Source organism: Amborella trichopoda, chromosome 11 (assembly GCF_054954075.1).
Source record: "Amborella trichopoda isolate Santa Cruz 75 chromosome 11, AtrichopodaSantaCruz75HAP2 v2.0, whole genome shotgun sequence".
Lineage (NCBI taxonomy): Eukaryota > Viridiplantae > Streptophyta > Magnoliopsida > Amborellales > Amborellaceae > Amborella > Amborella trichopoda.
This window is the reverse complement of record NC_142346.1, coordinates 47,901,069-47,952,285: the sequence shown is the minus strand read 5'-3', so window position 1 is coordinate 47,952,285 and position 51,217 is coordinate 47,901,069. Positions and strand designations below refer to the sequence as shown.

The window sequence follows — 51,217 nt, the reverse complement described above, 5'->3', positions numbered from 1 at the left end:
CACACATATGTCCAATTGGGGTGATTCAAAATACATACACTCTCTCTCTTTCTCTCTCTAAGGGCACGATTGTTTTTAAGATATATTTATTTCAAAAATAAATCTTTCTAAATTTTCAAAAGTTCCGTGTTTGACACATGGTTTCCATTTAAAAGTTCAAAAAATAACCTTCCGACAAAGTTCCCATTATTTTATATGATAACATTTTTTCATAACATTTTTGTTGATCAAATACATAATATTGATATTATTTATATGATATAATATAATATCACTATAACATACTATTATATAATATAGTATTTTGTAATATTTATATAATATTAGATTATATTAATATATTATATTATACAATATATAATAAAATAATTATTATATTAAATGTATATTATATATAATAATATTATATTATATGTTACTTCATCAAGCCAAGCCGTTCATATATAAGACAAATATACCTTAATAAAATATATTTTATTATATATTCTATTTATATTATTAATATATATAATATTTATTCTATTAAATATATATATATATATATATATATATATATATATATATATATATATATATATATATAAGCTCCGATTCCAGGTCCCATAATGTTTTTCGGATCCAGGTGAGTCCAAGTCCCATAACTTTTTTCTGAGTCGGGGTCTAGCTCCAACCGGACCGAGACCTGACCCGACCCATTTTGGGTCATGGAACAAAGAGAGTATTTGTGGGTCATGGAAATAAATCCTACCATTTTGGTATTTATCTCATTTGAAAATAAAATCTACAAAAGCTTTGCAAAAATATTGGAAGAAGGGTTCCTCATAAATTGGTATATTCACTATTAATAGTTTATCATAATAATATTATATAAGTTGGTATTCATACTACATGCGAAAATTATTCTTTTATCCAAAATTTCACTACAAAAAACCAAAAAAATAACATGAAGAACATACAATAACCATCAATTCCTAACATTTACTTAACCCAACTTCTCACTTTAAAGAGCAAAAACCTTGATTAAAAAATTAAAAAGCCATAACTTCCTTAAATCAAATAATAAATTAAAACTCTATAAATTAATAAATTTATTAAACTCACGCATAAACAGAGAGAGATACACGTAGCACATCTTGTTGCATGAAAAATAAAAAATAGCTTACCAATTTTGAGAGGTTGAGAGACATGTGAATCTAATTAATGCGTGTTGTCTCTCTCTTTTCCCTTTCTACTCTCTATTCCCTCTCACTTTTTTCTATTTTAGAAGATTGAACTCTTTTTCTCTCTCCCCTTAGAGTTAGGAACCCTACTTTAGAAGATATGCTATCTCCTAAAATATGTGCCCTCTCTTTCTCTCTTCCCTTTCTTCCCCTAAAATATTTGTACTCTCTCTACCTTACTCTCTTTCTCTATATACCTTTAGAGTTAGGAACGTGTCACACAACCTCTATGACCCTTCTTATTTTCGCTACACGTGTTTACCTTTTAATTATTGTTTAATAATGTAGTATAGATAACACATTATCTAGATCATTCTTTTTTATGTGTTTATAGATTACAAGATTTGTATTATTTTTTGAGCTATAAATTTTATAATTGGTGGTAGAAATTATTTTTAGAGCCATCATATATATTTGTAGTGGCTAAAGTGTTTTTTAAACAAGGTTTCAAAGTGACGTTTTATTATTATTATTATTTTTCATAAGACCTATTTATAAAAATTGCATCCTTATTAATAAAGGGGGGCATTTTGCATGGTTTGTGAAGCTCATATGATCAAAGTAAGGCTCAAACTCTAAACATTATCTAAAGATATAATTTGTTGTTAGAAACTTTTACGACAGATGTAAAATCTATTTTTATTTCTAGTTATGAATTTTAAAAATCTAAAAAATAGTTCATATCAAGCCGATGCATAAAATACTTGAAATCTTAAGAATAGATGGTCTCGATAATTTATTGTAAGATATTGGAATTATTTTTTTCCCATATTTATATATCTCGAGGTCGAGATACTCAATTAGAAGATTTTTTATAGTTGGAATAACATTTTCTCTTATTAGTTTTTTAAGCGCACTTTAATAGAATTAAAATCCATTTGTTAGTTTTCTGAAAGGCTGCATGGCATAAATATTGACATTTCCTTTTCAAGGTGATCATGCACAGTACATGGAAGGAAACTATGAGAGAATGTAACAAGATCCAAAAGTATATATTACACAAGTATCGTACAAAGGAAAATGTTGATAATGAAAATTGTATATGAGTTGTATGAAAAAAAAAAAAACCTTTATTTGAGTTGTATTTCTCAACCATTGTATTTCTTTTATATATATTGTAATGAAACAACCACCAACTTTTTCGTTCAACAAGTTCCTCCCCCTCTAAAATTCCTAACAGAGAAGGCTGAGGTTCGTACAAGGTGCCCAACTTATACTATACAAGTAAAAGGCACTTTTAAATTTTGTTGATAGATTTACAAACACTTAAATTTTTTGAAAATAGACGGTCAAGATAACTTGTTTTGATAAACAACGGTCAAGATAACTTGTGACAAGAAGAACTATTTTTATGATTTAAGTTTTTTTTAAATTCATACATCTCGAGGTCGAGATAATGAATTGAAAGATTTTCCAACTTCGGAACACTCTTTTCTATTGGGTCTTTCAGGTGCACTTTACTTCTACCGTAACGTTTTCCTTTAAAAAACGCACCGAGCCAACTTGAACTAGTTCTAATCAGCATGAAATGGAAATTAGGCAATTTTATGCCAAAAATCCTGAAATTACCCAAGTCTCATAATTATTTCAGGTTCTTTTAATTTTAAAATTAAATTATAAGTCGTGGCTTGGAATCGGCCTAATCGGATTGGAGGATACATTCGTCATCGCAATCGAGTCACAACCGAGTCCGACTCTATTAACACGTTCCAAGTGGCTTTGTATTTTTAATCGGAAGAACTTCCCACAATATTTTCTTTAACAACCTTTTAAAGGGGGGAGAGAGAGAGAGAGAGAGTTCCTCACCTTCAACTATTAATGAATAAACCCATTATAACACGTATTTAATATTATTTTAAATTATTGAGAATATATTTTCTATTAGGAGCCTTATTTAAGAAATTTACAACCTAATGCACCACTTATTTAATATTTTTATTTATTTACCAAATATATTAAAATTTTAACAATTTAATAGTTGGTATTGCCTACAAAAAGAACCTCAACCCTCCAAAACAAAACAAAACAAAACAAAAAAAATGGCTGGTCCATATGGTCTATGTTCAGTCCTAAAGGTTATCTTGATTTGAGGCGTTCATACACCTCCCTCTATCATTGTGAATTTTAAGTGGGACAAAGATGATTTGAGAGTTTTGGGTTCAAAAGACATACTAACCAAGTGTCTGGTCACGGGAATAAACATACAACTTGATCCCACTAGACCACCAAATCCTTTCCCTACTTCTAAAATCCTTTGATTTTACTTACATGAAGAGAGAAGTTAAAACATTGGAGTCCAATAGAAAAAGGCAACAATCTTCCTGATATTTATTGAAAATCAAAATAGTGCAATCCCTCACCAAAAGTACCTCACATGTGAGACCCCACACGTGTGACCACTTAATACCTATAACCCTTAGGCTAACCTAGCCATGCTTAAGCAAATTGCACTTTGTGTCTAACATGTAAAATGTAGCATCTATCTCTTAATCAATAATTGAATTTTCATGGCAAGTTTTTCTCATATAATTGCATTCCAAACTGCAGTTTCACCTTCTCCACAACTGTTGTGGACATCCTTCATCTTATCCACTGACTTGCATATTCCACTGCACGACCAATCGAATGACGCCACGCACACATTCCCGGCTTGTACCTTCCATTCACAATCTGCACGATTAAAGAAGGAGAAGCGAAAACTGTGATAGCTGAAATCAAGGATTGCAATGATCAAGTGCAGGAGTCTCTAGGGGTGTAAACGACGGGTCATGTGCCGATTAAATTGATCCCGACCCGATGTGGCAAAGGTATATATAGATATGTATATGTGGTTGGTTCATGCTGAAGCTGAACCTGACCCTACCCAATAGGGCTGGTTGGATCCAGACTTATTGGATATGGATTAATTGAGACTTTTATGTACAAAACATAAATAATCTCATTTTTTATTTTTTTTAAAATATAATTTAACATTTTTGTATCCTAAACTACCACTAAAACTAAAAGTTTCAGCTTACACAAGAACTGACAAGCGGCGAAAACCACTTTGCACCAATGAGAAGCTGCCACATGTCCTTATAGTTTACCTGGAGGGGTCCCACAACACATGGTGCGATCATCCACATGTTCAACTTCTAGGCCTAGTAGCCATGCGCCTAACGAAACGTCCTCATTGGCGTACCTATGTAAGATGGGCCTGTAATATTTTCCACAAAAAATGGATGCCTCAACATAGTCCAACCCTCAATTCCCATTATTATTATTAACATATCAAAAATATTTCCCATAAATAGCATTTTATGAAGAAAATAATAAAAATAAATCCCATATGCTATGATTATTGAAATGAAAAACCACATTAGTACCAAACAAAAAACCAGTACCATGACTTTTCTCAGGCAAATAGGTAAATAACAAATAATTTATTTGTGTGTCCCCATAAACAAATGACATGGATGAGCTTCTTGTGCGATTTATGGCGCACAAATAATTAATTTGTATTTAAAGGAATCAAATTTTGCTAATCTAGACCTAGATCAGATGGTTGTGAGTATCACATATTAATTATATTATCATAAACAGATGGTGTCAGTATGTAAATGTAGTATTGTTCTCAACTCATTCCATATTATTAAATCAGATTGTTGTAGGACTTCAATAACACATGTCGAGATGCATAAAAAACATTCCGCATGCATTGTCTGGGTTTGGTGAGATTTTCTCATATTATGCAATCGCATTCTTGTATAAATGTATACCTACATGCAAACTAAGGCCACATATTATTTATTTAAATTTAAGTTCTTCGGTATCATGTCCTCAAGTTTTATTTTAATTTACCAAGTTTATAATTTGACTATATTTTCTTATTTTCATATTGTAATCTACTTCTCCCTAACTTTAGACTTTTTTGTGTAAATCCCGATTTAGGGCTTCTATCGGACAGGAGAAGGTTCTGGTCACGAGTTCTACTTGTCAAACCACCGGCCCGGTTTGGTTTTAATAACTTTGGTAAGACCTTCAAGTGGACAGGGGTATAATTTTTCTTTTTTGCCCTCAAATGTGTCATTATATTTAAATAAAAATAATCAAATTTTATAGGATTAGGAATTTAGGAGTAAATGGGAGAGTGAATTTGACAAAGGGAAATAGAGAGAGGTTTCATAAAAACAAGAGGGAAAATAAGTCAAGAAAATAAATTCAAAAGTTACACTCCTATTTAATCTCACTTGCCTGTAGAGATATGCCATCAGTTGTGTGTGTAAATTTTGCTAACAAGAATTAACATTAAAAAAAAAAAATGCTAACAAGAATCCAAATGACCTTCATGATTCATACTCACGAGTTTATGGAGATGTAGGCAGCTAGATCCTTGGAGATGGCATATATTTGGCCAGTGGCATGTCTAAAATATTTATTTCCTTCTTCTCCAAATTTCCAAAATTCAGGTTCATGATATTTGACACCCCTGCAAAGAATAAAGCCAAAAAAATACCAAGTTCATGGCTTCTCAAAATTTGATTTTTCTTTAAAAATTATCATAGTAGTCATAGGCATCATTCTCAATCATCATAAATAGTTGTACAAAAACTAAGCAAAAGAGTAGTAGTGTCATGTAAAGAGTTGTTAAGAAGTACAATGAAAGAATCGAACATTAGAGCAAGACATGAATGTCACACTTAAATGAAGTGATTAGAAAACGGGTGTGGTTTTGTATGAGACCAAGACCTTAAACAATAAAAGTATGGCGCACTTTCGAATAGTGTTGAAAGATTATTCATTACTAGAATTCTTTGTGATGGCTTAAAATTTTATTTTCATATCTAATTATAAAATTTAAAGCTTCTAAAATAGTATAGATCAAGCAAATCCATGAACACTTAAAAACTGACTGTCCGAAAATGCATTACAAGATGCACCATTTTCAAGACTTGAAATCCATCTCTTCTCACGTCTAAACATCTTGAGGTTGAGATAATCAATTTGAAGATTTTTTAACATCGAAACAACTTATTTTAGTAAAATTTTTATGTGCAAATTAATTTGATTGTTTAGGGCCTCGCCCTTATATAAATTTTTTCCTTAAAAAATTGCAGTCCGATTTGGGACTTGACGCGGACTGAAAGGGTGTCATGTCATTTTGAACCCAATCGGACTTGTTCGAGCTGGACTAGGTGACTTGGGGTTGAGACCCTGACCAGTCCGAGATCGAGTCCGCCTTTTTAAACACTGCTCAAATGAAATATACCATAAGCATTGAATTAAGGAACTTAATGCACCTACATGTATAGGTGTATCCATGACAACATAAGTTGGGTATGCCAAATTTTGATAAATAGAAGGGTGGTCAATAACATTTAAAAATTAAGGGGAAAATGGAGATAAAGGATGTAAGAAAATAATGAAATTGAATATAAGATTCTCCTTAAAAAACTTACTTTTGTGAAAGCACAGGCCCAGATTTCATGCAGCCAATGTAAATCCTTGGCTTTGATCGATAGCGTGCCAGTGTTGTCACGAGCATCCCTTTAAACACAACACAGAAGTTGAGAGCCTACTCTTCCTTTTGTTATTCCTCATACGAATATTTGCACAGATATTTAGTTTTATAGTAATATATCAAACCTTTGTTTTTATTTTTCTTTGGAAAATAGTTGGATAGGGCTGCAACCCTATCAAAAACAAAGTAAAGCGTCACCTCATAACTTGTAAAAAATTGTAATTCAAGCATTGGAAAACCTTTACATGAATCATCTCAACTTGAACATTATGGTTGTGAAGAAAAATTAGGATTTCAAGACCTAGAAATAATATATATTGTAACACATTATCTAGACCGTCCATTTCGTCCTAAAAATAAGTGTTCACAGATCCACAAGATATGTACATTTTTTTACTTTCAAATTTTATTGTTGGTGTTGAAAATTGATTTTAAAATCATCGTGGAGAATTTTGTTGCCAAAAGTGCTTGTCGACGATTTGAGGTGAGGCTTTATTTTGTTTCATAAAGCCTAGGCTTTATAGAAACTTCACCCTTTTTTTTTTAAATGTTGTAATATGTAAAACTTATGTTGAGTATTATCTTTAGATGCTTGGTGAGGGGGCAAGGCGATCATGGGTGATACAAAAGAAGGGCAACATGGCTACTTGGAAAACATGTCCTCTCTTTAGGAAAGGGTAATTGGAAGATAAGGAAATATTTCTTCCTACTTTTTAGGGAAAATACGAGTAGAATAATCAAATCACTTAAAAAAAATCATTTAGGTTGACAATAAAGTTATCATTTTTGGGAAGATCATTACAGTCAAGCAAATCCTCAATTATTTTAGGACAGTTCTTCAAAATACACATAGCTTTTAAGCAATTTTATATTGTATCCTTTTTTTTCAACTATTCCTGTTTATATGTAATTTAATGGGTATTTTGAAATTAAAGTAAAATATGTGTAAAATGCTAAATCGTGTAACTCTCGTGTGTATTTTGATAACTGTTTTTACTATTTTATCAAAAATACTCAAAATGCTCCTATCCTCGGTTTAGAACAATAAATAAACAAGGATATTTTAGTAATTTGGCCAACTTTAGTGGCCAAACGATAAAAACTCTTGCTTATTTCGGTTGCGAATCCATAATATGCACTTTCATTAATATCTCCCATTCTGATTTAGGACCGAAAACAAGTAGGGGTATTTACAATATTTGGTAGGACTTAAATGACCCGCGCTATGTGTTTTGTATCCCAAATCCAAAATACACTGTTTTTCTTATAACCTCTTGTCACCCGGGGCTGGCAAGTGTATTTTGGTAATTTGGCCCACTAATGCCATGTGCCAAATTGTTAAAATACTCAAATTCTAAATCTAGAGTAAGAATATTTTAGATATTGTAACTGAATAATTGAGGAGGTACTTCAATGACATGATCGGTTTAAAATAACTTCTTTGTTGGAAATTGATTAACCACCTGGATAATTTTTTGAGATAGTCGTGAAATTCAAATGGTATTTTTCCTATTTAAAAAAATTTACCATGTTCTTTACCCAATTCGAATGCAGTTAGAAATCAAATAAAATGAATAAACTGACCCCCAAGCCTGCCAAAATATGAGCAAAAAAACCAAGGGCATTGTGAAAACACTTTCGATATATTTTCCGAAACGATCAGAGGGCATCTAACGCAGAAATCCGATACAGACCTAGGTTGACATGGACATCGTCGTCGACCTTGACATAGAAGTCGGCATCCCACATCGAAACTGCAGTAGCAAAATAAATCCTCGTCTTTCCAGAGAGCTCGTGGTAGCCCTCAATATGGTCCAGCTTGAGGAAGTCTTTGTTCTCGGCCTCCTCTGTGTCGATTGCTCGATCCAGAATGCCTCCTGGGGTAGGACTGTGCCCGATCACGAAGCGAATCACTATCCCCTTCTCCTTTTCGAGTCTCTTGAGCTTTGATCCTAAGTTGGATCACAACATGGTTTATAGGCATCAAAATTATCACGAATAATACTCTGTCTATTAGATTTCATATTGTGTGGTTGTGAGTGTGTTATTGATTAGGCTTAAAGTTAAAAAAATCTCAAACTTTTTTATTTGACATCTAATGGCTAGTAGCAATTGTGACCTCCTTATAATAAAGATAAATACCTAGTAGTATACAATCATGTCAAGCTAAAACACCCTTATAAGATAAAAGAGTTGTTTTTTTAGAAAATGTATACGATGAGACTATTACTTTTGATACAAGAAGGTCAAAATCGTTGTTAACAGTTGGATGGGCAGTGATGTGTCGCTAATTGAGTATAAAGTCTGAAACACATTTTCTTGAAAGTTATGATATATTTTAATATGTTGGATTTCACATCTAATGGCTAAAAAAGTCGTGACTTTCTTATAAAAAAAACAAATGGTTTCTAATATGCAATCTCTATTTTTTATGGGAAAGTATGCAAAGAGACCATTTACTTTTAATACAAAGATATCACAATCACTTATGTCCATCAAATTTCAAATCGGATGGTTGTGAGTATATCATTGACTAGATTTTAAGTTAAGAAAAGAATTTTTCGAACTTTATGACACATCCCAAGGCATCCAATTTGATATCTAATGGCTAGTACTAATTGTGACATCCTTGTACAAAAAATAAATAGTCATATTGTATAGAATCATATTTTTTATTATTTTCCTATAGATGCATGATGTGTACTACCAAAACTGAGCATAATTAGATATATTGGAAATAATATTAAACTAAAATATATTTTATATCGGTAAACTAAAATATTAAGCACTCAATTTCGAAGATAGAATAAGAATTTGAAGGGCAAAGTTTATATAGAGCCGAGGCTCTAAACAATCAAAGTAGAGCCCACCTCAAAAATTCACTAGAAGTAGTTGTTTTGAAGTCTTCAAATTGATCATCTCGACATCAAGATGTATGGACATGAAAAAAAATGGATTTCAAGTTTTGGAAATAGTGCATCTTGTAACGCAGTTTTGGACCGTCAATGTTCATGATTTTCAAATTTCTATAGGAGCAATGATCCAATACAACGGTTGTATCATAGTGTAATGCAACGACACTTCTAGAAAATCATGCTTGTGGTATTTGTACGACCCTAAATTTTGTACACACACTCTCTTCATCTCAATAATCACTCCCCCCCAAAAACCAAGTTCAATTTGAACTCTAGATATGGTCAAAATGAGTTCCTTTCAAAAACGAATCTGGATCATTCATTTTGTGAATTTCAAGATCTTAGCTTTTATAAAGTCAAAATCATTTTTTTCTTTTTTAACATTGTTTATCTAATGACAATAAAGCCATAAAAAAAAATTCGAAATGAAAAAATCCTTTCAAGGCTTAGATCTCAGCATCTCACCAAAATAAACGGCCTATGTTAATTGGGCTAAAAAAATACTTTCTAAGTTGTGTTTTCAATTTTTTATTTTTTTTGTGATTGTTTGTTAGAATGAAAAGAGTGTATATTTCAAGATTTGGATCAAACAAATGGCCATAAGATGATTTTTTAAAGTTGTTGCATCATATTACTATACAACGGTTGCATGAAATCATTGCCCTTTTCATAGATATGCTCGATCTATATTATTTTTAAAGTTTTAAATTCTATAAATAAAGATGAAAGTATATTTTAAGGCTAACACAAAGATTTTCAATATTGAAACCACATCTCTCAACTGTATTTGAATGTGTGCTGTACTTTGATTGTTTAGAGCTTGGGCTTCATACAAACCACATACCAGTAGGCATCCAAGTCTGTCGGACTGAGTCTCTCCTCTTCTTACTGCTAAATGCCGTGTTGATTCCAATTACAGCGAAGGCCTTTTGCATTGTGGGCCGAGTCTTTGCAGCCTTTGTTCGTGAGGTTCGAGCCACTGCAAGCTCCATCTCCAGGGAGGACATTGTTTTATCCAAAGCCCTGCATCAAATTTTGAGCAAATTTTAGAGAGAGAGAGAGTGAATTTCAGTTAATTTTAGAGAGTGAGAGCTAAATGAGGAAATTTTCTTCATTTTGTTAGGGGCTTGACTTTTGCAACTACATGAATAAGAGAGAGAGTGAGAGAGGATTGGTTCTAGGAGAGAGAGAAGTAAGCACCAAGGTAGGGAGGCATAAGCTCAAATAAGGAGAGAGAAGGGGTGGCAACGGGTTCGGATCTGAACTTGGATAAAAAAAAAGGATGATATGGGACCTGGACCCGAATTTATCAGACCCGGACTTAGACCTGAAAATATATTATGGGACCCAGACCCGGACACCATCTGACCCGACCCAATAATTAAAATACCTATATATTTAATTATATTGAAATTTATTTCATATATTAGGACTTGAAAAGTATTACCGGACTCGGACTCGAATAGCGCTCAGGTCCAAGATTTAGACCCAGACTTGACCAATTGAATTCAATTTTAGACCTGTACTTGGACCCAATTTGGGTCTATTGGGTCCCAGGTCGGGTCCGGGTCCGGGTCCCGATCCATACGACCCCGAATGAAGAGAAATAAGCTGTTGCATAGAGGGAAGATGAGAGAGAAAATATGGTACAGGGGAGAGAAAGGTAGGCTATTAGAGAAAGTCGGGGAAAAACTACAGAGGAGAGAGTGAGGGGCTTGAATTTTGCAACAACTATAAAGAGAGAGCTGAATGAGGAAATCATCATTTTGTTGGGGGCTTAAACTTCGCAACAAATGTAAGAAAGACACCCAACATTGCAAGAAATAAACATTAAACCAGAAATTATGCACTTACATTCATCAATTTGGATGAAAATTAGAAAAGAGAGAGAAGGAAGGAGATAATCTTACTGAAGGGCCTGATGTGTTTTTGAGACCTCTACTATTATGTTCCCGGATGTACCCTCCACCAATTTCTGAAAAAATTAAAAAAGATATAATTTTTAGTATTATTGTTTAATGTGTTGCAGTCATATGTATATCTCTCTCTCTATATATATAGAAGGCGATTGCTTTTGTTTTTTTGCATGAAAAATACTGCACCAGACCTACGATGTATGCTGTGGTTGCCGCAATAGACATAGTAGGTTTGTTGCGGGCGAAAACACTGTCGATAGATCTATGAAAACTTGAAAATCTTGAAAATTGACAGTCCAAAAATGTGTTACAAAATCACTACTTCCAAAACTTGAAATCCATTAATGAGGAGGTATGCTCTAATTTAATGGTTTAGAGCCTCGGCTCTATATAAACTTTTCTATATTTTATATATATATATATATATATATATATATATATATATATATATATATATATATATATATATGGGTGTGATCTGTATGAGATGGAAGCCCTAAACAATCAAAATAAGACGTGTGTTTTTAAATAGTGTTGAAAGATGATTTTTCATTAACAAAAATATTTGTGAAGGCCTGAAAATTTACTTTCATATCTAATTATAAAATTTTAAAACTTAAAAATAGTGTAGAACGAGGGGATCTATAAACACTTGATAATATTGAAAATTGACAACCCAGATAATGCATTACAAGATGCACTATTTCTTAGGCTTAAAATTCTTATATTTTTCACATCTACACATCTTGAGGTCAAGATGATCGATTTAAGGTTTTTCCGACATCGAAACAACCTCTTCTAGCGAATTTTTTAAGTGCATTATTTTGATTGTTTAGGGCCTCAATTATATATAACGAAACTATTTACCTTTGGTACAAGAAGGTTGCAATTACACTTGGCCATCAGATGTAAAATCAATCAGTTATGAGTGTATGCAAAGTTGAAGCGGAAAAAAGAGACAAAAATAAAATAAAAATCTTTTAATTTATACACGTATATCTTACAAAATGTATAATACAAAATTGCATGCGTATAATTGAATTTTGTTGCTTAGTATTAAAACACACTTAATTTAATTATTTATAGTTTTTTTTTGGTAATTAATTTAATAATTTTTATCATGCTCATCCAAAGGACATGAGACTTGTATGTTTCCGCTGGGTATGAGTTTCGTGGGGAACACATGGTCCATCCCATGGAAAAGGACCAAAATGGCCATACTTAACACATGAAAAATGACTAAACTGCCCATAAATATGCATAAAAATAATATAAATATCCTCAAGTATATGATAAAAATGACTAAAATACCCCTAAAAGAGGAAATTTACTCTTTTGTGCTCGCAATCCCTTTGAATCGGAATTCTTAGCTCGTTTGGACGCCCTTGTTCTTGTGATTGTGGTTGTGACGATCTCCATATACGGCCACTCAAAACGATTCCGACAAGGAAGCTGGCCATACAAAGGGCAACAACGCTTTTCGCCGGAAAATTTCTCCCTCTCATCTTTTTTCGGTTGAATCCCGGGAATGAGAGAGGAATGCTTGAGATTAGTGGCTGGAATCCGGTTGCCGGCTTCTTGTTAGTGGGAGATGGCTTCTCACTTATGAGCTGCATGGGAGAGAGAGAGATTAGGAGGCAGAGAAGATGTTTGTGAAGGGTAAGGGGTATGTATAGAAGGGATGGGATGAATTTAAGTGGTGTCTTGCGGTTTTTGGAGCATTTTGATGTGAGTGAAAGTGAGTGAAAGTGAGGGGAGATACACCGGGATTTCGCAATATTCTGCTCAAAATAACCGCCGATTCACCAACTTAAATGTCGTACCAAACTCGTTCTCTCTCATGAGTTGTTTAAACTTGATGTTCTCTCTCTATATATATATCTCTCTCTCTTAAAATTTGAAGTATAAATTAATGAAATTTTCGTATAGAACCTTAATTTATTGTATTATTTCGTGGTAGACTTTTTTTTATGTTTTTTTTTCAAGCCGCGAAAATCCTTAAAGATTTCACTATACTTTTCATCTTTTATCTCAATCTTTTATTGACTTTTAATTATAAAAATTAGCTCTAACAAATCTTTTTATACTATTTCAATCATTGTTTTTTTTAATTGGTGGAAAGGGAAAAAAAAAGTTAAAAAGGTTTTTAAAATAACATGGTATAAAAAGATTTGTTGGAACTATTTTTTATAGTAAAAAATCGATAAAAGATGGAGATAAGAGATGAGGGGGACAGTGAAATCTTTAAGGATTTTCTTATGATGCTTGAAAGAAAAACAAAAAAAACGTCTACCATAAAATAATATGAAAAATTAAAGTTTTATATGAAATTTTCCCTATAAATTATCTCACTCTCTCGCACCCCACCTACTTAAATATAGAACCCCACCTACTTAAATATAGAAGCTTGATGTATCTCTCTCTCACACAATGAAACTAAAAAGACCTCCTTGCCTTTTGAGTGGCTTCAGTCTCTCAGGACCGCTAACTAGGATGAAAATGGACTATAGTTGCTCATCATCTCTCTCTCATACACTCATGCACACATATGCCTTCTTCAAACCAAATTGGTCACTCCTTTCTCTAACTAAAATGGCATTAGTTATCTTTCGTTTCAAGTGTTATCTAGTGTTTAAAAAATCTAACCGGCTTCAGAAACGGGCCAATGGTTGGTTTTGAGTAACTGGTAAACCGGTCGATTCAAAAAATGCAAAAAATCTAAAAAAATATGAAAAATTATTTAAAGCATGCTTAAACAAAGTACATCTAAATGAAGTTAAAAATTAGTGAAAAAATAAATGTTAAAAGATCAATTTGTGCCCAAGGATATTTTTAATTTGTTTAAAAAAAAGACGAGAAAGCTATAAAAATAAGTATTCATAACCAAAATGCTTTATAATCTTTGTCAAAATGATAAAAACATTAAAAAAACACATTACAAATAAATCTTTTATTTTTTGAGATTTTATATAACTTTTTTACTTTTTATTCCAATTCTGATTTGACTGGGGGTTCCGAATTGGACCGGCAGAATTTTTGAAATGGCCTAAAATAATCTTTAGGTGGAAGTGCTCTCTCTCTCTCTCTCTCTCTATGAGCCTTACACCAACTAATTTTCCTAAATTTAGTCCATGTAAACTTTCCAACTAATTTTACAAAAACCAATCCAAGTAATGGGAAGCCGGTAATTCTTTAGACTAGAAGTTTTTATTTTTTTTGGAAGATGCAACTATCCGTATCTAGAAGTTTTGAAATACTTGTTTGATGACTATTCTAGAAGTTTTGAGATATAACGACTATGATGTGAGAGAGAGAGATGGAGGCATTGAGAGAAAGAGGACATATAAAAGAAAAAAAGCGGAGAGGAGAACTTCCTAAAAAACTGGATAACTAAACTTCTTTAGGGAATTTGAGACTGTAGGTTGTCATTAGAAAACTTCCTAAAGAACAGGATAGCTGAGCTTTCGTAAGGAATTGGAGGTGGTAGGTTCTCATTTTATGAAAACCCATAACTTCCTAAATCTAGTTTGACTAATTTTTTGTTGATTTGAACTAATGTTCTAAAAAATGATGATCCAGATCATAATTGTCCAATCCTAAATCAATTTTGAGGGAACTGAACCCCTCCTTATGAAAACTGTATAAGATTGTGCCATTCTGATCCAAATCATCATTTTTTAAAACATCAATCCAAATCAGCAGAAAACTAGTCAAGGTGAGAATTTAGTTTTTGCAAATTGAGTGAAAAGGTTTAGTTTTAAATCCAAAATTGATTAAAATTTCGTCTAGATTAAAGAGGTGAAACCGAATTTTGTCCTTTAAGAGCGTAGGACGGTGTGCAATTCTTTCATGGTCTTTGAACTTAGATGCAAGACATGTGAACCAGTAAATAGCTAAGCAAGGTACATGATATTCAAATGTGATAGCCCATAGAAAAGATATGCAAAAATCTTAAGGAAATTTGTTTAAATTATACTTAAAAAATATATATTATACACCACTTGTGTAATTTACATGGTGCACCTGTATTTCCAAAATCCGGATCAGGCTCTGACTCGGTAGGGGTCGCAGGATGAGTTCGAGTTGGACTGGGGTATATTTAATAAAAATAAAACTAGCAATACAGGAAGACTCAAAGACTCGAGCTAATTTAGAATTTTTCAGCCCATAATTCCTAGCCTTCTGGTCTAGTCTGACTCGGTGAGTCCTGATCCGAACGAGCGATTTTGGAAACACATTGTTGCACATAGGCCTGGCTCCAATAACTTTATCGTTAAAAAAATGTGCTATTTTCCCCAAAAAGAGCCATTTTTATAGAATTCGGAAGAATATTTCAGACCACACTAGAACAACACAAAGTACATAAATTTTTTTTATGTAAATAAGCCTAATTTTCCAAAAATGATAATTAGGCTCCTAATACTTGTGCACCTAGTTTTCACACAAATGATACTTATTCCAATGATTGTCTTCACTTCCCTGATTAATCATAATTTGGCTAAACTAAGTACTAAATTACATTAAAATTATCAAATGGTCCCAATACTAATTATATTCTAACAAAAAATCATTTAGAATTTCTAAACGCATATGTAAAACACATATTCTATAGGGTTTATCTGCTATAATATTGTTTATCTTTGATATAAGAAGGTCACAATCAACCCCAATGTCCAATCGAAGTCGGTGGATTGAGGATGTGCCATCGATAGTCCTCAAGTCCCAATGAATTTTTTCTCGAACTTTAAGTGATTCACCCCTAAACCTATTGTAACCTTTTTATACGAAAAGGTAGAAGTAAATGGTCATATTATACATTTTCCCTACTTTACATGAAAAATGTTTATATAAAGTTGAGGCTTTAAACAATCAAACTAAGGTGCACCTCAAAAATTCACTAGAACGGTTGTTCGATGTCGAAGAACCCTCAAATTGATCATCTTGACCTCGAAAAATACAGACAAGAAAATGAAAATGATTTCAAGTCTGGGAAATAGTGCATCTTAAAATGCATTATCTAGGCTGTCAATTTACAATATTCTCAAGTCTTTATAGATTTGCTCAATTTACATTGTTTTTGAAGCTTTAAATTGTATAAATAGGCATGAAACAATTTTTCAGTCTTTCACAAATGTTTTCACTACTAGAAAATCATCTGTCGACACTAGTTAGAAGTACACCTTACTTTGATTGATTAGGGCCTCAACCTTATTATACAAACCACACCCATACTACTTTATATCCCATTAGAAAATAGATAAAAAAAAAATCAAGAAAATTAGAAAAGAAAAACAAAGCTGAAAGTAAAACAAACCTTTTGAGTGCCGGATTAAAATGACAAGCCATTTCCATGTGGAGCTGCCAAAATTCCTGTGAAAATCAAATATTTGAACAAAAAAAAAAACAAAAAAATGGAAAATCTTGGTAAAAAAATCCCAAATCATACCATCCTTAGAAATTTCATTTTTGATTTGGGATTTGAGAAGAGAGAGAAATGGTAAAGGAGGAAAGTTGGGAGGCCTTTCCTCTCTATGGAAAAGGCCTAATTTGGTTACCACTTCATAACTATTGACTCGTAACCCTATTTCTTCTCCAATAATTGTACATATATTCCCCTAATGATTCTTAACTCTATTTATCCATGGTAGTTAACTCATGCCACTACCATGTCTTGCTTAATGCTACTAAATATTTCCGTACCCTAAGGAAAAGGAAAAGCATCAGCATCTTGTAGTGCCGCGGCCTTATAAAGCTGCATCCCATATCTCATCGGAAATTGCACTTTAGACCAGTGTTCGAAAAATCGAACCGGCCAAGGGCCAGGTCCGAGTAACTACTTACCCAAACAAAAAAAGGTCTGAGTAATCGGTAAATCAGCTAGTTCAACCAGCCTAACTGAGCAGGTCTTGACCAGTCCAAAAAGTGAAAAAAATAAATAAAAAATACAAAAACAAATCCAAAAAAATACAAAAAGTATATTTAAAGCATAATTAAAATGAAGTTGAAAAAAAAAAAATACATTTTAAAAATCGATTTGTATCCAAAGTTATTTTTGAAATTTAAAAAAAAAATGTAAAAATAAGTATTAAGGCGTAAAACATTTTCCAATCTTTGCCAAAATTAAAAAAATAAAATAAATAAACACATTATAAAAAAATCCCTTATTTTTTGAGATTTTTATATATTTATTTGACTTTTTTTTAGAATACCCTGCAGGACCACCAAAATCGGATCGGCCAGTGCCTGGTTCCAGTTTGACTAGCCGGTTTTGAATTGAACCGGTTGAGGTTGTGAACATTAGATTAGACATTAGGAAATCGACAAAATGATTATATTTACCTTAACAAATATAAATATGAAAAAAGATAGATTTCAAGCCCTACGAATGGTCAACCTTATAACACATTTTTTAGACCGTCCATTTCAAGTATTCACAAATGTCCCAGATCTGCATCAATTTTTTGAGCATCCCATTTTATAATCAGGGTTGAAAATAAATATTTAGGCCATCATAAGAGCGTTAGCATGCTACAACTGCCTTTTCTGACGTTGTTTTGAGGTGCGGTTTTTTATTGAACATCACAAGCCTCGATCTACCTGGTAAATAATAAGCACATCTTTTCTTTTTATTTTATATTTTTTATTTGTAAGAAATTATTTTAAAAAAAAGGATTTCAGACCTTAAAAATAAGTGTTCATGGATCGGCAAGATCTAAACTATCTTTTAAACATCAAATTCATAGTTGGTATTAGAAATCAATTTAGGGACATCACGAAGATTTTCAATACCCAAGGTGCTCTATGGTTGGAGATTCGAGGTGAGGCTTTATTTTGTTTACATTAAACTTATATAAAAACTGCATCGTTGTTATTATCATCCTTAGTTAGTTATGATTTGTTATTTGTTTTGATTGTCGTCCTTATCATCATTAGTGTCAGTATTGCTATTGTTTGGTAGTCTACATGCTCACTCAATATTTACGATATTTTCTTGAATTTTCATCTAAGTGCTTGACTGTGCCTAGGAAAAAGTTTTGGTAAGTTCTTTCACACATTAGGGGGATAACATAGAGGATATGGTTTAGGTGCACCGGCGGAGACATCTATTCTTGTGTGTCAGCGCTTCCAAATTCATTTTGCAGATGGATTCGCAGTCCAAAACTCGATAGACCTCCCATCTTGAACTCTCCATTCATGAATTTGATGAAAAATGAACCTTGAACTGTAAAATCTGTCCATGTTGGAGCCCTTTTTTTTTTTTTTGGGAACTGTTCATTTCAATTCTTCAAAAATCATCAAATCAGCAACTTTTTAGAGCTCTGAATTTGCAGATCTCAAGCTGACAATGATTTCCAAAAATTTGGGGTGTGTTTCAACTTTCCAAGTCCTAAGTCAGGCGAAAACCAGAAAGGGCGCATTAATCCCTAGGCACGCCAAATACTTTTCGAAACATAAATAATTTGACAATCTCTTTTGACATAGTAGTACTCTGCCCCATAAAATACTTTGGAATATATCGATTCAATATTGGGAGAAATTATGCCTTGTTCTTTATAATGCATGCCATAGGCATGGGTTAACTAAATGCTATACGGATATTTGCCTCTTTGAATGTGCTTTTTATTAAATAGAATAATGATGATATTTATAGGCCCCAAATTTGCGCCTTTTCTTTTACATTATCTATCCAGTTATAAGAAAAACAAGTTAAGGGGAGCATTTTTAGTAAAAGAAAAAGTTTATATAAGGTGTCGATTTTATACTATTGAAGTAATGCGCACCATAAAAATCCTCTAGAAGAGAGCATTTCGATTTTGGAAAATCTTCCAACTGATCATCTCAATTTTGAGATATAGATATGAAGAAAAAATGACTTTCAATTATTAAAATAATGTATAAAATGACAAGTTATCTAAATTATCTATTTTTATGATTTTCAAATATTTATCTACTCATTTATATCATTTTTAAAAATTTTAAATTTCATATGAAAATATGTGTTTAAGTCAACATAGGGTTTCCAACACTAAAACCACATCTCCAGACAAAATTTAGCGGTGCGCCTCACTTCTATGGTATAAGGAGGACGCCTTATACAAACCTCACTTATCATTAAATAGTATTAATGAGCTCAAGGGTAGGTAGTACAGGTGGTGGAGTACCACAACACCACTCTTGAATTCCATTCCTACCGTGGGTAGGAGACTTAACCCCCCCCCCCCCCCCCCCCCTCCCCCCCCCACCGTCCCCCCATGGGTGCCAAAATAAAATATTAATGGCTATTCATTTTCTCTTTAAAAATTCAAAAAATAAAAATTCACTTAGTCTCAAGCAATTTGAACAATTTTGACTTTTGTTGCGCCAAAACCACTGCACAGTCCACACACACATGTATCTCATGCTCCATGTGGAACTTTCTCTATCCTTTGGTATATGAAACAAAAGTAGATGGCATTTCTCCATGTATAATTGTCACTCTCATTCATGGTGGACCGGAAAACCCACTTCTCTATTTTGAACTTGTATAAGATAACAAATAAAATTTATAAAAACATATTTTACTTATATTATTTAGAAATAAAAAATAATTCTCCTTCACAAAATTATAATAGATAATACAGAATGAACTTTGTTTATTATAAATTAGTATTAAAAAATTATGATCTAGATCGAGAATTGCTTGATTTGCATTGAGAACCTGGGGGCAAGCACCTAAATAGTTTCTTGTTTGAATCGACTGGTTTTTAAGTATATAACTAAACAATATCTTATGGGAAAGTACAGAATGAAACCATTTATATTTGATACAAGGTGGTCGCATTAATTTTGACTATTGAATGTGAAATTGAATGGCTGTAATTATTATATTGACCAAGCTCAAATTGTAAAGTAAATTTTCTCGAACTTTGTGACACATCCAAGCTATCAAAGTTCACACCAAATGATTGTAAGAAATTGTGACCACCTTGTATAAAAGGTAAATGGTCTCATTGTATACAATCCCATATCTTATTAACTTGCATGGATGGCTTAGTTGGTTAGTGTGAAGTAACAACACACTATAATCACCGAAACCCTCATTGCTAAATGATTAAAATTAGGGAAAATTATCAAAATACATGAGGAACTATTTAAAATTATACCTATATTGTTCAAGTGAAAAGCTTATATAAGGGTAAACCTTATCTTGCAAAAGTAAGGTGGACCTCAAAGCCATCCAAAAAAGGTTAACCGCTTGAAAACATTCAAATTGATCATCTTGACCTTGGTGTACCTTAAAAAAAAGACTTTAAATCTTAAAAGTAGTGCATTTATGCATATCTGATTTCAAAAATTTAAAGTGAGTATAGAACTGCTCAATCTACAACATTTTTCAAGCTATAATTTCACAATCAAGGCCTTCCTAAGACTAGGAATTTCTGGCACCAGCGATGCATCTTCGTGTAGGGTTTGAGGTGCATCTTACTTTGGATTTAAGGTTACACCTTATGTGAACCGTACATTATATTGAAATAGGGATTGAGTTTGACTAAAGGCTGAGGTTTGTATAATGGGTCAACTTTATACTATTAAACTAACTTGCGCATCAAAACTATGTGGAAAATACAGTTTCATGCCCAAAGCCTTGTTATGATACGAAAATCTATTGTCCCTAATTATGAAATTTAAAGTTTCAGAAATGGTGACGATCAAGCAGATTTATAAACACTTGAAAATTTTAAAATCAGACGGTCTAGAAAATGTGTTAAAAAATGAACTATTTTTGGGACTGGAAATTCCCTTCTTTTTTTTTTTCTATGAATCTCGAGGTAGAGATGATCGATTTGTGGGTTTTCCAGCATAGGAAGAACCTTCTCTAGTGGGTTTTTTAGGTGCACCTTACTTGTATAGTATGAGGTTGACACTTATGTAAAACCTTTCCTTGAATAATTTGCTAGAGTGCCAAACATATATTTTTGTTCGTTTTTTGGTTTTTTGATATTATGAAAATAGGGATTAAATATGACTAAATTTGCTATAATAATTTAGTTACATTTTCCTTATATTCATCCTATAATTGTTTCCTTGTAAGAAGCTAAATCCCCATTTCAGGGTTTGACTGTTTCTTTTCTTTATTTCTGATTGTGACCCTAATAGCGTGAACAATGTGTTATGCTATTATTCATTTTCAATTAAGCTTGTAAATGATTAAAATGAAAAAAGAAAAAAAAAAAAAGGCGACATGCTTTTTAAAATTGAGTTCAACTTGGAGCATGTTACTGGTCCTTAGGGAATTCCCTAATTTCGGTTAGCATAACAAGTGGAAAGGTCCAAGTCGACAGAGAGAGAGAGGGAGGCTGGGGGCGGGGGTTTGAAACTTTGAGGATACGGAGCTGACCAAAAGTAGGGGTGGCAATGGATCCGATCTCGACCCAAACTGGAGGGGTGGACTCGATGCAGGTCTGGGTATAAGTTTGTCTGGGTATAAGTTTAAAAATTAGATCCAATGATTCAGACTTGGGTTTAAATCTTGAACCCAAATATTATTCGGATCCGGGTTTGGTAATATTTTTTGGGTCTCAATATATGAAATATATTTAAAGATAATTTAATATATAAATATTTTAATTTTTGATTCGGCTCTGGGTCCTACACTATATTTTCGGGTCTAGGATTGGGTTGTGATAGGCTCAACCTGTTGTCACCCCTAACCAAATAGGTGATCAATGTGGTGTTGGGATTTGTGGGTGCGTGAGAGTGAGAGAGAGACGGGAAAGAGAGAGAGATTAAAACCATAGAGAAAGAGAAGCATTTGTGAGGCTTGTGTAAGGTGTCGACTTTATACTATTCAAATACGCCGCATCATTACTGATATGACCGTTTTTTGGACTTCATAACAAATCATGCCAATTTTGGTTTTTGAAAAACCAAAAATTTAAAATTTTTGGTTATTCAGGAACTGGACATTTTTTTCTCTCCCAAAATCGATAAGTTTGAGGCCAATAACAAGAGGCTCACCTTCGTTAATCTGCTTTTAAAAACCCCACAATTATGGCCTTTTCGATTAACAAAGATGGTTTCAGAGATAGGTTTGGGAGGGAGAGGGGGTCTCTGATTGAGAGGGGGGGTTTGAGAGAGAGGACTCTCCGATTACCAAAGATGGTTTCAGAGAGAAATATTTCAAGGCGAGAGGGGGGTTCAGAGAGATAGAGAAGGCCCCTCCGATTAGCAAAAAAGGTTTCACAGGGAGAGAGGGGGTCTCTGAAGGATTGAAGGGGGTTTGAGAGAGAGGCTTTTAGAGAGATAGAGAAAGGCTCTCTGATTAGGAAAGATGGTTTCCGAGAGAGAAGTTTCAAGGAGAAATGAGGTCTCTGATTGAGAGAGGGGGGTTAGAGAGGGTTTCAGAGAGATAGAGAAGGGGTTTGAGAGAGAGAGAGAAATATAACGAGAGAATACGCAGATGACTCATAAGAGAGAGAAAAAAATCTTTGGTTATTGAAGAACCGTTTTTCAAAAATCGGAATTGGCTTGATTTCGGTTTTTAAAAAAACCGAAAATAGGTAGTTTCATCTTTTTTAAAAAAAATTGTTATGAAGTCCAAAAAACAGATATACTGGAAATAACTGAGAGTATTCGTTATTTTGGAAATGAGGAAACTAAAATAGATATTTATGTAATTTTTTTAAAAAATTAAGACTTTAAAAACTAGTGCAGATCGAATAGATTTATAAGCATTTGAAATTCTAGAGAATAGACGGTCCAGATAACTTATTACAAGTTGCACTATTTGTATGATTTTAAAAATCATTTTATTTTTCAGCCATGCATCTTGAGATCCAGATGATCAATTAGAGCACTTTCCGACTTTGAAACACTCTTTTCTAGTGTACCTTACTTCTGTAGAGAGATGAGAGAGATTTTTGATGAGATGGAGGGAGATAGAGTCATTATTTGATAGGATCGTTCTTTGTTTCTTAGTGATTAGTTAGAATTCATAAACCTACAAGAAATGGGGCGAGTGTCGTTACTTATTTCTTAATGATAGAAAAGATTGGAGAGAGAGAGAGAGAATCTTTCACTATTTTTCCACTTCTAAAGACATGAATGAAAGTGAGATTCTTTTACTTGTTTTTGTTTTTTGTTGTTTGGAGTGGGTTTAGAAAGCTATTGTATGGTGTTCATAGTGCTATTGTATGGTGTTCATACTGTATGTTTCTTTCTTTCCATTTGATAAAACCTTAACAGTAGTAAATAGTCATATTTCTTTCCATTTGATAAAACCTTTACAATAAATAGCAATATTTAAAACCTAAGAATGTCCGAGTGAACGATTGGTTCTCTTACAGACTCGTTCAATTCTCAAACAGAACTACACAAGTCCATCTAAATCATACTAATTCCTATTTGGGAAAGCTTTCTATATTCCCCCTACAACATAGAAGTTCTATGTTCCCCCTTATCCAACTGTCCATTTTTTAATGGAGGGCTAAGATTGCCTCAATCATAATGTCACGTCTCTATACTATTTTATTTTTAATTTTTTTTCTATAATTTTTTTGACACCAAAATTTGGACGTCCATTCTTATATTAAACTCGTACTAATGAAAAATATAAAAGAAATATTTTCAATAAAATAAAATAACCAAAATACCCCTGAAAGATTCAAGGGGTATTTTGATCATTATATTTTATCGAAAAATAATTGTTAATATTTTTTATAGGTGCTCCCCAATGAGAAGATGGCACGTACCAAATTTTATATTAAAAAAATTGTATTAAAAAACTAAAAAATAAAACATTTTGAGAACTCGGATCTAAGATCAAACGGTGAGTGGCTCTCTTGATAAAAAATAAACGGCTGGATGGTAGGGGGAACATAGAACTTCTATGTTGCAGGGGGAACATATAAAGCTTTCCTTTCTCATTTTGGGTGAGGAATCTGGTTCGGTGGATCGGTTTTGTGAAGAACTGAATGAGTCTATGGATGTAAAAAAGTGATAGTACCACCGAAACTTAGATCCAAAAGTGTTACAAAAACTATCAAAAAAATATTATTTTTGTTTTAAAATTACTTTTTAATATTCATATTCACCATTTTTTAAAAAGGTGAGGGTTGTAAAAGATGTGCTATTTTTATGGCAGAAGTACGATGCATTTCTGAAATTTGTTTGAAGATGTAATTCGGGCATCGTAAACCTTATGATGCCTCGAAAATCTATTTCTATCCCTAATTATAAAATTATAAATTTTAAAATAATATGGATCAAGCAGATATATAAATACTTAAAGGAAAAACTTTATACAAGGCTGACACCTTAAAATGTAGAATAAAAATGTACGTCTAACATCCTTCAAAAAGGGTTGTTTGGATGTTGGAAAAAATGAAATGATCATCTCAACATCGAGATCTATAGATATAGAGAAAAAAAATAGATTTCAAGTTTTAAAAAGAGTACATATTGCAAAACAACATCTAGACCGTCTATTTTCAGGATTTTCATGTGTTTATAAATCTACTTGATCTAAACCATTTTTTGGAGTTTAAAATTTTATAATTAAAAATAAAAATAGGTTCTCACACCATCCTAAAAATTTTCAATACCAAAATTGCATCTCATAATAAAGTTTGGAGGTGTACGTTACTTTCATTGTTTAAGGTTACAACCTTATGCCAACCACATCCATATTTGAAAATCTTAAATATAGATAATCCAGATAACTTGTTACAAGATTTATTAATTTTAGACTCAAATTGTTTTTTTTTTCTTTCTCATATCTATAAATCTTGAGATCGAGGTCGAGATGATTGAATGGTGGGTCCTTCAACATTGAACTAGGGGTGGCAACATGTGGGGTCGAGTTTGGGTCCAGCCGGATCTGGACCCAAACGCAGACGCAGACACAAATAGTGCTCAGGTCCAAGATTTGGATCCAAACCCAATCCTCAGGGATATAATTTTTAGACCCATACCAGACCTAGCTCGGGCCTACCCCTCAAGTCCCAGGTCGATTCCAGGTCCGGGACCATGGCCATCCCTATATCAAACTAGGGTGGCAATGGGTTGGGTATGGGTCTGCTCAGGCTGGACCTAGACCCAGACCTGAATATATTTCGGTCTAGATTTTGGACCCGCGACCCGTCGGGTCCAAAAGTTGGACCTATACCCATACCCGTTGGGTCCCGGGTCTGGTCTGGTCCATTGCCACCCTCACAATGAGCTTCATATTTTGGAACCTACAATGGTGAATAACATAGAATTGATTTCTTAGGGGTGGGTGATTAGAGAGAGAGACATTCGAGATCCAGAGAGATAGTTATGTCTCTAAGAAACTGAGAGAGGGAGAATTGCAGAGAGGGAGGATGATGATGGGGTTTGGCCGTTTGGGGAACTAAGTGAAGACGAAAGGTATTAAAATGATTTTTAGTGTTGGGGCTTTGGGCTTTGGGTAAATTAAAAATTCGGGTTTGAGTACCTGTCGGGTCGAGTATAGCAGGACCCATACTCGGATTCAGGACTATTCAGATATCCTTTATTGGACCCAAACCCTACCCGCAAGTCCAAAACTTGGACTCATATCCCGACACATATCGTGTATACCCGGCGGGTATGAGTCGAGTCCGGATCTATTGTCACCCCTACATCAAACACAATATCCTTCACATTTTTATAGTGGGTGTGGTTTCATAAGGTTGCAACCTTAAACAATCCAATTAAGGCGCACCTTCAAATTTGATCATAACATATAATATTGATGTAAAATATTCTTAAGATTATCTCAAAATCTATTTTTATATCTAATTATAAAATTTTAAACTCTAAAAATAATTACAATCTGAAAACTTTGAAAATGTATGATCGAGATAATGTGTTGTAAAATACATTATTTTTGAAATTCAAAATATTTTTTTTTTTCATAATCATACAACTCGATGCCGAGAGCTCAATTAGAAGGTTTTCAACAATAAAACAACTTTTTACAATAGATTTTTGAGGTGGTCTACATTTTATTTTAAGGTTGCAACCTTATATAAACTTTTTCCTAGGGTGCACCTAACGATCTCAAACTTTTTCCTCTTATGAACATCGTATGAGAGAGAGAGAGAGAGAGGGTGGAAAGTTCAAGGAAAGTAATGTGTAGGTCTAGATAAGGATATGTTCGTTGAGAGACAGCTACTGAATCTCCCTTACACAATTGACTAAAATTTTCTCTCTCTCTCTCTCTCTCTCTCTCTCTCTAACCCTTCAAACCTTAAAAGGCATTGATATGTCCTTCGAAGTTTAAATGCACTCCAGCCTGTCTAAACGCGTTATATGACGTCCCATCCCCATGCAATGACAAACTAAACCTATTCGATCACATAACTGATTTTACTTTGAGAACTGCACTCCATACCTTATAATGTCGAAAAATGTCCATTTTGAAAGGTAGAATGTTTTTATAGGGCTCAAGTCCTATTAAAATAAGTGAAGGCCCACCTCAAAGCTTACTGAAAATACTTGTCCCGATGTTAAAAAACCTTTCAGATCGGTTATCTATGCTTTCACGATTGTGGTCGTGAAAAATAAAAAAGAAAAAACATGTATTTCAAGCCTTAAAAATAGTTTATAGTAGAGCGTATTATCGAAACTGTTTATTTTGTCTTAAAAATAAATATTCATGGGTCTGCGAGATCTATATCATTTTTTAGCTTTAAATTTCATAGTAAATGTGAGAAATGGGTTTGAGAGCTATCATAGAGATTCTTGATGCCTAAAGTGCATTCCAAACGAAGATTCGAGGTGAGGTTTGTATAAAGTGCCCACTTTCTACAATACAAGTGAGGAGCAAATCTATATTTTTTCCGAAGATGTAGTTCCAGTGCTCGAAACTTTTGAATAGCTTAAAAATTCATGTTCAACCTTAATTATGAAATTTAAAATTTAAAAAATGGGGCAGATCATGTAGACGTATAAACACTTGAAAATCTTGAAAGTAGACGGTCCCGAAAAACTTATTAAGAGATGCATCATTTTTCGGACATAAAAATCTTTTTTTCTTTATATCCATATATCTTGAAGTCGAAAAAATGAATCCGAAAGTTGTCAAACTATAGAAAATTCTTTTCTATTGAAGTTTTGAGGTCAACTTTACTTCTATAGTGTAACAGTGCAACCTTATATAAACCTTTTTCTTTTATCGTATTTTTGAAATTTCATGGTGGATTGGAATGCTTGGAAACACGTTCAAATGGGAACGCACAAACCCATCTTCTTTGAACCTCGTTTCAGAGACGCACAATTTCCTCTTCTTGACTCTTGAGCATTAGAGATACGAATTTTCCGGTAATCTATTTACTGTCTCAATTCTCATAATGGAAAAATATTTAGTAGGAAACTCAAATGCAGTTGGATAATGCAACGCTAAACCTGCAAATTGATCATTTCCATCTCAATGATTATGGATCTAAGAAGAAGAAAACAGATTTTTAATCCTGAGGCAACATTTAATTATGTAAAGCTGCAGCCCTATGAGCAAGGTTGTAGTTTGTATTAGGCGGCCGAGGCCCTAAACAATCAAAATGGGATGCACTTTCAAGTAAGTGTCAAAATATACTTTTTAAGTATTATCAATCTTTATGATGGTCTAAAAATTTATTTTTATCTCTAGTTATGAAATCTAAAGTTAAAAAATAGTGTAGATCGAGCTGATTTATAAACAATTAAAATCCTTAAAATTGACAATCTAGATAATATATTACAAAATGCACTATTTTTCAGACTTGAAATTTATTTTTTCTCATGTCCCTACATCTTGAAATCGAGATGATCGAATTGAAGGTTTTTCAGCATTAAAACAACCTTTTTTAATAATTTTTTGAGGTGCGCCTTGATTTGATTTTTCTAAGACCTCACGCTCATATAAACTTTTTCCCATGCGAAATGCTCCCCTTACTAATAAAGTTCGTCCATATTTTGTGTACAAAACCTTTTTTAGGTAAATGAGTATGTAAAATCATATCCATCTTTACAATTACTCCAAAAGTCGTGTACGAAGATATTATATCAATAGTTAACATGTGTATAAAAATTATACCCAAATTAAGAATCACACCAAAAGCTTTGAGCTTTTATTAATCAAAGTGGGTTTACTATGTGTACAAGATCACATGGCATGCTGATGATTTTAAAAGCAAATCAAGGACATTTTCGTCCCCAAACTAAAAAATATTCACCTTCCGTGCTTCTTCTTCATATTCAAACCACTCCTCTCTAATTGATAATTAAACCATTTTAAAAAGAAATAGCACTCCAGAACAAAGCCTCACATAAAAACTCATTGAAAAATGTAGTTCTAGCCTAGAAAACCTTCGAATCGATTTTTTCAACCTTGACGATTATGGTTGTGAAAAAAATTAGGAGTTTTTTTAAAATATGTGTATTATAATATATTTGTAAGAGCGTTTATTTTCAAATATTTATGGATCCGAAAGATCTGTACTGTTTTTTGAGCTTCAAATTTTCTAATCAGTGATGGCAATTAATTTTAGAGCCTATCGGAGAGATTTCCCATTCCCAAAGTATTTTATGTATCAAGGTGAGGATTTGCATTTTCTTTCATAAGACCTAGGCCTTATAGGAACTGCATCCTTTCAATAAAAATGAAATTATTTCGTAGGCCACGGCTTTATAGAGTCACACCTCAAATATCACCTTTCGCACCAAAAAATTTACATTCCGATAATCTCGATCTCATTGACATGATATGAAAAAAAAAAAAAAGGATTTCAAGCCTTAATAAAACATAAATATAGATTTAGCGGATTATAAAGTTTTCGATGCCAAAACTACATTTTTCCAGCACGCTATGAGGTGTAGTTTTACCAAATTTCATAAGCGGCAGCCCCTGCACCCGAAGGGTAAAAAAAAAAAGGAAAAAAGGAAAAAATTTATTTATACCTACCCTACATAAAGACAATTCTTTTAAATATATAGACTGCACATACTCCCTCATGGCTTAATTCATTATTGATTTTGGGGGCCCTTCAGATCCATTCATACTTTGAATATGTACCTTTCCGTGCATAAATCAAAAGTTCTAAACCCTAAACCCTACCCCACATGCCAGCTTAGTGAGAGCTCAGCTTCTCCCCCCTCTACTTCTTATACCCTACACAAACCCATCTCCTCTCACCACTGATTTCCACTTCATGCCTCAAAACCTGCAAACTTTAGGCCTCATTTTATGTCCAAATCTCTATGGTGATTATTTTTATTCCCAAAGAGACGCCTAAACCTTAGTCCCAAAACACCGATTCATCTCTCTCTCTCTGTGAAAACCTTTGTCTTAATCTTCTCTTTAGGGGTGACCTCGTCACCTGAATTCTCCATTAAATCTCATTTGCAAGCCACCCTTAATCCTGATCTCCAAGCCTGATTTCCTTTCAACACCCTGTTGATGGTCCTTTTCCAAGCACCCATCAAAATTCCGGATTGAACTACATTTTCCGGCGAAAATCATAGACCCTTGATTGTAGTGCCCATATCAGCGGGCTGGAATTCAACATCAAAACTCATTTTCCGGCGACTCCTAATCTACGCTCTTAAGTCTAAATTTTTCATAATTCCCCATTGATGGTCTTTTTCCATGTACCCACCAAAACTCTCCGTTGAACTGCATTTTACGGCTACAGTCATCGTCTCTTGATTGGAGTTCCCATAACGACCGGCCAGAATTCAACATTGAGCTCATTTTCAGGCGAACCAAAATCAGGAATTCCTCATTAAACCCCATTTCCAGGCCAACCCAAAAGCCAAAAATTCCTCGTTAAACCGCATTTTCGAGACACCCAAAAGCCCAACTTTCATCTCATTTTCCGTGACCTATAACCCCTCATTAAACCTCATTTCCGGCTTACCCCAAATGCCAAAATTCCCTATTAAGCCTGTTCTCATAAGACCCCAAACCCCTAAAATATCATATTAACCCAAAATTCCCCATTAAACCCAATTAACAAACCTCTTCCTCAAAAAGGGTAAAAGATATACCCCTTCTTCTAGAGCCATTTCTTACCCAACAATGGCCAACTCTCCCGTCCCTGAATCACTCGCCGGAACAGATTTTCCGGTGAAACGAACCGCCGGAAACCAGCTCCCAGGCGACCAGAAAACCACGTTCCGGGGCGTACGGAAACGAAGCTGGGGCCGATACGTATCGGAGATCCGCGAGCCGAAAAAAAAGACGAGAATTTGGCTGGGTTCCTTTTTATCGCCGGAAATGGCGGCCCGGGCCTATGACTCGGCAGCTTTTTTCCTCAAGGGAAACAAATCGGCGCTCAATTTCCCGGAACTCGCCGAGTTTCTGCCGAGGCCCGCGTCGAATTCTCGGCGAGATATTCAGGCCGCCGCTCTCAAGGCGGCGAACGAGATTTTCGTAGCGGAAAGTTTCGGCGAAATTGAAGATGAAAGGGTAGAGGAAATCGACCTCGGATTTTCGAGAAATTTCGGGGACGTCCTCTCTTTGGAGTTTGATGGGGAGTTGATGGACTTCTTTGAGAGAGTGGCTGATGCGCCTCTGATGAGTCCATTGAGAATAGAGGCCGAAGGCCAGGGTAATTTTGGAACTTTTACAACAGAGTTTTATTTTTAGCTTTTGTAAAAATAATAGATTATACTTTGAAATTATTGTAACAAAAAAGAAAACACTTTAAAAAGTCTGTAATTTATGGGTTTATTTTTAGAAGATAGGAAATAATTTTTCTTTTTGAGTTTTTTTGGAGCACAATAGTTGTAATTTGAGCAGTGTCCAAAGGAGACTGTAGAGAATATTTTATTTTTATTTTTTGGAACACTTTTGGAATATAACATCTGTAATTTGTGACGCAGTGTCCAAAGGGGCTTGTACATTGGGCAAAACCTTGTGTTTGTGTAACTATATGGTACAAAATTTCATTGAATTTTTCGACCAAAATTTCAATCATTTTTAGTTGTTGGACTTTAAAAAGGAAAGTCAAAGAGTAGACTTTAAAAAGGAAAATCAAAGAGTAAAATTATGTAAATGACTTAATAAATGAATATATTTGAGAAAATTGTTGTGTGACACTAATAAAAAATAAGATGAGAGAGAGAATACATTTAGATAGGCTCGTAGATCCAGTAAAATAAATGTTAGAAAGCACGAGTTAGTTCAAATGGAAGGCTAAAAAACGTTAAGGAACATGCCCAAATAGATATGGATGGAAGTGTTGAGAAAAAATATAGGGACCTATGGCTTCTATGAGGGTATGACCTTTAATGGAGATAAATGACAAACTAGAATTCATTTAGGTAACCCTAATTAGTTGGAAAAATGCTTTGATGATGATGATGGTTTACTCTATGCTATCACAATTGGTTGATTCACACGTCCGTGTTGGTTTTTGAGGGATTTAGGGCTTGAAAGTTGAAACACATCACAAATTATTGTAAATCCATTTTGCCTCTCATCACTGACTTTGCAGTGCCAAAAACATTGTAGACCGGATGATCTTTGAAGAGTTAAAATAAACGGTAGGAGAAAGTACACAATGAACCATTTTCAAAGTTCATGATCATGTTGGTCTACATAATATGCCTGCAAAGTTTTAAATTGGAAATCCATTTCCAATATGGAATTTGGAAATGGAGACTCGCTCTAACATATACATCCCCAAGTTTATACGAGGGGCGCACCTTAAAAATTTATTAGAAGAGGTTATTTCGATGTTAAAAACCTTCGATTCTCAACCTCAAAATATATGGAGATGAGAAAAAATGGTTTTACGCAATGGTTTAAAAACGGGATCCGTGACCCGGATCGGGCTTTCAAAAAACCGATCCGGATTGGCGAATCGGCGATCCGGATCGGGAATCGGGTGAATCGGTCAGAATAAAGCTTCAAAAAAATCCGAAAAAATTATTAAAATTCATTATAAATATTGTTTTTTAGGAATTCAATAAGAAATGAGGGTACTCCATTAAGAATTTTCATTTTTTGAATGAATATGCCAATATTGATATGTTCTTTCCCTGTATGAACCGCCATTCAACATTTAATTTACATCACACAAAAGGATAAACATAGAATTATCATGGAATAAGTATATCAATATACATGGATTACAATAAAGCATAAAATTAGTAACATACTAGGGATACTAGTGCATGCAGAAACTTCTCCCTTAACCCCTGCCAAGTGTTGCTTGAACCTATGTACCCCACTACTTATCACTCTTTGACAGTAATTACAAATAATTTTGTCTTTCTTGTTGGGATCAAGTCTGACCCCATGTTGCCATGCAGGGTCTTCTGTAGATCTTGACATGATTCAACTGTTTTAAGATGTAAAAAGTTTAAATTAACCTGACAGTTCAAAAAGAAAAATAATCACCATATGTAGTGATAATATGTTGCGGTAGTTCATGTAGTCATATTCGTTGTTATTTGTTATTGCAAAATACCTTTTTTGACAATAATATTTTCGTACATATCAATTACAAACATTTAGAATAATACAAAATGCAAGCTCCAAACATGGCTACAACTCAGTTATCAAGAACATACATTTTTTGCATTAAAAAATTAATAATAAAAACAATTCTTCAAAGAGCCGGCTAACATCAGTCATTCCAACTAAAAAATCCATGAACAACAGATAAAAAAAATACAGTTTTGTATTAAAAATATAATAACATTCATTTTTTTGCATAAATAATCCATCAACATACAATTTTTTCAACAAAAACTTTAACTATAAAAATTTAAAATATGGTTTAATACCTCATGATAATTAAAACCTTGTCACGATTTTCACATCTTTTCGGAAAATCATCATTTTTCAAAAAATTCGATCATGAAAAAAAAAAAAAAAAAATTACAGCAAACTCAAACAATAAAAATTAAAAATTGGGTTTAATACATCATGATAATCAAAACTTGATCACGATTTTCACATCTTTTCGAAAAATCATCATTTTTCAAAAAATTCGATCATGGATAAAAAGAAATAAAAAAAAAAAAGTACAGCAAATTTTCAAAAAATTCGATCATGGATTAAAAAAAAAAATTAACAAATTTTCAAAAAGTTCGATCATGGATTAAAAAAAAAAAATCACAAATTTTCTAAAAATTCGATCATGGATTATAAAAAATTCGATCATGGATTACAAAAAATTCGATCATGGATTACAAAAAATTCGATCATGGATTACATAAAATTCGATCATGGATTACATAAAATTCGATCATGGATTACAAAAAAAAAAAAAAACATAAAAAAACAAAAAATTCGATCATGGATTACAAGAACAGAAAAAAACAATTCGATCATGGATTACAAAAAATTCAATCATGGGTTACAAAAAAAAAAAAAAAACAAAAAATTCGATCATGGATTACAAGTAAAAAAAACAAACATTTCGATCATGGATTACAAAAAAGTCGATACTTGATTACAGAAAATTCTATCATGGATTACAAAAAATTCGATCATGGATTACATAAAATTCGATCATGGATTACAAAAAAAAAAACAAAAAAAAACAAAAAATTCGATCGTGGATTACAAAAAAAGAAAAAAACAATTACATCATGGATAACAAAAAATTCAATCATGGATTACAAAAAACTCTATCATGGGTTACATAAAAAACAAAAAACAAAAAATTCGATCATGGATTACAAAAAAAAAAAAACATTTCGATCATGGATTACAAAACATTCGATCATGGATTACAAAAAATTCTATCATGGGTTACAAAAATAAAAAATAAAAAATAAAATTCGATCATGGATTACAAGAAAGAAAAACAAACATTTCGATCATGGATTACAAAAAATTCGATCATGGATTACAAAAAATTCTATCATGGGCTACAAAAAAAAAAAAAAAAAAAAAAAATTTCTGTTCTTCACAGAGTCGTTTTACATAAGCGATTTTAACTCAAAAATTCACCTCTAAGTGAATAAATTACATCCAATTGAGTATATTTTCTGATAAACAACAATATAAGGAATCAAAACCCTAAATTTTTAACACATTATTTCTAATATATCATGAAAACAAAATCAAAAGGCGGAAAAAAAAAAAAAAACAGCAGAATTTGGTTCCGCAGACATCTCAGTGTTCATATCAAATTTCTTGCTATAATTGACCAGATTACGTAAAATTGAAAATTTTAAATCATACTAGACACAATAAAGATTAAAAACCCTAATTATTGAACTCATTATATTCAAAATATGCCGTGAAATAAATCAAATGGCGAAAAAAAAAAAAAACCCAAAGTTCTTACCTGATTTTGTGAACCGAAGCCTTCAATCTCCAAAAAACTCTGTTTTTCTCAACGATTATCACAAATTAGTAACAAAAAGTTTTGATTCACAGCTTTAAGATCAAAATGACTACAAATTTTGAAAGATTCATGCCCTATTTGGCATGAAATTTCAGAAAAGGCGGAAACCCTAAACACCGAATTTTTCGTGATCCAAAAACAACAAATTTTTCCACCATTTAATCCTTGAAAAAGCTGAATAAAGCTGTTTACAGCCTGCAAATCAGATCACATGACAAAAAAAACAAGAAAAATGATCAAAAAATGACAAATTTCAAAGAATCCCGTGAAGAACACTGTGCAACCCGTGTTCTTCACGGACTCGCCGATTCCGCACAGTGAATCGGCGAGTCACTGTGCGGAATCGTCCGGTTCTCTCTAGAACCGGACGATTTCCGATTTTTTAACCAATCCGGTCCCTTTTCGCGATTTCCGAATCGAACCTTGCGAGTCTGGTTCGACTCGACGTTTTTTAAAACGCTGGTTTTAAGTATTGGAAACAGTGTATCTTGTAATACATTTTTTGAACGATCTATTTCCATTGATTTTCAAGTGTTCATAGATCTGTTCAATCTACACAAATTTTGAAGTTTTAAATTCTATAATTAGAAATAAAAAAAAACGTTCAAGCTATTACAAATATTTTCCATACTAAAATAACATCTTTCGATACTATTTGAAGACGCGTCTTACTTTGATTGGTTAGGGCTTCAGCCTTACGCAAACCACACCCATATGGTTACAATAGCCAAATGATAAGTACAATATAGATCAACTAGTCTTTTCAATGCATATTCGATTTAGTTACGAATATCCTAATGATGAGTACAATATAGGTCAGCTATAGAAACCCTATTAATGTCTATTTGATTTTAGTTATGGACATATCTCTAAGCACATGATAGTGGAATCTAACATATCAATGAGGAAACCCAAACCTTTTGTAAGTCAAACACTTATTTTTTATATTTGTGTAAAATTTATCTACACGAAATTTATCAAGATACATCTTATTTGTTAGCTATTTAATGTTTTACTTATTTTCAACTTTCCCTTATCCAACCGTCCATTTTGAATGGAGGGCTAAGATTGTTCCAATCACAATGTCATGTTTCTACATTATTTTATTTTAAATTTTTTTTATAAACTATTTTTACACCAAATTTTGGACGTCCAATCATCTGTTAAACTCGCACTAGCTAAAAATATTTTCAATAAAATAAAATGATCAAAATACCCCTGAAAGTTTTAAGAGATATTTTGGTTATTATATTTTATCGAAAAATTATTTTTAATATTTTGTATAGGTACGCCCCAATGAGTAGATGGCACGTACAAAATTTCATATTCATAAAAATTTGTACAAAAAATAGTTAAAAATAAAAAACTGGATGTAAAAATAGTGAGTGATTCTCTTTATCAAAATTGAACGGCTGCATAGAAAGGGAAACATAATCCCTTAAAGGTTGGCTCGAATTTCATTGTTTAGAGCCTAGGCCCTGTACAAACTGCACCTTGGATAGTGATTGATTGGGTAGTGATAGAATCTCATAACCATAGAAACTTAGGATCATAGTAGTCAAACTGTATGGTCAATAGCTCATTTGTTAAAGGCAATTTTGTACCGCAATAACTTTTGGTCATTGTCTAATATGATTGGAGAATCTTTTTACCAACCATATCTTTCATGACCAATACTTGCTGCCATATAGTAGGCCAATATGTCTCATATAAGACATTAGTACTCTTGATCTTAGATAGTACATATAGATCCTAAATTATATAAGGACAAGGTTCCTGTGAACTTTTTAGAGATCTACCTCATGAACTTATTAGAGAGGTTACTTGTTTTTTTGGGTAATCCAATGGGGAAGACATCCCCCTACCCATCTTTTCATATAGTTAAGGAGTTAAGTTTTTTTTTTTTTTAAGGTGTCAATGGGTAGTGTCGGTGGAAATGAAAACCACATCGTGATGACTTGGTGTGGGGGTGCTATCAACAGCTTGACCTTAGCCCTTTATAGAGCTTACTTGTTAGCCTTTCTCTCAATAACAAATGCATTCTTCACTATTCAAGCTCCAGTCAAGAGAATGGCCTCAGGCCTTGGCGGTAGTATTGTCAAGTCTTATGGGGAGGTCTTTGACTCCGTTCTCACCAAAAAGTAGAGGTCCAAATCCCCATTGACACACTACTTTTGAGAATGACTTGAGCATTGATATTAGTATTGCCGAGCTCTATGGAGTAGTATTTGACTCCATTCTTATCAAAGGGTTGGGGCCTAAATCCCTACTGACATACCACTTTTACTTGCCAAAAAAATAAACGTGACTCGAGTTCTTGATAAAAGTCAAATCAATTCGCTACTCTGGCTCTAGGCAACCTCTCTAGGCGTACAAAGTAGAAATGTGATTACCAGTGGTTCACTGAGGTGATTAGTATCCTAGAGGTATCTTCGCAAAAGCCCTATTGAAATTTGGAATTTAAAGCAATAGCAATTAAAACTGTGCAAGCCTAGTTCATAAACCAGCGTTTGAATTTATGCCCCTCTGAGCTTTCATGTTCTTGTTTTGAGCGTAATACTAAGTTCCATTGCTGCTTCACCCAACCAAGCTGCTGTTAATAATTTTATTTGCCATTAACAGTGTCATTAAGAATTTTCAGAGGCATTAGCAGTCATATATTGCTTTTATGCAATCAATCTCGCGCCATGGTTAAACCAACACAAGCAATGTATAAGATCTCGATCAGTACCAATGATGGCCTAAGTCGCTGCAAAATAACTTCAAGAGATGACCTAGGGATGGCAATGGACCTGGACCTGAAGACCGGACCTGAGTTGGGTCTGGGCATGGGTCTAAAATGTGAATCTAGTGGGTTGGGTCTGAGTCTAAATATTGGACCTAAATACTATTCGGGTATGGGTCCATGTAGACCCAACTCGGGACCTGACGACTGGGTCCAAAATGTGGAACCGGCGGGTTGGGTTTTGATCCAAATATTGGACCTCAACAATATTTGCTTATGGGTCCATATGGACCCGACTGGGACCCAACCCGAATAGTCATATTATTTAAATAATATTAATAGATAAAATTTTAATAAATATTTAAATAAATACAATTATATAGTTTAGTTATAATGTTATTTGATAATACATTTATGTATTTAATAAAATATTTAAATATATATATTTTTAAGTTTTTGGGTCGGATCCTTTCGGATACTGGCCCAGTCGGATTCAGGTTCAAGTCCAATAATTTTTTTCCGACTCGGACCCGGACCCGATCCAACGCATTGCCACCCCTAAGAAGGTCACTCCGATTAGTTGTTTTGTGACAACCATTTCGAGGCTAATTGCATCACGGTTGAAGCTAAGAAGACATAAATTGTGATTTTCTTGGAGCCGGAAACCAACAGAATAAATGCATTAGATCTCGATCAGATCCATTGGTGGCCTGCAATGAACAGTGGAGATGATCTGTAACTTTACTTGATGGACAATAGAAGTTTTTGGTGAGGACCTATAAGGTAATGCTGCACGTGTAAAGGATGACTGTGTTTAATCATACTATAATTTGTATTTAATCTGTTGAGTCTTTCGCCAACTCTCGCATACGCCAGACGGCGACGGGGCGGCGGCAGCCGCACAAGATCACGCAACGAGCAATTTGAAAATAAGAAATTATTAAGGTTTTTTTTTCTTTATGGAAGTAAAGCCGCTATTTGTGAGGAGTTTTAAATATAATAATTTCTATACTGCCTCTAAATTATATAGTTCTCCTTATCTAGCAGTCAGATCTGAATGAACGGCTGAAATGGATTCAATTACAATGTCATTTCTCCAGATTGTTTTATTTTTATTTTTATTTTTACAAAATATTTTCACATCAAATTTTGGATATCTGCTCCTCTCTTAAATTCGTACCTGCGAAAAATATAAAAGCAATATTTTCGATAAATTTAAATGACCAAAATACCCCTAAAAATATCAGGGGCATTTTAGTTATTTATTTTATTAAAAATGCTTTTATATATATTTTAGATGTGCCACATTGATATAATGGCACGCACCAAATTTCATATTCATATAATTTATAAAATAAAAATAATATATTATGAGGCATCGGATCTAGATCAAACAGTCAATGGCTTATCTATACTAACATTATTGAGCAAGAGTTAATGGGTAAAACACATATCACGAAAATAAAAAAGGATAATAATACTATAGAGGTTATAAGGTACTTGCCTTATTATTAGGTCACTATCCCATCTTAGGGGATTGAGATCCCATCTTAGGGGGTTGAGAGGCACGCACAAATTATAAAGACATATAAATTCTTGGTGTTACATGCTATTATAATTGCGGATATGTATCCAAGTTATAATTATGGATATGTATCAAGGTTATAGATTTTTATCAAGGTTATAAGAATCAAAATTTAAATCAAATTACGAGATTTATTTATCAAGGTTATAATTATGGATATGAATCAAAATTTGAATTAGTATATATCCACCTCTTGGAAAGAGATTTATATCAAATTAAGATTGAAATATATCAAAGAGAAACAAGAATTAGCAACTCTCTCTCTCAACTCCTTAAGATAGAGAGGGAGCACGCACTGTGAAGAGTCTTAAGGTGCATACTCGGATTGTTTAATCAACGAGCACAAAAAGTAGTGGCGAATAAACAAGCCTCAAGAACAAATGGTTTCAAAAACTCTTGGAAAAGATCAAACAGATTAGAGTGGTTAAACATGACTCAGCATAGAGACAAATCAAAGAGTTGAAACACGACTCAGCAGAGAGACAGATCAGAGAGTCGAAATACGACCCTCTAAAGAGGATAGATCAGAGAGTCAAAACATGACTTGACAGAAAATGCACCGACAGGGTGAGCAACAGACTCGTCTTGTAAATTGACGACAATGCTTAAGGGACGAGAAATGGACGCTTCTAAGATGAATCTGGTTTTGATACCATGTGCAGAGTCTTAGGTTTTTCTGAAGGTGTCAATGGAAAAACGCGTGTGGAGTGAGTGAGTGAGAGTGAAGGGCTAGGGTCGTAGGTGGAGGAGGAATGGAAGCAGGGGAATGAGGGGAGGAGAACGGAGAAAAGGATGGGTGTTCTCTTCCTTTGGTGGTGATCAACTTCGATTTGGAAGGAGGATTACTACATTCGAGGAGATTCCTCATTGTAGGTTAGTTCTCTACTCCTTGATGTGATAGATATTTTTGGCTTTAGTGATTGGGCTAAACGTGGGTGCTTTTATATGCTCCTGATGTGAAAATAATGGGGGAGAGTAAGATCGCACTTTTGAAGTTCTATCTTTAAACCTATTTACTCTTGATATTGAAGTGCCACCTACTCATGAGTCACCTACCCCAGCTCCATCACTGCTAGACGAAACCATGATACCTGCTACACCCATTCTTGCTCTTACCATTGTGTGTCGTTCGGAATGTGTCAGTCGGCGTCTCACTCATCTTAATGATTACTTGTGTTCCCAAGCTCACATACACTCGTCTCTCACTGATACGGCTTCACTCAGGTAACCTCCATCAGGTATTGTTTCTTCTAGTAAACCCTATTTTATTTCCCAATTTATTTCGGATTTCAACTTTTCTTCATCTCACAATGTTTTTTTGACAAACCTTTATTCTAATAATGAACCACAAACTTATGCACAAGCTATCAAACTCTCCCACTGGCGTAATGCCATGGAAGCTGGGCTAAGGCTCTTGATCTCAACAACACTTGGATTATTGAATTCTTGCCACCCTGTAAATGGGTGTTTAAGATTAGATACAAAGTAGACATCACTAGTGATCGCTACAAAGCACGTCTTGTTACAAAGGGCTATACCCAAATGGAAAAGTTGGACTATCATGAGACATTCACTCTCGTAGCAAAGTTAGTTACTGTGAGATGTCTTAAAGGGCTGCAAATTACATCAATTAGATATCAATAATGTATTTTTGCATTTGCATGAGGAAGTATACATGGAACTTCCACGTGGTCATCCTCATAAGGGGAAGCATCTAGTTTGCCGATTGCAAAAGTCTCTATCTCTTGAAATAGGTTTGACCAATTTTCCCAAGCTCTCTGTGATACTAGATTCAAACAATCCATTGAAGACTATTCTTTGTTCACATCCAATGTCGGTCACTCTTTTACTGCTGTTATAGTTATGTTGATGATGTGATTGTCACTAGCAATGATGCCAATGCTATTTCCTCATTGAAAACATTTTGCAATCTCGGTTTCATCTCAAAGATCTTGGATTGCTAAAATTCTTTTTGGCCTCGAGGTCGCACGATCCAATGGATGAATCGTTCTCACTAAGAGGAAATACTCCTTGGACATTTTGTCTGAAACTGACTTCCTTGGTTACAAGCCAGTATCCTTCCCCATGGAGCAACATCGTAAACTTAATAATAATATAGGTCAACTCTTAACAGATCCCAGACAATATCGTTGTCTGGTGGGATGACTCATATAGCTTACTATCACACAATCCAACATTACTTATGTTGTGCACATCTTGAGCATGTTCATGCACAAACTACAGATACCTCATCTTGAAGCAGCTCATCGTGTTTTGCATTATTTAAAACACACACTCGCACAAGGAATTTTACTTTCCCCCACCAACAACCTACATCTATCTATGTATTGTGATTTCGACTAGGTGAGTTGTCCGATGACCTGACGTTCCACCACTGCATATATAATTTTTTGTAGCAACAGTCCTACATCACGACGCACTAAGAAACAAAAGGCCATATCTCGTTTTTTTGTAGAAATATAATATCGCTCCATGGCTGCTTGTGAGCTCACTTGGCTCAAGTATCATCTTCTTCACCTAGGCATAAGACACGCACTATTGTGACAACAAAGCAGCATTACACATTGCAACAAATCCCGTCTTTTATGAAAGGATGAAACATAGACTGCCACCTTGTTCGAGAAAAAATTCAAAATGACATTTTAAAAATAGCTTATCTCTCCCTCAAAAATCAACTTGCAGATATTTTCACCAAGGCTCTTGGACGGGACCAATTTCATTCTTTACTGCGGAAGATGGGTGTCTCGTTCTTCCACAATCGAGCTTGTGGGAGAGTATTGAGGATTGTATAGCTCACTTTCCTAATTGTGGAGATTTACTTGGACTTTCCTAGTTTGTAGAGATTGATGGACTTTCTTAGTTTGTATAAAGATTGATTTGGTCATATCTACTTTCCTAATTGGTAGAGATTTACTTGGTTATATTTATAACCTTGTAGTTTGTAGAGATTTATTATTCATCATCCCCACAATCAAAGGATATTGCGGTATATTTTTATACGGCTGTATGTTATGATATATAGCACAATATCAAAAGAGAGACACCAAATTCTCACATCTCATTCCCATTTACGAATTTTACATGATTTTCTATTGGTTTACTTTCTCTATTTGCTGTTTGTTTTAGGTACATTTTCACTTGATTGACTTTCACAATTTTTAGTTTAGTTTTATGGTTTTTGATTTAGTTTCATGTTTTTTTGGCTTTGATTCTTGGTTTGGCTTACTTTTATGGTTGGTTTGGTTTATTTTCTTGCTATTATACATCTCATTTTGATTGATTCGTGGTACTTTGTGATCGTAGGATTCTCTCTATATCTCCCTTAAGTTCATCTTTAAGCACAAAGAATAACCATTTGAGTCAAAACCAACTTCGTACAATGAAATATTTAAATAAATATAACAAAATATTTTTAATTTAAATAATGCATATATATATAGGGTGCGGTTTCTATACGGTTGCAACCGTAAACAATCCAATTAATACGCACCTCCAAATTTTATCATAACATGTAATTTTGTTGTAAAAAATTCTTAGGATTGTCTTGAAATCCATTTTCATATCTAATTAGAAATTTTAAATTCCAAAAATGGTTAAAATCAAGTAGATCTATAAATATAAGAAAATCTTGAAAATGGACGGTCGAGATAATGTGTTGCAAGATGTACTATTTCTGGGACTCAAAAACTTTTTGTTTTTCATATTCATATATCTTGTTGTCAAGATAATCAATTAGAGGGTTTTTCAACATTAAAACAACATTTCTAATAGATTTTTTGGGTGTAACTGTGTTTATACATTTTAAGGTTGCAACCTTATATAAACTTTTCCCATATATATATATATATATATATATATATATATATATATATATATATATATAGGTCGGGTCCAATCAGATCCAGTCAAGTCCGGGTCAAGGTCAGGGTCTAGGTCCGGGTTGAGGTTGGGTTCCGGTCCGGGTCCAGTGCCAGGTCCCATTGCATATTTACATGATCGCTTATGTTATTCCTACTCCCATCTCCATTCCCACAACAGACTTCAAACTGTTTTAAAGAGAAACGACTGTCAGCAATATGGTTAGGACTCAAACCCTACCGTTCTACTGTCAGCAAAATACGTTTAAGTGTGTTTTGCACATGACTATACAGGGTTTGCCAACCTGAGTTTGGTTATTTTCTGGTCTTACAATATACTAGAATTTAGCGTATTCCTGATCTTAAGAACTTCCATATTAAATCAACATACAATTTAATGAACCCAATGCAAATTTACTTAGAATCTAATACTGTATCTTGAAAAAATTGGAACACAAAGCAGTCAAAATACTTTACATTCAGCTTCATCGAGAATTAGTACTTAGTTGATATATAAATTTTGAGAATGATCTAAGGCCTTGGCGGTGGTATTGCCAAGCTTCATGGTGAACTCTCTGACTCCATTCTCACCAAAGTGTAGAGGCCCAAATCCCCATTGATTTAAAATTTTTTTTTAACCACAATGATGCATTTTCGAGAATTATTTGGGGCCTTGGCGGTGATATTGACGAGCCCTATGGGGAGGTCTCCGACTCCATTCTCACCAAAGGGTAGGGATCCCAAATCCCCATTGACATACCACTTTGAGAATGGCCTGGGGCCTTAACGGTAGTATTGTCGAGCCCCGTGGTGAAGTCTTTGACTCCGTTATCACCAAAGAGTAGGGGCCCAAATCCCCACTAACTTACCACTTTACTTACCCAAAAACAAACACACACAATGACCAAGAAAAAAATGAAAATATGATGCATATATACCTGATCACCCATCACTAAATCACAGGCTCATTTCACGATAACAAAAAAACCCATAAGTTAAATATATATGTGATTATTTACATGAACAATCACTATGTTCTACACAGAACACACGTAATTCAACTAGTTTGATATAAATTGGAGGACGGCATGGGGAAGTACATAAATTATATACAGTAGTAGGGAAAGTGTAGAAACCTTCACCTTTAAATATGAGGACTTATCTATTGGAGTTCTAATGATGTTGGGCTTATTGGTTAGATAGTGATAAGGTTGAGGGACCACCTAAGCTTAAGATTTTTCGTTAGGTTAAGATTGGAATGAAATGGGATTAGAAGTTAAATGGATTAGGTTTAGAGTTCTTTTAGGGTTGGGTTATTGTAATAAAAGTTCTCATCTTCTTTTGTTTCTACTCATCTCTTTTAAGGCTTGATAAATACGGGAGTAATGTGAGTGATAGAGAGGGCATTAGCATGAGCTTGGCGTGAGTTGGAGAGAGAGAGAGAGAGAGAAAGGCATAAGTGTTTGTGAGTATTTTGTATTATATTATTTTCTCTAATATATTGAATTTTCTCGCTTTAGATTTCGTGTGCATGTGTTTACATGATATCCGGTGCGTGTGTGGTTTCATTCGAGTATTTTCAATTGTGCTGTAATCCTCTGTCATGGGATAACTTGAATTCGAACAAGAGCGGATATAGGTTAGGTCCTAAACATAAGATCCACTTTTCGTAAGGTCTAAAACCTCATAGACCTAATTCATTATTCAAACTATAAGGGGATTTTTTTTTCCCTTTAAAACAATACTTATATGACAACTGGGTTTTTTTATCGGATACCTGCGTCCCAAGCGCAAACAATAAAACTAAAGATATATGAAGACCCCAAATTATAAGACAAATAAGCTTCTCCAAACAACACAAATGCGTAACGAACCCACACCAAAGGTTCGGTTAGGATAAGCCAAATTCCACCAAGTATGCAAATGAGTTTTTTTTCCCCCAATAAGTTAATACACCAAGGCCCCAAAAGCAAAGGAAGACAAACTAGGGAAAGAAAATAGTTCTTGGCATTTGGTCGAGTTCACTTAGTTAAATGATTTCTCACTTTAATATTCTTTCCCAGTGGGGGATAGAACAACAAATAATTAAAGGAGAACATGATTTAAGTATAGAAACTATAGATACTGCTTACTTTCATTGCTTTTCAACTAACTGTTAGTTACAAAAGAGCCCCACAAAGGGGAAACATATATATAGTTGAGGTGAAGGACATTCATATAGGCCTAACACCAACATTGTGCTGTAAGAGAGAGAGGGGTGGGAGGTTTACATATTGGTAGGTCCAAAATGCTTAGAAGCGCTGAAATCAAGGTTTTCCTCTGAATAATCCTTTGGTGGAGAAGATGGTGCTACTGATGGGTTATAAGAATACCACCTAGACCAAAACAAATAGTTGAAGACGTTAATTATGCTCAATGCTGCTAGCAACCAATAGAATAGGTCCAACCTATCCTTGTTCAAGTCATTATTAGAGAACCAGCCCATGTGTGACCCATGCTTGCTCAACTTGTTCACTAATGAAACCAACAATGAGCTCAAAAAGAACCCAAATGAGTATGAGCAGTAGGTCATGGCTGTCAAAAAGGATTGCATCCCTGCTATAGATTGCCTATAGAAGAACTCAATGAGCCCAACTGCAGTGAACATCTCTGAGAGGCCAAATATAAGGAATTGAGGGGCTATCCAACCAACTGAGAGTATTTGATTTGATTCTAGAGCTATTTTCCTCCTCTTGTTCTCAACTAAAGCTGCTATGACCATTGAGAAAGTGGCGGTGAAGAGGCCGCATCCGATTCTTTGGAGGGGGGAGATCCCCGACTCTTTTCCTGTAATCCTGCGGACCATGGGGACTAGGGTTTTCTCATAAAGGGGAACAAAGAAGACTAGCAGAAGGTATGGAATGGCTTGGAGAGAGGCCGGAGGGAGCTCGAAGTCGTTGGACACACGTCGGTTCATGGCACTGGCCTGTTGGACAGAGAATGTCTGTAGCTGTGCCAATATTGTGTTGAATATTATGGTGCATGCGAAGATGGGAGTGACAGAGAGTATGATCTTCACTTGCTCGACTTGGGTCACCGTGCAAAGTCCCCATGAGCTCTCCTCGGAGCTTCCATGGCCTTCGATCTTGATACAAGCCTTATCCAGAAACCTGCATGGTTTGCAGGATGCTGATCAGGTTAAATCACACACGTACATACACATAAGGCACCGCAACCACACTTAAGATTTCTTTTCTTTTTTTTTATTGGCTGAGTTGATTAGCATTGGATTTGAGCCTAAGACACATCATTGCAGTCATCAGCATAGGATCAATCATCAACACCATAACCAATCAAGCCACCCAACCTGAGTTATATAGTATACCTTAAACATAGGGCTCTAGGGGTGCTTCTCGATCCATTGTGTTTAATTTCAGATTCAACATTCTAAAAATTGTCGATTATGTTAGAGAACTGGATGATTTTATCGAGGAATCAGACAATCTTGATCGGCTGAAATCGTCCATTTCCTACCCCCTTTCTTATTTTCAAATTTTAAGTTTTGTCCAATTTTAAAATTATATTGAAAAATTTTGGGATCAATTCTCACAATTGAGAATTGGTTCGATCCTGCCCAAATGAGCGATTTAGATCGGTTCAGCTGGCGACTGATCCAACCTGCCGGTCCAGGTTTTTAAATACTGCACAGAAATTTGCCTCAAAGCTAAGAAGCTAAAATCCTAAATAGGTGTTCAAAATTTTGATTAATGCTAAAAAAGCATGGTTAAGAACAAGGACAGGACAGAATATATGAAAAAGAGGAGGATAATTTGGAAATAATGTGCTCATAAAGGGAAGGAGAAATAAACCAAGATTCCACCTTTTTCCATAGTTCATTGATCATCTTTTCCTAAGTTGTTCATCAGACAACTATGTGTATATGCTTTGTGGAAAAGAGGGGGCAAAGATGAACAAAATGGCCCTTTTTTTCTTCGCATCCCATCCTATATGTCCCATCATCAAAAAGTTAGCTTTTCTCAATAGTTAAGAGGTGACTACATGTAACTATCATCAGCTGCCTTCTGGCTCATGCATATATGTTCACTTAAAAAAAAGGGAGATGTTTGACTTAGTGTTAGAAAGGTTCGATTCAAAATCGTTCGAGTTACTCGAACTCCATAAGTCATTTTTATTTTATAGGTTGTTATGGAACTTGTCATCGTAGCAATTCTTAAGGTTTTAGTGTTCATATTAGGTCGAGTCTGACACGATTTGTATGACTCGGGCTTGGGACCCTAGTGAGTCCTGACTAACCTTGCTTTAAAATACGAACTTAAAGAAAGTCTCTACAACATCACATAAGCAATCATCATCCATCTAAAATGATAGGCGGTGGAGATCATTCATATCTAGGTAAATATGCCATAGACTACATGTATATCGTAGTTGCCATTTTACACTGGATGAAGTTCCTATAAGGCCTAGGCTTTATAAAATAAAGTAAAGCTCCACCCCAAATTTACAACTCCCATATTTTAAAAAACTTACTTAAAACAGGGAAAGAAAGTCCACTAACATTATTTTACTCAAGGATATTAAAAAATGATCTTAAAATATCAAAATAACCAAAATACCTTCAACCTTCAGACCCTCAGCTCTTTCCATGGAGAAGCTTAATTTAGAGAATGGAAATGGTTATGAATATTTTTTATACCTGAATTTGTCAGTATGAAGGAGGTTACCACCGTTGGGGCCTGGCCTGTCGTCACTGCGGTTCCCATGAAGAAGCTCAGGGTTAGAGGGGCATATTTGCTTTCTCTTGGTGATGGCAGCCACAAAAACCTACATAAAAGAAAGATCCTTTTTGTTGGCAAAATATTTGATTTTCTCTGGCGTAAAAAAAAGAAAAAGAAAAAAAGAGTAAGTGAGAGAGCGAGATCCGGTGCTCTAGTTGAAGGAAATTGTACAATTGCTCCTTCAGGCACATGTCCCTAAAACCTGCATATCTTATTATTTACCTCAATGTTCTACATAGAAAAAAGAAATATTGAGGAAATGACATTTGGGAAATCGGTGGTTCGGTGCCGGATGCATTAACATAACTTCCCATTATTATTTGAAAAATCGAACCGGCCTCGAAAACTAGCCAATATCGAGTAACCGGTAAACCGATCTGTTCAACTAGTTTAATCGGCTAAGTCACGGCTGGTAAAAGAAATATTAAAAAAATATATAAAAAAACAAAAAGTGTTTTTAACGCATGATTAAATAAAGCATATCCAAATGATGTTGAAAATAGTGAAAAAAATTGGATTTTAAAAAAATCGATTTTGTACTCAAGGGTATTTTTGAAATGTTTAAATAAGATGAAAAAATGTAAAAATAAGTATTAATGGCAAAAAAAAACTTTCCAATCTTTTCCAAAATGATAAAAAAATATTAAAAAACATATTAGAAAATAATCCCTTATTTTTTGAAATTTTATATCATTTATTTTTTATCTTTTTCAAAATATCTGGTTGGATGAACCAAAACCAACCAAAATCAGAAATGGCACGGGTTTGGATCTAAACAGGCAGTGCCAATTTGAACCTCCCGAGAGGTTCACAATTTTACACAAAAAACAAAGCTTGAAACAAAAATATTTCTTGTAGCCTACGATCTCGTGTTATGCTATGGTATTACTACAGTAATGAAGAGTGCTAGAGTGGCTGATTGCCTACTGGTTGGCGATAGTGACGAGACAAGCTATAACGAAGCTAAGGGTTGCAACAGCCTATTGTGACCCAAGACCAGCTTGGGACCTAAGAGGTCCAACCCTACTCTTGGGCTAGGTGCCCCACCACTCACCATTAATGGTTGGGCTGGGTTATGCAGATAAACTCTTTAATTCACAAAGAAATTAGGGCAGGATTCGGCTAGGTGATGACGCTGTGCTTTTGGGACTTATGGCATCATTGAACGTGTGGTTTTTATTATGAAGAAATTAAGGCTAGATTAGGCTATGTTGTGGCACTTTGTTTTGAGAACTTATGGCCTCATTGAGGGCATGATCTTTAATAGAGTAGAATAATAACCAAATATTCGTGTAGCGGACTTCAATTAGTTGAAAAAAAACTCCGACAATGATGATGATGACACTTTGCCTAGGCCCACACACCTAGGTTTTAGACCCGGTCAAACACCAGGCACATTGCCACCCTAATTCTCCACAAAACAAATTTTGGTGAGCAAATACAATGCACCAGCAAAGTAGACTTTATAAGTACTCCCTCAGGCAAAACACTTGCTTGATCAGAGGTATTTGGTTTCTAAAGATTTGAGAAACACATTGCAATCACTAGATCATCAATTTCAAAAATAATTTAGAGCTCTTGAAGACCTAGATCTGACAGCCTAAACGGATTAAATCCTGGGCAGATCGGTTTTTTAGAGCAAAGAACGATCCGAATGAGTTACATAAAATGCCCTCCATGTTTTTCGCTACCAGGAGTAAGCGTACCTTTTGCTCTTGCGGGAGCACCTAATCATTCCCATAATTCTTTGAGTGATCGTGGTTGTTCACCTTTGTGTTTGCCATTGCATTTGTGTTTATTACTAATGTTAAAGTAGTTAAGACTCAAGATTATTTTAAAGATTCGTAAATTGTGAAAGCACATAAAGAAATCAAAATGGCACCCAGATTCAAACCCTTAAATATTTAAAAGTAAAACACTCAGATCATCCGCGGATCCGCGTCAGCTCGTTGGATCACCAATCTAGATGGGCTTGGATCATTCAAAACCGTGGATATAAAAAAATAGTAATAATAAAAAAAAATGATATGAAAATGTGGAGTTTTAATGGGGACTGATATGATACTCATTATCTTCCTGAAACCAGTTCGGTACAACCCATTCCCTTCAAATGGATAAATAAGTGGATATGAGATCTTTAACATGCACAAAATGTGCAATCAGCAGTCTCGTCTAGAAGTGGGTCATTTCCTTGTATAAAAGTCTCGAGAAAAGACTTGTCGAATTTGAGTGCAATGAATGGAGAACCCTTAATCTTTAAATTTATATCCAAGAATAGCTATAGGTGAATGTGTCGCTTATGTACACAAAGTAAATCGACATATACACTAATACATTTAAAAAAGCAAACTCCTAATCTACTTGAAAAAACGGACAAAGGCTTCTTATCTTGCCCCACGGAATTATCCAAAAAAAATATATAAATTGATATATTATGATATGCAAATTTGTTAGAAATAATCCAAAACCACGACTCGGATCGTCCCAAATCACCACGTGCCATGCCCTCGAAGATCCATCCATCCTCTTAACCCCGGGATCTTGTTTGTGGGAAAAGAAAAAGAAAAGAACCACAACAAAAAGGCAAAATATTGAAAAAGGGGGGTTGAAATCCCTTACAACATCACTCAAGAGGTCAAAAAAATTATAATCTATATATAAAGATATGCATTTAAATATCTATATCAGTCATGCACTTCCTCAAAAAAGAGTTCTTAAAAATTCCCAAACTACCCATACCCATACTTTGTGTTGGGAAGGAGAATGATTAGGGTTACTTTGATCATTTCACCCCCAAAGGGTAAAATTAACAAAGTACTGCACATTTATTTTTATGTCTTGTGAACATTAAAATGGAGCAATTTGAATACTCACAACGCAAGAGAGAGAGAGAGAGAGAGAGTTTCATACCTGAGCAATAGGTGTGAAGATGCTCCCTTGTGGAGGCTTGTTCCTATAAAACGGTGCACCCGAGACCACAGAAACCAGGCCCAACGCCATGGCCACGCCGGAAACCCCAAACCCGACGTCCATCCCGGCCTTGCTCTGAACCCAAACCAGTAGAGTGAGAGCCACAAGCTCCCCCAAGCAAAAGCTCAAATAAGCCCAGTTGAAATAAGTTGAGAGCTGTTTCTCTCTCTTCAAGTCTTGTGTGTTTCTCTCTCTAAACTGGTCACCACCATGAGCAATCATGTTGGGTTTTACACAGCCACTTCCCAGGGCCACCATGTAAAGGCCAGCAAAGAAGATTAGGGCTTGAAAGCCCTGGGCTTCTTGGCAAGACTGAGGCTGGGTTATCATGTTGCATGATGGGGGCTTGAATTGGGGGAGGTGGGCTTGCACTGATAGGAGTATGAATCCCTGAAGTGTGAGA

The 51,217-nt window shown here is 34.3% G+C and overlaps 3 protein-coding genes across 6 annotated transcripts in view; 1 reads left to right on the top strand and 2 right to left on the bottom strand.

The window, feature by feature from the left end:
- Positions 1–3,522: 3,522 nt before the first annotated feature.
- LOC18427788 (Galactosyltransferase family protein) lies at positions 3,523–17,134 on the bottom strand. Of its 4 annotated transcripts, none has more exons than XM_088851210.1 (10): positions 16,998–17,134; positions 16,866–16,921; positions 12,883–13,161; positions 11,546–11,610; positions 10,480–10,658; positions 8,415–8,672; positions 6,659–6,746; positions 5,563–5,688; positions 4,307–4,416; positions 3,523–3,890 (listed from the first exon to the last, which is right to left on the bottom strand). In XM_088851210.1, the coding sequence occupies exons 3-10, from the start codon at positions 13,054–13,056 to the stop codon at positions 3,742–3,744; spliced, it is 1,149 nt and encodes a 382-aa protein (XP_088707336.1). In that variant the 5' UTR covers positions 13,057–13,161; positions 16,866–16,921; positions 16,998–17,134; the 3' UTR covers positions 3,523–3,741. The 4 variants fall into 4 exon arrangements, with proteins under 4 accessions (XP_088707336.1, XP_020519040.1, XP_088707334.1 ...); XM_020663381.2 differs by having other exon boundaries at positions 16,866–16,909; XM_088851208.1 differs by having other exon boundaries at positions 16,866–17,134.
- A 13,456-nt stretch (positions 17,135–30,590) lies between these two features.
- Positions 30,591–31,160, top strand: LOC18427787 (ethylene-responsive transcription factor ERF039). The gene has a single exon (XM_088850647.1). It carries the CDS (start codon positions 30,591–30,593, stop codon positions 31,158–31,160), a length of 570 nt encoding a protein of 189 aa, XP_088706773.1.
- A 14,010-nt stretch (positions 31,161–45,170) lies between these two features.
- The window catches only part of LOC18427786 (protein NRT1/ PTR FAMILY 4.4), a 9,373-nt gene continuing 3,326 nt past the window's right edge, over positions 45,171–51,217 (bottom strand). The window contains exons 3-5 of the mRNA XM_006836832.4: positions 50,755–51,204; positions 47,763–47,890; positions 45,171–46,218 (exon numbers count right to left, since the gene is read on the bottom strand). Of these exons, the coding sequence (XP_006836895.2) occupies positions 45,336–46,218; positions 47,763–47,890; positions 50,755–51,204 (1,461 nt within the window). The 3' untranslated portion in view covers positions 45,171–45,335. The remainder of the gene's footprint in view (positions 46,219–47,762; positions 47,891–50,754; positions 51,205–51,217) is intronic.

Coding starts and splice junctions, on each gene's coding strand:
- LOC18427788 (XM_088851208.1), bottom strand. CDS start 13,056: ATGAGAGGGAGAAATTTTCCGGCGAAAAGCGTTGTTGCCCTTTGTATG. Junction 10,659..11,545: donor AAAACACATCAGGCCCTTCA/GTAAGATTATCT, acceptor AATTTGATGCAG/GGCTTTGGATAAAACAATGT. Junction 8,673..10,479: donor ACAGACTTGGATGCCTACTG/GTATGTGGTTTG, acceptor GATCCAACTTAG/GATCAAAGCTCAAGAGACTC.
- LOC18427787 (XM_088850647.1), top strand. CDS start 30,591: ATGGCCAACTCTCCCGTCCCTGAATCACTCGCCGGAACAGATTTTCCG.